The 72,089-nt window shown below is 28.0% G+C and overlaps 2 protein-coding genes across 2 annotated transcripts; both read right to left on the bottom strand.

Annotated features, from left to right (window-relative positions):
• Positions 1-22,007: 22,007 nt before the first annotated feature.
• On the bottom strand, positions 22,008-31,980 carry LOC136091560 (uncharacterized). Its single transcript, XM_065819244.1, has 2 exons — positions 31,806-31,980; positions 22,008-23,126 (listed from the first exon to the last, which is right to left on the bottom strand). The coding sequence occupies exons 1-2, from the start codon at positions 31,848-31,850 to the stop codon at positions 22,140-22,142; spliced, it is 1,032 nt and encodes a 343-aa protein (XP_065675316.1). The 5' UTR covers positions 31,851-31,980; the 3' UTR covers positions 22,008-22,139.
• Positions 31,981-36,913: 4,933 nt separating this feature from the next.
• On the bottom strand, positions 36,914-64,558 carry LOC136092222 (uncharacterized). The gene is made up of 2 exons (XM_065819983.1): positions 64,449-64,558; positions 36,914-38,067 (listed from the first exon to the last, which is right to left on the bottom strand). The coding sequence occupies exons 1-2, from the start codon at positions 64,449-64,451 to the stop codon at positions 37,042-37,044; spliced, it is 1,029 nt and encodes a 342-aa protein (XP_065676055.1). The 5' UTR covers positions 64,452-64,558; the 3' UTR covers positions 36,914-37,041.
• Between the last annotated feature and the right edge of the window lie 7,531 nt (positions 64,559-72,089).

Below are 72,089 nucleotides of genomic sequence, written 5' to 3'. Positions count from 1 at the left end.
TCTTTTCTTTTGAAAGTAAGTGCCTTTTTTTGGTCTGAATTGACAGTTTTGTTGCAGTTATGGGATATGCTGTAGATTTCTTTTTTCTTAATGATTGGGCACCTGCAAAAACTGAGGTGAAGCCGTCTGCATGTTTTGTTTTAAATGAAACAGTAAAAGGATGATTGGAATAGTATTTTAATTGCTTTACTTGAGTAAAGGGTACTTTGGTAAAGTTATAGCTTTTAGCTCCAGCTTGAATATTTAAAAAATCAACATCTTTCATTTGCAGGATATTGAAAGGTTTCTGTCGCCTAACAGACTTTAGTATTCTGATCAGACCCAGTGGACTGTATACCTCAGTTTTTTTTAATTTTTGGTCAATGCTGCTATGAACCGCATCAACCTCTTGAACACAGCCATGTCCGCTTGCAGAAAACTTTTGAGTGATAGATTCAACATCGGGATGAGCATTTAAAAAATGCTTTATTGCCGTGCTCATAATACTGTTTCTATTTTGCGGAACGCAAGAATCTGACCATAAAATGAGGTTCTTAAGTTGTGGATGGGTGGTAAGCACAGATTCTAAAATTCGTAGGATTGCAGATGCCAAATCATTTCCGGCTCTGCCAGATTGGCTTTCAGACCAGATACAACAATAAACATCTTAATCTAAAGAAAGATGTGCTGTCATGTTATAAACAGACAGCTTCCTAAGATAAAAGAAGTTGGATATCTCAGCCTTGGGAACTGTTAAAACATTTTGTAAATCAAAACAGAGAACAGGATATTCTGACTGTCTGTCTTTTTTGCGCTCTTCGCGTGCATCTTCTTTTTGTTCAATATGACTTAGATGCTGAGCCCGTTCACAATCACTTAAAATACCTTCAGCACTTTTGATTTTAAAAATTTCACACTTATCACACCTATCTTTTTTTCTTTGCTGGAAAGAAATATTGAACTCAGTTAAAAAAATTTCAGAGTATAAGTGCTTTTTAGCCGGTTGAAATCGTTTTTGCTGACAAAAATCTTGGTAAAGCTCATACAGTCGACTAATAGACAATTCAGACTCAAAGTATTTTCTATTTGTATTAGCACGGCAATAGTGCGAGTCTATAACCGGAATACTATATATGTGTTTCCTAACGCCATCTCTGACCGCGTCAGGAATTTTCTTTTTTGTATGTTTACCTTGTTTTCTTGGGGTAGGCGTGTTTGTATCTGTTTGGAAATGTTTATAAAAATATGAAATTCTTTGTTGGCTTATGTCAAGAGTGTTTAAAAAGAAAGGTTTGCAAACTCTGATGGGAATCCCTGCCAGGTGAAAAAAGTAGGCAAATGAGTATTGCCGCCTCGATGAAATTGCAAGTGTTCGTTTAGTTTTTTTCACAATACGTGTTGTATTTTCACTTTAAAAGTGTGCTTTGAGGTCATTATTGAGTCCCCAAAATTTGTTAAACAGTAACTCCCGTTGCTCTTGCGGAAAATAAATGTGGCATTTAAATTTACAGTTAGTACAGTCCTTCTCATTATTGATCTCTCTCTTTCTCCTTATCACTTTATTCCTGCTTTTATACTCCTGGCCAGCTTGACGCCTTTTTTTATTGACATTGCATTTCCAGCTATCTGGATTTCTGGTTCTTTTACGTCCAACTTTTTTTTTTGTCGAGAGTTGCTCTATTGGCACAACTATTTCTAAATCCGTATGTAGTAGCTTATTGTGGAAACTTGAATTGACACTGTAGAAATAAAAAGTATAAACTTTAGCTACATTTAAAAACAACATAATATTAAAAAAAAATCAAAAATTAATGACAATTGGAATTTCATAAGCATCGTAATTAGCAGGGTAATATAAGTTATTTTTTTACAGTTAGGAAATAAATAATATAAAGAATTTAGTCTTACTTAAAGGCTTTGCACAATATATATATAGTTATTTAAAGGCACAATATATATAGTTATACATATAGTTATATATATATAGTTATACATATAGATTTATAGTTAGTTAACTACAGTACTGTGTATGAGAGCTAGTCTTAAGTTATTTTAACCCTTTAATGCACGATATTTATATAATAGTTGATAATGCACGATATAATAGTTGACTATTTTATCGTTAAAAGAACATAAAATGGAATCCAATTATCGGAAAAATAAAATTTTCCTTTTTATTTTCAAATTTTAAAATTACCATAGTAATAGAAACTACTTACGAGTCGGTATTAAGTAATTCAAAGTCAACTGTTTCTTTTGTAACTAAACCAATAAACTTGACGACATTTTGAAAATATCAAAATAAAAAGTCACGTGACTTGCGCTACAACATTGATTTGCAGATTTGGGCATTAGAACATTATAATACTAAAATGTTTTAAAAAAGTGAAATAGAATAAGATAAAACTAACAAAATACATAAAATTGTAATTAGAACAAAGTCAAATTGAATAAATCTTGACGAAGCAGAGAAGGTAATAATTTATTGATAAGTGGAAATAATACATTATACTTTTTTAAACAATAAAAATTGTTTTTTGCAAAAAAAAAAAATTTGTAGATAGAACAAGATAATACTGAGGGGACGATATGTATATATATATATATATATATATATATATATATATATATATATATATATATATATATATATATATATATATATATATATATATATATATATATATATATATATATATATATATATATATACACATATATATATATATATATGATTTTCTTATTATAATACGATTACTTATCTTTTATGTAATATTGTATATGTTTTGTAAATTATACTTTTTTTATTATATTTTGTACAATATTTGTTATTTTAATACTCTATAAATTCATTTATAAATCATATTGCTTTATCTATAAGTTTATTCATAAGTCTAATTTTGTTTATGAGCTTGATCCTCAATTTTCAATGAACTTTCTTATTTTATTATATTCTAGTTATATTTTATCATGTCTTGGACATTATAATTGTATTATATTATACATATTTGTTCTTTTAATACTCTATAAATCTATTTAAAAATCATTTAGATTTGCAGTTCAGGACTTTTTTTATATTTTAACAAGTAAAAACTAAAATATTTTTTGAAGAAATATAATAGTTATAAAATATTTCCCAAAAATATTTTTTTTAAATTTGGGGATGGGGAAAATTTGCCCCAATTCCCGAAAAAGTTGATTTTTTCGTCAGGATGTACGCCAAACAATTCGCTCTCTTCATAAATCAATCAGTTTACCATTCCTTAATATCATGAAACTAAAATTTTTGAAGTGATCAAATTTTCAACCTAAACCTACTACATTTGACTAGTGCTTAGTGACGTATTGTTTTCTTTCATATCATTAAACGCAATTAGTAGGGGAAGGTTGCGTATCTTGAACATGTTAACAGTGTATTGTTTTTTTGCAGCCAAAATATCATAAGATTTATATTTATTTTTGCGAATTATCATAATTTAATCTTTCCTCTTAAAGAATATAAACGAATAGTTCATTAAAAAAAATCTTCATACCAAAAATTGCGTTATTTTCAACACACCCAATCAGCTCATCTTAAAAAACCAGTTTCCTAAGACGAGCTTTTTTTAATGGAATTCAAAAACACTCCGAATAACAAAAAAATAATCACAAAAAAAACATTAAATATAATTGTATCTTCAAGGGCTATAGAGTAAAACCGGGTCAAACCGCAAACTTATCAATAAAAATAAAATCATCTTATTATTTTTCATTTTTCATTTTTATTTATTTTTCTTAAATAGGTAAAAAAAAATCTAAATAGGATAACGAAAATATATGTTAAAAAAAAAAAAATTATCGAAAATATTGAATGTAAAGAAAAAAAATTGTGGGGTTTTAGGCGCCGTTCTGATAAAACCGTACACTTGAGAAAACATTGAAATTTTTAAATTTTAACTTTTTCTTTCTTATTTTTTTTAACACGACTTATATTTATGAAACTATATTAAAATTTTTACTTTTTTTGCAACAAAAAAATTTAGTTCAAACTACACATTTGTTTGGTAAACATGTTTCTTTCCACAACTGTTCCTGACTCATCAAATTTTCGCATTGCAACATTACTGTGTGTAACAGTACTCTACACTTTTTACACTTTGCAACTTTTATTCGTTTGGCTGCTGGTACTTATTCTTCATTATTGTTTTGCTGAGGTTGCTCAGCATTGTTATGCTCAGGTATTTGAGTACTTGGCAGAGAGAGTGTACGCTTTGCGTTAAGTTTGGCAACTTTTACGGCTTTCTTTGTTGCTTTTTCTTTATCTTTTTGTTTGAGGATATCGATCACATTTTTTTCGGTAATACATTTTCCGCCAAGTTTTGACATTTTGCACTGCTTTGATTTCTTAACATGCGATTAATTTCTGTTTTGAAAAAACTACTTCAACTAAATCAAGATACTGCTTTTGCAACGCTCAACACATGCTTGATACCTATCAAAACTTGAAGCTGGTGTAGTTGTGAAAAATGGTAATCGGTGTTTAGTTCGAGTAAGTGCTGTGGCGGCTGTTGTAGATGATGAAGCTGTGTCTGAGCAAGATGGTATAGGCGCTGCGTAGGCTGCTAAAGTTGATGAAGGTGGATTAAACGTTTGTGCGATTGCTAATGCTTTATGATTTATGTTGTTTTTATTAAGTGGAAATAAGCCAGTGTACTGGAAACCAGCTATTGCGTGCAAGCGTTTAAAACATTTACCACTCTTGTAAAGCAGTTTGAGCAACGGTCAAGAATTTTATTTATCTAAATTTTTACATTTTGAATCTTTGTAATACTTTGTAAAATTTCTTTCCATGCTTATTTGACATGACAATAGACACCTCTATCCAATGGTTATAGAATATGTGAAGAATGCTCTGGTAGGCAAATCAAGATTATATTGTGTTTTTTGCACAGCAATACCGCTTCTAAAGCTTCTAAAGTCTTGTCTCTTTTCGACACACTACGGTTGTTTTGCCTTGATCACCCGAAAAACCTGTTTCATCGCATTTCCAATTATGCGACACAGAAGTTATACCAGTCTGTTGATATTGCTTGGCGACGCATTCAAATAACGATTAATTACTTTTGGCGTACTAGAAGCGACTCTTTTAAATGCTAAGTTATCCGCTTTTCTTGTTGAAATTTCTTTTGACCATCTCTTTATGAAGGCATAAAACTAGTCTTTACTAGGCTTGCCATTTTTGAATAAGTGCAATTGATCTTCGCGTTCAAGGTAGCTACATAAAAATTCTAGGCTTTTATTTCGGGTTAAACCATAACCCCAGTCTCCGAGTAATTGGAACGCATGCACCATCAATCTTTCTGTTTCATTTGAGAGTACCGTTATTGTACCTGAGCCTTGGAAGCCTTTGTTGTTGTTTGAATGCAGCTTTTCTCAGTGATGTTTTATTTTCTTTCATATCTTTTAATTCGGCTAGTATATCGTCTTTCTTGTATGCTTTTGTTTTTTTAGTTGACATGTTAAAGTGAGTGAGTTAAATTGAATTGAGTGAGTAATGATTATATTGAGAAATAATATAATAATTGGTTTTTAATGAGTAAGAGATGATTATATTAACAAATAACATTATATTTCATTCATAATTAAACTGGAGTTCGCACTAAGTTATTTAGATTAAGATAGGCGCTTAGTCACTTGCGAAAAATTAAACTAAGTAATTAATCGAGTGTGCGGTCTTATCAGAAAAGAAAGTTTTTTTTACTATTTTGATTTTTTATTTAACTTTTTGTCCTAGTTGCATACAAATTATACTATCAGAATTAAAATTAAATTTCCAAGAAGATAGTGCTAAATTTATTTTTATATCAGTTTCAAAAGCGCTATTTTGTTCGCAACGAAAAAGAATATATAAAAAATTTTGACCCCCTGATAAAGTTGTATAATTGAATGGCATATAATTTTATCAATTCGAATAGAGGAGATAGTTCTGTGTTTGAATCTATATTTATTTTTTTCATAGCCATATTCGTTTCGTTTTTATTTGATAATTTCGATCAGTGTGCGGAATGATACGGTGTGGGATACGGTTATACGGTTTGACCCGGTTTTACTCTACCTAAGTAAAAAGTAATTATCTCAACCATAAAAAAAAATAATCATAAATCTTTCTTATCTCTAAAAATTAACGATACTAATTTTTCTAAAAACTTTCGCTCTTGAAATACCAAAATAAAACTCCGAGGAGAATAACTTTAAAAAAACACGCTTTTCTTAATAAAAAGTGCATCTCATCTTGAGCGCCTAAAAACGTATCATCTTAACCAACTTCACCAAGTAGTATTATAATTTAAATAGCATGACAACAGCATATGTATTACCTCATGTAACCCATGGAATTAGCAGTAGATAAGCATAAAATATTGAAGATGTAATAAATTTTTGATGATCTTGTTTCGTTCTGACATAATTACAAAATATTGAGTAATAAAATATTATAACGGGGAGGGTAAATTTTTTTAACAGTAAAACGATCACAGAATATTAAATATATAACCAAGAAATTAAAATAAATAACACCGTCGAACTTGCATGAATATCCTTAACCAAAAAAGTTTGCGAAACAATCATTAGTCTACCCGTAAAAGAGGTTATACCATCTTAGGAACTTGCTCATCTTACGCAACCTTCCTCAATATCATCTTCCTTGTACCTTTTTTAGTTGTCATTTTGAATTTTGAGAAATAATTATATTAAGAAAAACAAAATAATTCATTTTTAATGAATGAGTGATGATTGTATTGACAAGCAAAATAATAATTTATTTTTAATTAAACTGGACTTGTTAATTAAATAAAACGCTTTGCCACTTACGAAAAACTAAACTAAGTAATTAATCGAGTGTGCGGTTTTATCAGAAAATACACGATCGAAATGCAAATTATATTTCCTACAAAATAGTGCAAAAACTATTTTTATATGTGTTTTGGCTCTAGCGCTATTTTGTTCGCGACGATAATTTTTTTTGTTTTGTTTTGTTTTTGTTGAAAAGCGTTCTTTTGACTCACCGTTGTAACAGTGAGTCGAAGGGGAAAAAATTAATATAGGGGAGACCGAAGCTAGTTGTAACAGGGGTAAGTTGCAATAATACGTTTTATAGAATGGTTTTTATATATTATTCCTAAACTTTTTTTTACATTATATAACTATAATTATAACATGTCAGATATAAAAAACTTACAATAATAAATTAAAAATTTCAAAAGTTATAGGTAATTTTGTTTTTCGATATAAAATTCTAATTTTTGTTTTCGAAGTTTGTTGGGTTTCACTGTAAACTTAGAGATGTATGACCTTAATAAAATAATGGTAAGTTAAAAAAATCTTTCTCAAAAAAGATTTTAAAAAATTAGATTTATTTAATGTAAATAATTATATACATTGATTACTCTCATCAATATATATAATTATTTACACTAAAGAAATTTTTTGTGATCATGATGCCTACGGGGTAAGTTGCAACAAATTGCCTGAGGTAAGTTGAGTCATAAAATAAATGCGGGTTTTATTGATTTTACGCACTTTTCTAGCTATTTCTAAAGTAAGCAACGTTTTTTTAATGTTGATTTTTTTATCTCTTAATTTTTCTACATCAATAACAAAAAACATTTAAGAAATCTAATTGTTGAATTGAAATATAATTAGTTCTTTTGTTTCTTTAATACTTGTTTGTTTTTTTAATGAATGTTTATTGCAAGGAAATTCTTTTTTTGTTGCTATTGATAACTTTGATTTAAGTTTGATTTTTGCTTGTTTTTATGAAACTTTATTAAATATTTGTTTTATTTTTTAACATTTTTTTTTTTTTTAAATAAATTGTTATTGCGTTTTTCTATTCTAAAAACAGAACTCAAATATCCTAAAACCTTCTATTGCATTATTCTAAACAAATTTATTGTTTATTGACAAAGAGAATACTTTTATTTTCAGAAACACTTTGGACTTAAAATAATAAATAGGTTTAAATAATCCCAGTAAATACAGATTGGTTCAGAATTGGTCAATATTTAGTCAAAATCGGTCGAAAAATGGATAAAACGTTTAGCGACCTATTATTGACGAAAATCGACGCTTGATTTGAAATGTATATTTCAAACTTTTTTATATATACGATTACTAAACGTCGATCTAACGTAGAATAATGCAATAGAAGGTTTTAGAATATCGACTTAATTTAATGTAATCACTCGTAGATTTAAAATTTACGCTTTAAAGCTTTTAATATTTACGTTTAGTAAACGTCGATCAAAGGTCTACAATATTGACTAATATAAGTCGTTATTCTAAACGTTTGATCGACGTTTAATAAACGTTTATTATTTTATAATATAGTAATATAGCCATTGGTCAGAAGACTCACATAACAGCTTAAGTCACGCGGTTAAATAGGCATAATTAATACGAAATAAAAAACTTATTAAAAATTGTTTTTTATCGGCTAAATAATTAAATTAGACTTGAATGCATTTTCAAGATTCACTTCCTCACAACAACTGGAAGCAAAACGACTATAATAATAATAATAAACAAGTGTTAAAAGGTTAAAAAGCTCTTATCGCGATAGTCTACCTTCCTAAATGCCAACAAATCAATGGACTCTGCTGTTTTAGAAATTATTGATGGCGATATTGACACAGTTAAAGAATATGATTTGCTGATCTCTCGTTATGAAAGTCATGTTGCAAGAACTTTTTTCGTAAGTTTTATAAATACTTTAAACTCATTTTGTAAACGCTAGTATGATTGTGTAACAGTAGGTATTCATCTTTGCAATAATCAAGAAGTTTAATAACTAAATATTTATTTTTTTATTTTAAATATATTTTAGCTTAATTTAGTTACATTTGCTAAAGAAAATTGGTCGAACAGAGCTGGTGAAAACCACTGCATATGTTATGTCGCGACGTTACTAACTTTTAATGTCACAAATAAACATGGATGGTACAGGAAATTTTGGAAACTTCCATTCAGAAAATCCTCTTATACGTGAAGTTGTTCTGTGTAATTCCAATTTTGATTTATGGATGTACATTTAAAGTGCTAACTGTTTTACCCTGGTTTTTTGCGGTTACAAATCAGGTTACGAAATGAGACGATCAGGATACGAGTGTAGAAAATAATGTTGCACAAACAAGTGCATGATGAACAAACGGTAAACGGTATTCTAGGGAGATTTTTTATAATACATAAACCAGAGAAAACAGTGATCCAAAATATTTGTTTTTAAGTTTATTAATTTTATTAATAATCTTTGACTTAATCTTAATGTAAACTTTTATTTTCTGCTAATGAGATTAAATTTAAAAATATTTGATAGAATTTGTTACTATAAAATTTCCACTACAAAAAGCTTAATCATTTAATTTTTTTTTAATTATCGAAACATAATCAAGTATAGTGCACAAACAATTTTTTTAAATGCCCACTATATGAAAACGTTTTTTATAAGATTATAACTTTATATGCAGTTTTATAAAATAAAAGTATTGCATAAGTAGTATAGTATAAAAGTTTGACATCATTTATGGATGACCCCTTATATATATTGTTTATATAGGGATGGTTAAGCGCCAAACCTGCCTATACAACAAAGTTTTAAAAAAATTAGTTTTATATTAAAAAACAATTTATAAAATGTTTCTTTGCAAACAGCAATATACGATACTTAAAATTTTTAAGTGCACTGAACTGCAATTACTTTTAATTTTTTTGGTTTAGTGGCTTTTGTTAAGAGCTTTTAAATTTTGCGTCTAATTATCTCATTTCAACATATTCGTTGTATCATCCATACTGCAGCCGATTTTCAAAATGCCTTAAGGTAGTACTAAAACTATTATTAAAATGTTAAATAATGTATTAAAAAATTGCAAATTAGAGGTTTTATATATAAAAACTAAAATATACAAATATTGAAGTAATTTGTAACAAAAAATTACTTTTTTGCCTCGCTTACCCAAATCTAAAAACACATAAAAAGAAAAATACGCAGAATGCAATATCTCAATATAGGGTCATTTATTTGCTCCAAAACTTCACAATAACATAGGTCCCATATTGATGTAAGAGTTGTACTAGAATTATCTACTGTATGCATTAGTTTAAGAGTAAAGGCAATTTTACCATATTGAATCAGCTACGGGTGCCTGGTGGGGGACATATCAGGCATTATTTCATGAACTATTTTGTATTAGAACCTAATTCTAGTACAGCTCCTGCATATGAATATAATGAATATATCCTGAAAATTTCATTGTAATTGCACCATTAGAACTTGAGATATTTAATTTTCAAATGGCAGAAAACACGTTTAAAAACAATAAACTTTCCCGGTCAACTACCAACTACCAGTAGAATAAGCTGTTTGTTTTTCTGATTCATTTTCAATGTCTAAGTAACCTTTTCTTACATTTTTAAGGATTTTCCTTTGTTTTATTCCTTTTTTTGATGATTTTCTCCTCATATTTCTGATTCGTTCATTGTTTTTTTTTAATAAATCCTTCATTCATAAATTGTCCAACAGGAATTTTTAAACGTTCAAAAACTTTGCAAATACCAGTAGTACCTTCATTAAACTGTAGTATTGCATACGAAACTCCAATCTCCAAAACCTTTTTCTAACAAAAATATTTTTGGGACGTTTTTTCCATATTATAGAATTTAAAGCTTCATTGTTGTTTTGGGTTTGTCCGTGTAAATATTTGGAAAGTAACTCATCAAAAAAATATTAAAATAGCACCATCGCTTGAAAGATCATGAAAAATTGGGAGAAGAACAGCTTTGATTGACAATGTTATATTCAATGTGGGTTTGTATTTTGATTATTAAACCTATCTGTTTGCCACTAGCACCAGCTGTTTGAGGATTGAGGGCAGAGTTGATGGCGTTCGATGGGATTACTTATATTACTATTATGAAATAACACAGCCCAAACAGATTTCTTCATTGGGTATAATAGTTTATTCTACTGAATTGCCATTCCATAATAATTTTAAAGTTTATTTATAACTTTATCTGTCAATCTTCCTGCACCGTTTAATTTTTTTCCATCACTTAATATTTTCCCTTTCATGCTTTGAAGCAAACTGCGGTATCGTGTACCTAATCGCTTTTAAACGTGGCCAACACATTCTAATTTTTCAATTGTTATTTCTTCACCATATGGTTTAGAAGATTTGACTTCATTAAAAAATGATGTGTCACCATCACCAATATATGGAGTGTAATGCAAACCATAATTTTTTATTGATCACGAAAATATTAAAAAAGTACCAGCAGCCTCCATAAATCCTGAAGATGTTTTGTGATTTGCTTGGCAAATATGATTTGTTTGCCAGTTCAGGTACCCTGGTTTGTTTGTTTTTTTTCCCACATGGCACATCCTTTGCAATACTTGGATAAAACTGCTGTGTCTAAACACTTTCCATTTTCTCTTGAAATTAAAGTTACAACACCGTTCATTGACGAATACCCACGTTTTTGGCAATTTGTAATGCTATTGTTATCAAAAGTATTGGTAGCAAGTAAGCTCTTTGTTTTCAAAGCTGCATCGCTCATGCTTTCTGAAGTTGCATCGTTATAAAAAGTATGCAGTTTATTATTTAATAATTGATATCCAGGAAATGATAATGGTGTTAGCATGTTCATAATGTTTGCAAATGTACGGATTCCCTGATATCCTTGACTAATGTCACGAAAAGCTATAACCATTTGATAATTAATGCAGTTTTCAGCTTTTCCTAAAGTAAGTTTATTTGTTTTCTGCAAGCTTTCAAATTCATATTTCCAGTCACAATTTGTGCAAATTAAACATAGAAGATACGAAAATCCCTTTCTCTTTTTGAAATTATTTGATAAAGTTACTGTTTTCCTACATTTAGAACAAAAATAAATTTTAAAAGCTCATTCTAAAGAATTGAAAAATTTATTAAAATGTTATAATCATCGTTGTTACTGAATGAACTACTGCATTTTTTGTTTTTAAGTTTTCTTTCACTTGAACAAGGTTTTTCGAATTGCATGGTTTTATAATCAAGCTTGTTGTTTCTGTTGTGAATCTGTTACCTTTAAACTTCATCTTTTTCTTTGCTTTTAAAAACTTTGGCATCTTTAAAAACCAACTAATATACTTAAAAAATGTTTTTATAATTCTAAATAAAATAAATAAATAAGGAACAGCACCAAACAACCAATTTATGTATTTGTAGTTAGGTGTCTGTTTCACTTTAGAATTTGAAACTTGCAGTCGATTTAATGAAAACAATGTGGTTTTAGCTAATGGATTTAGGACATTTTATCAAAAAAACTTATTTGCAAGATTCAATGTGACCCCCTATTTAAAATCATGGATATATTACTAGATTTTAGGGCAAAACAAAATCTTGCTTGGCGTTGCTAAGGCGTTGCTAAGGCGTTGCTAAGGCGTTGCTAAGGCGTTGCTAAGCGTTTTACAAAAAGTTTCTTCTAATAATTTTTTTTTTATTTGCGTTTTTCTCGAAATACGTAATAAGCATATAAAGGCGTTTGGAAAAACCGTTTATATATTTTTAATATATTAACCGTTAATATAAAAACCGTTAACATAAAAAGCCATTAATTTTTTTTATTACGTGAAGCTTTCGTCGAGATAAGACACTTTCTTAAAAAAAAAGAAAAAAAAAAGGTAAAAGTTTAACAATCACGCAAGTGAAAGAACAATTAGAAGCTCATGAAAATACTTTATTAAAAATTTTTGCAGAGAAAATTGACAAACTTGAAGGGAAAATAGAGCAATTAAAAAACGAAATCATATTACTAAAAAATGAAATTGCTACAATAAACAACGGAATGAACTTTCAAAACGAATGTTACGAAAAAACCATAAAGGAAACGAACGAACTTAATGAAAAACTAAAAAATCAAATAAAAGAAAATAGTTAATAAAAATTCAAGCGAACTTTTTATAGACAAAATAGCTAAATTAGAAGATCGCAGCAGGGTAACAACTTGAGGTTTGAAGGTTTTGAAGAAAAAGAAAACGAATCATGGGAAGAAAGCGAGTCGAAAGTAAAATATTTTATAAAAATAAATTAAGTATAAAACATGACATTCAAATAGAAAGAGCCCACAGAACTGGAAAAAAAAATGAATCTGGACAAAAAAAAAGTGACGAACAATAGTAGTAAAGTTCCTAAACTATAAAGACAAAGAAAAAATATTACATCATTATAAACGACTAAAGCTTTGGAATGAACAGATATATCTCAACGATGACTACAGCGAAAGAACGATTGAAAAAGGAAAAATACTCTTCGCAAAAGCTAAAGAATTAAGATCCTCAGGTAAGTATGCAAAAATTGTCTATAACAAATTGAAAACGCACGATTAAAAATTACAAGAACAAAAAGAAATTCTTTAAACTGTGCGCATAAAAAATAATTACAAAAATGAATAACTTTCAATCGCTAACCTATAATTTTTACGAAAAATACATTATGTCAGATGAAAACGCAGACCCAAATGTAAATTTTTTTAGTGATACGTGCACGGACAGTTTATATCATTACCATTAAAGAATTTCTTTTCAAAAATGTAAATGATATAAACAGTGAAAGAATTAGAATCCTCCACATTAATATAAGGAGTTTAAGCAAAAATAATGAAAACTTTCGACATTTTCTAGAATAAACTGAAAACATTTTTAATATTATACGTGTTACGGAGACTTGGTGCTCTTTTATTGAACTTGAAAATAATTCTAATTTTCATCTTAAGAATTTTGAATTCTCATTAGAAAGACAAACAAATAAACGCGGTGGAGGAGTTCTGATATACGTCAAAGATAACATTCCGTATAAAGTTAGAAGCGATTTGAGTGTTTCTGACAAAGATTAAGAGATCGCAACAATTGAATTAATTATTAACAAAAGAAAAAACAAACTTATAAGCAGCTGCTATAGGCCACCTGATGGCGTGTTCGAAAATTTTAGCTCTTATTTGCAACTTAATATGGACTGTCTTATTTATAACAACGACAAAAAAGATAGGTTTCTATGATGAAATTTTTTTAGCAGGCGCAATTTCCTTAATCAATCATCCAACTAGAGTAACAAAAAATTCCTCTACTCTCATTGACTTTATTTTTACTACAGACATCTTTAATAACTCCATCCAAAAAGGTATCGTAAAAACTGATATATCGGACCACTTCCCTATTTTCATAACCCTTAACACAACATTATCAAATAAAATTAAACAAAATAGAACTTTAAAAAAATGAATTTACAAGGACAAAAAAATAAACGATTTTAAACTTCAACTATCATTACTTCATTGGGAGCACATCAACTTTAATGAAGATGTAAGTACTATTTATAATAAATTCTTCAAAACATTCTACTTAGTATATGACGCGAACTTTCCACTATGTGAAAAATTTATAAGTCATAAAACCTTCAATAGTCCTTAGATTACAAAAGGCGTAAAAAAATCTTCGAAAATAAAGCAGAAATTGTATATTAAACATTTAAAAACTAAATCTTCTGCAAATGAAAAAATATATAAAAATTATAAAAATTTATTTGAAAAAGTTTGTAAAAATCTAAAAAAAGTTATTTTACTAATCTGATCAATAAGTTTAAAAACAACTCAACGCGCACCTGGCAAATAATAAAGGAAATAACAGAAAAGTCAAAAAATCTCTTAAGTTTCTTACCATAAATTATAAAATTTGAAGATGTAAATATATGTGAACCGAGCAAAATTACAAACATATTTAATAAATTTTTTACTGAAATTGGAACCAATCTCTCTAAAAAAATTACTATGACCGAGAGTTCGTTTGAAGACTACTTGTGTCCTATAAATAAATCTGATTATAACAATGAGTATTCTTCTGAATTATCCCACGGCGAGCTCAATATAGCCTTTAAATCTCTAAAAAGAAATAAAGCTATTGGTGCTGATGAAGTAAGTGTTAACATAGTTATAGATTTTTACGAAAGTCTGAAAGATATTCTTTATAAAGTGTTTAATGCATCTATAAAACGAGGAGTTTTCCCGGATCAAATGAAAATTGCAAAAGTCATACCAATTTACAAACAAGGCGATAAAATAAATATTAATAACTATCGCCCAATTTCGGTTCTTTCAACGTTTTAAAAATTATGCGAAAGAATATTATATAAAAGAATATTTAAATATTTTGACCAAAATAATATACTATATTCCAAACAGTTTGGCTTTAAAAAAAATATTTCAACTGAGCACGCAGTTATTCAATTTGTTAGGGAAATCTCAGAATCTGTCGAAAAAAAGCATGATACACTAGGAGTCTTTATTGATGTTTCGAAGGCTTTCGATACCGCTGACCATAAAATATTGCTTAAAAAGCTCGAATACTATGGAATCAATAACAATATGCTAAAATGGTTTCATAGTTACTTATCAAATAGAAAGCAATTTGTTACTTATAATGATGACCTTCAAAGTATATTAAAATAACTTGTGGTGTTCCACAAGACTCTATTCTAGGTCCTCTTATGTTTTTAATTTGTATTAATGATTTAAGCAAAGCAGCTAATCTTCGGAGTATTATATTTGCTGATCATACGAATTTGTTCTTATCAAACAGTAATATTAATGAACTGTTTTCTGATATGAACAAAGAACTTAAATGCGTATTTGAGTGGTTTAAATGTAACAAATTGACCTTAAACCTTAATAAAATAAAATACATTCTATTTCACCCTATATATAAAAAACGTTTTTTACCAACAACCATGCCAAAAATTCTTATTGATGAACTTGAAAAAAAAAGGAAACTTTTACTAGTTTTCTTGGCATTTATCTTGATGAGAATGTTACATGGAAACCACATATTGACTACATTTGTACAAAAGTTTCTAAAAATATAGGAGTCCTCTATAAGTCAAGAAATTATTTAAACAAAACCATTTTAATCCAACTCTATGACTCATTTATACATAGTTATATTAATTATACAAATATTGCTTGGGGAAGTACAAGCAAAAGTAAGTTGCGTACTCTTTATCATCGTCAGAAACACGCAATACGCTTAGTTTGTTTTAAAAATCCACTTACGCATTCAAAGTTTTTATTTAAAAATATAGAAAACTTAATATTTATGAAGTGAATGTATATAAAATATTATGTTTTATGTTTCAATGTAAAATCAATCCGTCATTACACATTTTTAAAGATTTTATTACCTTAAATCCAAAAAAGAAGTCCAAATAAATCCAAATACACTACGAAATGATAACTTACTCTTTTAAGCCTTTTGTCGAACAAAATTCAATCAGTTCTGTATAGCTTATCGTGCTTATGTATAGCTTATCGTGCTTATGTATAGCTTATCGTGCTTATGTATAGCTTATGTATGCTTATCGTGCATCTGATCTCTGGAACAAAATCGTTTTACCTAATTTTGATTTATCAATTAACTTCCCACTCTTTAAAAAGAAATTTAAAAAATTCATTCTTTTTAATGACAATATCTTGAAATACTTTTAAAAATAAGAAATTTATATAAACACGCTCTTTTGTTTTTTGTCATTTTTATTTGTTTATATTTATTAACGCCTTAAGTTATATTTTATTTATAGAATATAACTTAAGGCGTTAGGTATCTGATAGAAGATCTAATGATCTTGTCGCCAGAACCATAACGTTTTATGGTTCTGGCGACAAGATCATTAGATCTTCTATCAGATACCAAGTTTTTATTTAAATTAGTCTATATCACAGATTTTATTGTATTACGAAAGCATATATCTCAGATTTTGTTGTATTACGAGAACATATGTCGTGGATTTTATTGTATTACGAAAGTATATATCTCGGTTTTTATTGTACCACGAGAGCATTATTACGGATTTTATTATATTACGAAAGCATATATCTCGGATTTTATTGTATTACGAAAGAATATTTTGGGTTTTATTGTACTGCGAGAGCAAATATCACGGACTTTATTGTATTACGAAAGCATATATCTCGGATTTTATCGCACTACGAGAGCATATATCACGGATTTTATTTTATTACGACTAATTAAATGTAAAACTGAATATATATATATATATATATATATATATATATATATATATATATATATATATACTATATTTATAGCAAAATATACTTTAAATTGTCAAAAGAAAGTTTCAAATTTTTTTCAAGCTACGAGCTTATTTTTTGCCTCTACAACAGCACCTTCTGCAGTAGCAGGACTGTCTTATTAAATTTTTTCTTTATTAAGTTTCAGACAACTTTTTTTCAGACCATCCGCAGCTTATTAGCACAAATTACCTGAGCACATTAATATTATAAGTATCTCAATCATAACTTATACGCAAAAGATGTTTTCTCTCGGTGTTTTGATGTTTTATGAAATTTTAGCTTTTGTAAAATCTTTTCGTTTGTTAAAGTGTATAATATCGTTACATATGTTTGTATATAATCTCTAACAAACTTCAAAAGTATTTTGCATTTTCAAATAACCGAATAAAAAAAAAAAGCCGACAGTGGTCTCAAACCATGGCTTTCCAGTTCAGAAGCTCGGCGCGCCATCCACTCGGCCACGCTGCACAGTGTTTCGCTTCATACAAGCTAGGTGGACAAATGTCATATCAAGAAATCGACTAATTGATAATATTTTCACAATAACAGTCCTACATTAGTAATAACTTGCGGTGTTAATTATGAAAAACATTCCAGAGCAATGAGTCATAAGCAATTAAAAAGGCGTTAAAATGTAATTTCACTTTTGAAAAAAACTAATTAAAAATTTACAATGTTTGCATTAACATTTAACAAGAATTAAAGAAAGCAATCATTTTAATGCAGCAATGGATTTTACTTTTGAGGGTAAGTACTATTTAATTACATTAAACATTTTATTTAAAAGTTAAGCAATATGTGTTAAAATATGGTTTAAAAAACTGGGTTAAAATTGTAAAATACTTTTTGGTTTTTAATTTTTAAATTTATACAACTTTTTGTATCCACATGTATCCAAGCTAATTTATTAACAGTGCAAATTTTCACGACATAAATCCACAGTTTTTTGTTATTAAATTTCATTTAGATCATGTGCGCTCTTTTTCAAAAATGGAGTTATTTGAAGCATGGCGAAGACATAATCAAGAAGAAAGAAATTCTCGTTTATTGGATTTTATTTCGCAAAAATATTGTATTACTGATGTATTGATGTGACTAGAGATTCTGAGAGGTCTTTGTGGTTAAAAATTTCATGTATGGCTTCAAAATTCGCAATAAAATGGTCTGCAGCTCATATGATGATGGACCGTTTTTTAAACAAAAATAAAATTTGGTTAGAGGGGGCAAATGTAGAATATAAAGTAAGTATATACCAGCAATGTACTTTTTCATCATCTGGAGAAATTCAAGGACGACCAAAAAAGAACTTTGAAGACTCGTCCTTTTAAACCAAAAAACGAAGGGTTGAAAACTTAGTAAAATCGCAAAGTGCAACTGAGTTGACCACAGCTGCTGAAGTAGCATGCCGTGTGTTGGGGCACAGAAACCAAGCTACTTTAATCAGAAAAAGTCTTGAATCATCAGAAAAAATTAAATCAAAAGACTTTATTTGTGGTGGCAAGCAGTTAAATCATGACGAGGCATTAACTTATTACATTGACTCTAAATGTACAAGTCATTCTTATAAACAGACGAGAAAGTGGTATTTAAAGGCAGGGCATATATTATTTCCATCTTATTATAGTCTATGCAAGTCGAAAAAGTTATGCTATCCATTAGATGAACATATTTCTGTTACAGAAACACGTGCCAAAATTAGCCTACAAGCTATACTTGATAAAACTACTGAACGCCTAATTGAAGCCCAATGCGAAGTTCTTAAAAGTATTACTTTTACTACGCCATTCACACTAATTAGCAAATGGGGATGTGATGAGAGCTCCGGTCATAGCACATACAAACAGAGATTTAAAAACTCTGATGCTACTGATGAGTTTCTGTTTGTATTTTCATTTGTTCCATTGAGACTGAGTGACGATCAAAATATTATTTGGCAAAATCCACGACCTTCATCCACGCTTTATTGCCGACCAATTAAATTTATTTTCTCAAAAGAAACAAATCTTTTAACTACAACAGAAAGTAACCAAGTTTTAAAAGAAGTTTCTCAACTTGTTACAACATCTATAAGACTCAACGAATCTCAAATTACTGTTAAACACGACCTAATACTATCAATGATAGATGGAAAAGTTTGCAATGCCTTGACTGACATAAGCTCCCAACAAAAATGTTACATATGTGGTGCGACACATATTAAAATGTTGAACGGTGAGCTAAAAGACTTAGTTGTTAAAAAAGAACATTATGGTTTTGGTCTGTCTACTTTGCATGCGTGGATTCGTTCTTTTAAGTGCATGGTACACATTAGCTATCGTTTAAATATAAAAAAGTGGCAAGTTAGAAGCGATGAAGATAAATCTAGTGTCCAAAAACGTTCAGAAGATATCAAATAAAAATTTAAAAAGCATATGGGCCTTATTGTAGATAAACCAAAACCTGGCTATGGGAATACAAATGATGGAAACACAGCTTGCAGGTTTTTTATGAAGCCGGAGTTGAGTGGCGAGATTATGGGTTTAGACATCAATCTCATTAAAAATTTCAGTATTTTATTAAGAACACTTTCCTCTGGCTATGATATTAACTATTATGAATTTGAAAAGCTTTATTCTGAAACCAAAACTCTTTATATTAATCTGAATCCGTGGTACCATATGTCTGTTCCTGTGCACAAAATACTTGTAAATAGCACGGAAGTTATAAAAACATGCCTTCTTCCAATAGGACAACTGTCAGAAGAGTCTCAAGAAGCCCGCAATAAAGATTTTCGTCGATTCCGCGAACACCATACAAGAAAAATTTACGTATTTGCACAAATATAGATTTGCTCAATATGCTTTTGGTAACATCAGATCCTGTCATCAACTCACACAGAGAATTTTCAAGTAAGAAAGCTGGTAAACTACCGTTGGAAGTTTTAAATTTAATTATCCCACCTATAATACCACAACAAATTGTTGAAAATAGAATTATGTGTGACGATGAAGATTATTTAGAGTCCGATTCATCGGGTAGTAAAAATAACAATGATTCATCCAATAATAATTAATTATTAATAAAATATTTTTTTTATTTTACGTAGTGAAGTGAGTATATTTTTATATTTTGTATATTTGTAGTGAGTATATTTTTATTTTAGGCAAAATTTTATTACATTATTAATGTGTTGAAATTTAGTATTTATTTTTATTACTTAATTATCTTTTTCAAAACAAAAACATTTAAAAACTTAAAACTAATTAAAATATCGCCTTTTTTTTACAATAAAATTAAAAAAAAAAATACTTTTTATAGTAAAATTGACTTTAAGCTTAAACGCGCGGGGTGTTTGCCCCCTTGCTTCCCCCAGGCTACCCTACTGCATAACTAATCAATGAAACACCAAAATATTGTTAACTACATTCTTAGGAGTGAAATTACAAAACAAAATATTTTTGTCCACCTAGCTTGAATGAAGCGATACACTGTGCGCTGCCACGTTGATGAGGCAAAATTTTTAAAACTATATAAAATTTTTTTTAACGGAAATAAATGCTTTAGATCAAAATTAAGGAGAGCTTGACGCAATGCAATTTTCAAGTGAAAATCAAACTGTAAAACTTGATAAATGTTTCAGTATGTTTTAACATTACTTAATTGAAGTTTACGTACATTAGATATTTTCGTACACTTTCACGTTTTCTTATACAACAACGTGTACTGCGACGCTTTCCCGCCACCATCTCGGTTGCAATGGCTGCCAAGGGTTCCGTGTCAAACGCGCTCGAAGAGGCACTAACACTTTTAAGTTCGGCAATAATATATAAAAAATTCTAATCGATTTACTAATTAAGCGCTGTCTTCAGAATCGGGAGGTGTAAGATTTGATCAATGCATCAATGCTTAAAAAACTTATTGATTGTTAATTAAAAAAAAAAAAATCGTAATGTAAAAAAAAATATGTTAAAAACACAGACCAGATAATCGGTTTAAAATTAATTTATCTCAAATCGGTAGAAAATAAAAATCTATAAAATAGGTCGAAACATAAATCGGTCGAAAACGAAAACGTCATAAATCGGTTGAACATAAAAAAGACTACAATCGATTGAAAATAATTCAGGCCTCAGTAGGTTATCTGAAAATTAGTTCCACTTTTTAGTAGATGTTCTTTTTGTAAAACAACTTAGTAGGTCGAGATTTTTGTAGGTTTAATTATCTGACACGGTTCATGCATTCTTGACCTGGTTTCGTTATCTTGCTTCTACTGATATAATTGACACATTTCCACTAATACACATAAAAGAGCTCAAAAAGTGCACACGAAAAAAAAGTCTTACAATCTGTAATCATCAGCAATTTCATGAAAAAAAAATTTGTAACGGTATCTAAGCGACGACATAAACAAAAAGCGAATTGTTTGAAAAAAATAAATAAAAATAAAATATTTTAAATGTACTTTTTTAAAAGTCCTATATTTTAGGCACTTTAAAATTATTTTTTCATTAGCAAAAGATAGCTGCAAACCTAAAATTGAAAAATCCCTGAAAAAAAATTGAAACTTTTAACAAACTCTAACACTGTAACAATAAAGTAGTACTTTTAACTCGCGCAAGCGAGTTATTTTTTAAACAAAAGAATTGAGCTAGATTATGGGTTCTACATGGTTGAAGGATAACCCAACCTAAAATAACACGTGGATAAGATGGACCAGAGACTCTTATATACATTACCACCTTAAATTGTTTCATAACGCCTTTTTCATTTTCGTTAAATGTCTAGTTTTAAAGCAATTCTGCCCCACTGTGAGTCGCATAATTTCGATCAGTGTAATAATACGGCGTGCGGAATGATATGGTGGGCAAAATATTACAGTGTGAGGTTTGTCCAATTTAACTCTAACATATTGTAAAAAAAAAAAAGAAAAAAAATCAATCTATTTTAATTTACAAATAATTTTTTTTGTAATTAACCCAATAAAACACTTATTGGGTAAATTAAACAAGACTGTGCAAAAAGTTTCTTTACATAGCAGATGTTGATCTGTTATCAGATGAAACTTCTTGGATTGGTCTTGCCATTTGATTAAAGTTTGAAAGTAATAAACTGATTCTTGAACCAATTATTTTTGAAATTTTTCTGTTTCTTAAAGCATAAACCAATGCATTAATCCAGGAACTAGCTTCTCTAACGACTACGGTCCACAAAAGTACCTGAATAACTGCTGGAATTTGAAAAATATCATTTTTTGAGTAAACAAACGACAGATAGTACTGCGTTATCAAGCACGGAGCGTAAAAAATTACATGTGTAAGTGATATTATTACTACGGTTTTTGTGATGTAGTTTTTAATTTTAATATTTTTTTGAACTCGGATAGAATTTGTTTTCCATTTTCTTTTAGTTTGAATAAGCATTAAAAGGTTAATAATAACAATCATAGAAAGTAAAGCCAGCGTAAAACAACCAGTCCCAATAAAAATTATAAAATGCAAATGCATGCTTAACGTAATATACACAACACTATACAAGACAGCCATAGTAAATGTAAAACTCATAACAAATAAAAGGTATCTGAATAAATAGGAGTCTTTAATTATAACTCCACAAATCTTGTTGTTGTAAAATACAGTTAGATAACGCTCACAAGAAATTAATATAAAAATTGTGCCAGATAAACCTAACAACCAAACTCGAAAAAATGTTATAATCGATATCTCGAAACAACCTAAACTATCAATCAGCTTTAGTAATATAATTTGAGATGGGGAAACTATCAGAGCATTCAATATATCGGAAATGGATAATATAAAAACAAGCTTTTCGTTACGAGTGAACTTTTTATTTTTATTTGTAATATGTAAACCCAAAATCAAGAAACCATTCGTGACTAATGTAAATAGGGCGTTAATAATATAGCACGAAATTAAAAAGCTGCTGTTAATATATTCCACGGAATCTTTATAGTGATATCGACATATTGCATTTTTGTTATTCAACATGCTTCTTTTCTATAAAAATAAAAAGTTGCTTTTAAAGATAAACATATAATATATTTTGAAATAATTATTAAATATTTTTTTTATTTTTTTTTATTTCAAATATATATATAAATAAAATAATAAAATTACAACTTTTACTTTACACAAAGAATACATATAAAACAGACAGGGGCTCAAGGAAGATACGGATGACTGGTGTCACCACAATCTTTTCATTGAAAAATACTACGTGAAGAATAGAAACTCATATCTGCATACATACTCATATATACATATACACATAAACACACACATTTACAAACATACTTACATATATGTCAGAAATTAAGGAAATGCAACTTTATTTGTTGTTTAAAAGAGAAAGTGCTTTTCAAATTTTTTATATTGTTATTTTTTAATTGATTCCATAATGACAGGCCTTGGCTTATAATTGAGAATTTTGACCCTTGCGATTTTACTCTGCTCAAGTGATAGTTATGGTTGGTATTTGACCGAAGATTGTATTTTTGTGAAAACGCTGATGTAAAAATATCAGAAAATACTTTTGGCAGCAAGTTATTCTTATATTTATGCTTAAATATTAATATTTGAAGCGAATTAAGTTTTGATATATTTAATACATTTTATATTTCATTACAGGGGAAGGGTTTTCTAATTTCTTTAAATAGTTAATTGCTATACATGCGTGGTTTTATAGGCTCTGTAATCTTATTAATTTAGTTTTGTGTGTGTTAGCCCGAATCATATTAGCGTAAGAGAGATGACAATGAACAAGATTGAAGTAAAGCATTTTGCGTGGTTTATAATCAAGAAAGGCTCTTATATAATACACTTATAGCAGAATGGGGCTTATATAATACAAAATCTCTTATATAATACACTTATGGCAGAATATATTTTTGCTTCAATGAGGCTAATATGTTTTTTCCACGATAGGCTCTCATCAAAAATTACTCCCAAAAACCTTGTATGATTTACTAGATTTATTTGATTTTTATTGATTGACAGTTTTGGCAACTTTAACGGAAGATTAGTTGATTGAATTAAATATTAAAAATATAAAGTCTAGTTAAATTGAATCGTACAGCAATTTTTATTTATCAACAGTTTTACAATAAACTGAATGCTATTGCAATAGCCATTGTTGCAGTTAATTGCAATACTTGTAATATTTGGAAGACTATTTAAACTAAATATACTCAATTACTTTAACAAGTAATTTTTTTTTTATTTTTTATCTTAAAATTGTTTGTTTTTTTTTAATTTAATTTTTTATTCAATACTTTTTCTCGAAGCCATTTTTCTTTTGTACATTTTTAGATTTGAAGTTATTATATATTTATTTTTTTATTTTTTGTTTAGGGGAGATGGAGGCACCTTGATCCTTTTCAGGGTTTATGGTTGATTACTTGAAAACCATTGCAGACAACACTACTATTTTCAATATTTTAAAAAGAATATTTATTTCTTTATTCAAATCAACAAGCTAATTTATGACTATAATTTAAACTTATGACGTCACGCAGATATAATTATAAATAGATGATGTAGCGCAAAAAAATCAAGCTGCCCCACAGATCAAGGTGCCCCCATCTCCCGTACTTATTAGAAAAATATTTCAAAAAAAGTTAAGCGGCATTAGAGAACCATTATGTTATATAAAATAACTGTTTGTAATGCAAAAATACGGTTCAAATTTCGGGACATTTTCATACGGACGATAAAACATGTTTTATTTAAAATGAATTTGTATTATCAATGGCTTCGAGAAAAAGGTGCATAAAACGACAACAAAACAGTACTGTGAGGTTGTTTTGTCAATATAAAAAGCTTGCATTAATATAAAAAAACACTGATATTGCGTTTTATTGATATTTTATTGATGTTTTATTGATATTTGACAGTTTATAACATTAAAAACATAAAACGCGTTTAAAATAAATTGTGTTTTACAGTCAGTGTGAACGGGGTATTAGCAATAAGACAACTATGTCTTTTGATGTTAAGGCTGTTATAATTTCATACTATTAGATACTATAGTTCTTAATTTTTTTCCGGCGATTTAAATCTTTATTTATAGATTTTGTTATTGCAACAATCATTAATCGGCGAAATACAAAAAAAAAAAGTCAATTTGTAAGCACTCCCTGTATTCATTTTTGCATTTACTTGGAGTAGTCTCTATTGCAGGTACTTTTAGTTCTAGTTCGGGTAGTTCCTAGCAACTTTTCATGTAGAGATAACTATAAATGGTATTTTTTGATGATAATTAAAACTTCAAATCACAACAAAATTGACTTTAGTTTGTCTGTGTAGTTTCATATTTAAAACGTCTCATATGTTATAGCTGAAATCTAATCTAATTGCTTGAATATATATATATTTTTTTAACTATAAATGAATTGCTATTTATTTTACTTTTATACAAAATTTATATATATATATATATATATATATATATATATATATATATATATATATATATATATATATATAATATCTAAATAAATTAAAAAGCACGCATTAACAAGAGCCGTAATGTATACATATACTTTGCAACTTATTTTATTGAAAAATATAAAAATAAAATATATAATAATTTGTGGCTGGTTAAGAAAAAGTTTTAAAACAATATTCATGTAAAAAGTAATATTTAAGTAAAGAACGAAAAATTAAAAATAAAAGAGTACTTTATTTACAAAAACCATAATATAAATGTATAACAACTCATTGATAGGTAATATATAACAATTCATTGATAGGTAATATATATATATATATATATATATATATATATATATATATATATATATATATATATATATATATTACCTATAATATAATTTTTCGTTCTTTACTTAAATATAACTTTATTACAAACTGTTATATATTTTACTTTTATATTTTTTAATAAATAAGGTTTCAATAAAGTTGTATAGTATAGGTATATATTATCACTTTTGTAAGAATGTCTTATTACTCTTAACATAAGTATTGTTCTTGTTCGCTTGATTATTACTCCTAACATGAATATTGTTCTTGAATTGTTTCTTAAATTTATTGTTATTTATTTTATATTTATAGTTTTCAATAAATAATTTGTAAAGAATAAATATATTATGCGGTTATTGTATAACCGCATGAATATAGTATACGGTTATTGTAAATGGGGATTGGTTATAAGTCAAAATAATGTCTTCTACTTGCCCCCCTCCCCCCAGTGTTTTTGTTTATATACTTTTGAATTGTAAATGTTAAAAAAAATTATAATAAAGGTCTCTCTACTTTATAGAAGAGAAAATAAGGAAAACTCAGTTTCATATAAGAGGCCGAATTTTCGTAATTTTCTCTTTTTTTTGTAAGCAAGACTGATTTTGTGCATTTTGAAAATAGATGATTTGCTTATTTCAAATTCTTTTGTATATAAGAATTTGGAATTTTTCAAACTTCCCGCTTTTTTAAAATTGAAAGCCTTTTAAACAAAAAAGACTTTTTTGAAAGTTTTCAAATACTATACTTTTCATATAAGCAGTCTTTATACATACATACATACATACATACATACATACATACATACATACATACATACATACATACATACATACATACATACATACATACATACATACATACATACATACATACATACATACATACATACATACATACATACATACATACATACATACATACATACATACATACATACATACATACATGCTTTTTATATGAAACTTTTTTAATAAAAATAATTGTAAAAAATAGTTAATATATATATATATATATATATATATATATATATATATATATATATATATATATATATATATATAAGAAATAAATAAAAAGATAAAAAAGAATAGATGCACGTGTTTGTATGCATATATGCATGAATGCTACTTTTTTAGGTAAACCATCTTTTGGCAGTGGTTTGGGGTTTTTGTCGGCGGTAGCGTAAACGCATAACAATTGGTAACTTGGTTTTACACACAATGGCACCATCGTTTGGCTCTTTAGTTTCTTCTGAATATCCTTTTGGACAACCTGGAAAGTGTATTTGAAAATACGTCAGTCCAAAAATATTTTTATAATTTTCGACAAATAAAATTATAGCGATTCTATTCGACAAATAGGATTCAGTAGTATTTGTTTAGAAAATTATGGACATTATTGTTTGCATGAGTTAGCGGTTCGGAAGTCTGATTGATGCTTGATTAGATGCAAGTAAACACCATTATTAAAAGATAATTTAAAAAAAGCTCCTAATTTTTTTAACAGCGGTTCTCTGTGAAAGACCTCTGTAAAAGGCCAAATAAGACCCGATGGTGTTCTTTGAGTATCCGCATTCCTTATGTTTTAACGACATCTTCACTTTTAATTTTTTCTTTCATATATTTCTCTGTATCTTAAATATTGTAATAAAGAACAAAAAAGAAGAAATAATAGTACCAATAATACAACGATGATTTTTTTTTTTTTTTTGAAATAATTGCTTTATTATTATTGCATTGTAAAACGGTTCTTGGTGACAGGATCTTAAAATTTTCTTCGAATTTCTATTTTCTTATATATTATTTACAACAGCATTTCAACATAAAATATGGTTATAAAAACAAAAACAAAAAACAAAATGCAAAAAAGCAGCCGTTAATGTATTTAACTGTCCGAATTTGTTTTAAAAACAATTTAAGGACTTTAAATAAACAGGAGGTTCATTTAAAAAGTATTCCAGTTTTTAACTTTTCTGTCGTTAATGAAGTTATTTTATGACGAACACTTAAATTTTTATTTTCAATTTTCTAATAACTTGTCCAAAAATTTATACTTATTAAACATCTAGAGACCTAGATGTTGTTTTTAATTAATTTTAGTGTTTTAAAAGTTTAATAACTTAGAAGTTTAATAACTTAATAATAAAAAAATAAATATAAATAATTTAAATTTTACATCAATGGAATATAAGTAATAAATTTAAAGAAACATAAATTTATTTCATTTAATAAATAGCAATTGGTATTGTTGCTTTGTTTTAACGGATGTTTATTTGACACATGTGTGCATCCCAGTGGGCACAAGACGTATTTAAGATATCTATAAAACGTTTCAATGCGGTTCGTAAAATCTTTCTAATGTTTCATAAACAACTAACATTTTAAAACTTATAAATGGAGAGTTAAAATTAACAAATGACAAAACTGACGTATTGTAGAAAGAAGCAAATAATTCAAAAGAAAAGTACAATTTGATAGAAATAGGAAATAGAAAATTAAAAGCCGGTTTTAAAATAATACTTAAACAAACAAAAATTTCAGAAAATGTTAATAAAGATATCAAAGAAAGTTTAACGGTCACGCAAGATGTTGAAAAAAAAAAAGTAAACTAGAAAAAAAAGTATTGGTGACGTAGAAAACATTAAAGTTAAGGCTGCGTGAGGACAGATTTTTTTTAATTAGGTGCTCTAAGAACTACTAACGGTCTTATCACAGAGCACCGCGGAATGACATTGAACAATAAAATTTACGCTTCCTTACTTACTAATGTTGCATAAAAACTGGAACCGGCTTCAAACCACTATCTTTCAGTTTTGAGGCCAGAACTCTAACCACTAGACAATAGCTGCCATAATAGACTTAAAAGAAAAAATCTTCGGATTGATGGAATGACCAAAAATGAACTTGAAAATTGGGAAAGTTACTGAAAATGTTTATTTGAAAACAAACTTTCTCAAGTAATATGAATATAAAAAGAGCTCACAGAACGAGAAAAAAAAGTTGAAAAAATTTCTCTATTATATTGAAAAAGCGAAAACTTTGCAGGCTGCAAATAAACTTAAAATTTACATCTATGAGGATTATTCAAAACAAATAAGAAATACGAAACCGATTACCGGACAAAATGAAATTACGCAAAAAGTATGGTACAAAAGCCTAACCCTAATCCTGAAATAAAACGTAAATCGTAGAACAAAGAACGTAGAACAAAGATTGTAGAACGAAGATCGTAAAACAAAAACGTAGAGTAAAGATTGTAAAATAAGAAAGATAGGACTGAAACGGAACGAAGATCTACGTTCTACGTTCTACAACCTTTCTATTTATGGTTATATAAGCTTAATATTTTTTTTGCTTTTTGTCTAGATAGAGATATCAACTGTTTTAGACGAACCGTTTTAAATTTAGTAGATTTAGTCTCTATTCTACCTATAATAGTGTTGCAATAAAAACATTATTAAAGATTTTATTAAACATGTATGTACTTCAAGTGCACTGATAATATTCAATACCAACCATAGTGCACAAAGGAAACACAATCGAACTATTATAAATATAGTATGACCATGTAAAGCATAAATATGGCACATTGACATGTAATAAACACAATTTAACAATAAAAGTTGTCAGATTTAATTGTAAAAGTACATAAATAAGCACTACAGCAGAACTTTAAAAAAATTTAAGTTCAGTATGTTTTTAATACAAAAAAATGTTTGTAAAGGTACTACTGTCTATGGTACTAACGAAATTGGTATTGTTACCATTCCCTAAAGTCTATATTAAATTCTAAAACATCTCTACGTTCAAGCGTTAGTTGATTTGTACATCCTATTATTTGAGAGTAGTTGAACATTGATTAATTGTCAACATGAGGAAAAACGAGATAAAACCCCGTATTTTACAGGATGCAGAAATGTTCTAAAACATTCCAAAATATTTACTGCAAAAGGTAATGTCACAGCAAAATTAAAATGTTATCAACTATATGTATATATTATCAACTATATAATCAAAATGTTATCAACTATATAACTTAGTCATACTTAATAGAAAAAAAGTTTCACTGGTTTATCAGCTATCCATGTCACTTTGTGGACATCCAAATGTATTAGCTCAAACATGAACCTTGATGAGTTTTATTTATAAAGACTCACTTCCCTTAATACTCCCGTTAAAAAGACTCACTCCTCTTTCCTCCCACAGAAGAAAATCCCCTTTGTTCCCGCCGGAAAACCAAAAGTAAATTAAGTTTATTCGAAATTGTGTGTGTGTGTGTGTATATATATATATATATATATATATATATATATATATATATATATGATATATAATATATAATATATTCTTGTTGGTATACAATGAAATTAAGAAAATTAACTAAATTTAAAAATAATTTTCAATTTAAAAAACATTTATAATAATAGCCAATATTTGGCAGACAATATTTATTTATTATATATATATATATATATATATATATATATATATATATATATATATATATATATATATATAATAAATAAACAAATAAACTTTTTATACTTTATTAGATGGTATGAAGAACAACAATATTGTCTGCCAAATATTGGCTATCATTATAAATGTTTTTTAAATTGACTGAAAATTATTTTTAAACTTAATTAGTTTATGATGTCATTTTATACCAACAAGAGTATTTAATGCACGCAACTTATGATAGCCACACTCAAATTTTAGAATGACTTAGATGTGGGCCGTATGGTATTTTTAATACTTAAGTGGATTAAGTATATTAGCCACACGTGGCCCACATTTATACTATCACATTAATCTAGTGTGTCTATCATTTAATGACACACGGAACAATATCAACATTTCTCGTTTGTATCTGTGGATTTTCTTTGTCAGTGATGTTAGTTTATGATTTAAAAAACAAACACCTGATCAAGGTTTAACTTCTAATATTAAAAGTACAGGGTAAGCAACTTTATTGTCACTATAATTAGTAACCGAAATTCAAGATGTTAGTTTTTGACTTTGAAAAATCAATTATAAAGCTATATAAATTAACTAGTACACTTTATATCTTTTATATATATTTTTTATAAAATGTATATAAATTTCCCACTCAGTTCACATTTCTAACTTTTTATGCTATTTTATCTGTGGTTTACTAATGTTAGTTGTATTCATAGCTAAATTTTATGCATATTTAAAGCAATATATTTTGGTAAGTTTTTACTAATCCGTTTTTCTAAGAGAGCGGGAAAGGAGAGGAAATAATAAAAAAAAAATCACGTGAACATTTGTAGTATAAGTTTTAATTTGCCCAAAAGAAAACTACCCCTACTCACATGATTATTTTTTCTTTCCCTATCCCATTCCGTAATAAACGCAGATGAATGGAAACTGACTTTTAAAGGAAATTTGAGCAAATATTAATGTTTAGGCTTGCTGGGTAAATAATTTAACTGATATACAAAATTAAATAAACAAACAAATAAAAAATCAAAAAATACTACTTGATCTCACAGCATCAAATGCACTAAATTTTATTGGATACCCTTACTTTGTAAGACTGCAAATTTTTTCAATCGCTGATTACACATACATTTATCATAAAACATACATTCAAGCGTACTGAGTCGTAATATCATTTAAATATATAATGATTTAGAGACAAAACAATTAAAACAACCGAACAAATATATGAAAAATAAAACAACAACAAATAATCAATAAATATGTATAAAAAATAACGCAAATTAAGCTATATATACAGATAAAAAATTAATAATTTGTAATTCTTAATATAATAAAGTCTAATTTCCGTTTTAACCTGATGAAGTTAAAACGGAAAATGAAAATAATGTGTAACTCGTTGCAAATTAAAAACTAAAATTATATTTCTAATTTAATAGTAACTGTATCTTACAACTTGCAATAGGCTGTCATCCTTGACAAATTGACTGTTATGCATCGCATTTTAAAAAAAACATTGAACATGTGCTAAGATTTGCTAAATTAGTCAATAATTTAGCTTTTAATGTTTGTATAGAAAAATGCTTAAATCAAAGTAAACTAAAATATATAAACTAAAAATATAATCTTCATAAGCAAATCAGTTATGAAAAACAACAAATTTCCATGTTTATATTTAGTTTATATTGTTGAATGAGTTTAAATATAGAAATGACGCATTGCAATGCAGGGGTGGCGCTACAGGTGGAACTACAAGGTTGTAACACTCTAAATATTTTTTTACTTAACTTTATTCAACAAAGCTTATATTATGAGATTAAAAAACAAGATATGTAAACTTATCCTATTGCTTAGTCCCACTTTAATGAAATCAAATTTTTTATGATAACATCATTTATCATAGTTAACATTTAGTTTTTATATAATTTATATCCATTCTATATGCATATTTTTTTAATTTTTTTTTCACTTGGTTACATACTGCACTTAGTTTATTTGCATTATATAATTCTTAGTTTGCTGTCGTACTAATATAATTTAACTATAAATAAGTTATGTAAATATATTTACATATTTATAATATATTATAAACATTTCATGTATATATGTTTATATACACATTTTTTTATGTGTATATGTAGTTTTAAATACATTTCAAAAATGGATTAAAGCTTTTTATTTTTAATATATTTTTTATTAAATTTTGATTTTAAATAAGAAAAATATATATTTTACTTTTTGAAATTCGAAACTTTTACGATCTTAAGTAATTTTGATTAATTTCATGAACTTTTGTTTAAAAAAACACATTTCAATGGGGTCTTAATAATAATGTTTCAATTTAAAAACATGCAAAATTTATTCAGTTGTATTTTATCACACTTTTGATATTTCAAATTAAAAATATTTGACGTGATCTTTTTAACAACCTCAGACCCGGTCCCAGCTATTTTTATCTCTATTTGTGTTAAATATTATTCTATTGCTATTATTTTTTTTTTTTCCATTTCTATATTTCATATTCGGTATAAAATTCGTTTTACAGGTAAATATTACTTTTTTTATAAACGTATGATTACTAATATTTTTTAATAGTATAAAGAAGGCGGAGACCCTTAAAAAACCAATTGGTCTTGTCATTTCTAAAAAGAACGTTAAGTAAAAATAAATAAGTTAAAAACATATAAAGGTTTGATAAAATAAACAGTGGTCAAATATATAAAATGGTAAAACAAATTTTTTATTATAAAATAAAGACAGCAATTAAAAGAAAATATTCTAAAATATAGAAAAATGTCATCAATTGTAAAAATGGTTTCTTTTAGTCTTCTTTCTAAGGAAAAACTCCATTCATAAGTAAAATCAAAATTTTTTAAAGTTTTGTTCATAAAAAATTGGTTGTTTGTCGGTAGCAAAAGTTAAATTTTCGATTAACTTAAACGTTTTTTGAAGTTCTATTATTGTTTTGGCAAGTTTGAAATAATATTATATTATTAGTTTTACCTCGAGATATTTTTTTTCTTTTTGAAATCGCGATGTTCGGTTAATACATATTTATGTTATGAAATCCTAAAAACGGCATCAAAACAATTATTCACTTTGAAAATTCTCAAATTGTACCGAAATATTTTTATATCATCGAAATTTTTTATATCATCAAAATAAAACCGAAAATTTTTTTTATTTTTCACGGTCTATAAATTGTGTCGAAATATTTTTATGTTTTCGAAATTGCAAAAACTGTATCGAAACGATTTTTTACTTTCCAAATTCTGAAAATTGCTTTAAAAGATTTTATTACGTAAAAGATTTTATTACGTAAGTTCTACTAAACTGCGTCTGAATTTTTTTTATTAATGTTATTCAAAAAACAGTGCTGGATTTATTATACGGCTTTTTAGACTAATACCCGGGGCCCCGAATAATAGGGACCCACATATAATAGGAAAAACAGTTTAGGAATGGAGATATTTTACCTGTTTGAACAAAAAATAGATAACTATATTTTAAATAGTCATTTGTTGTTGGTTCATTTCCGCTGTTGATAATAAAGTGTCAATAATTTCACTCTATTAATAATAACAAGTTCTGTTATTGATAATAAAGTGATAAAAGATTTGACTCCACTAATATATCTATGTTGAGATTAACCAAATAATGTCACATATCTGGCTCCACATTTTTTCTTGTGGTACTAGTTATATAATATGATTTTGGATTTTTTTTTTTTTTTTTTTAATCTTTAGTTATTAAGGCGATCCAATAAGACCTTGTTGGCATTTGTATTAGCATAATAAGCATTTGCCCCAAAAGTTAAAACCTCCTTCTTTGCCAATGTTTGTCTTTACCTTCTTTATCAATGCTTATTTAGATGTTCAGTGATAACTTTCTGTGCTGCAAAGTGAGCATCTTTGATTCAGCAAGAAATTATCACAGAGACAGTCCTATTAGCGGCCACTAAATTGATATTTGTAAGAAAAAGTTTAAGTAATTGATCAAAATTGTTAAAGACATTCAATAATTAGTAATAAAAGTTCACTAAATGCTTATATCAATGTATACTTTTACGAAGCGCAAAAACATTTAAAAATATGTTTTTCCGGCTTGGTTGCGAGTTACTAACCTTATTTTTAAAATTAGAAAGATTCGTCAAATTTAATTATTAATTTGAACAAATAAAATAGTATCAACGTATAAAAATTTTTTAATGCATGAGTAGACTTATGTGTAGTATGGAGGATAAGACAATAAACATTAAAAAAAAAAGGTAGAAATGTCTATCTTACATTTTAAGGTAGAAAATTTATTGTAAATCATTGTTTTTGATTTAATTTTTCAATTTAGTCCTCTGACTACATTGAAACTAGTTAAATATTTTTACTAAATATTTTTACTTTTTAAATTGAATAAATAGTTTCACATAATACATAAAGATCGCAAAACTTAACACACCTCAACTATTAAAGAATTCCTAACTTATAGAGCTGCAAATTAATAATAAATAATGGTAATAATAAGTTTTAAAATCTAGTAAGTCGGAAAAAAGTTTAAAAATAAGCAGTCGAAAAGGAAAATATATATATATATATATATATATCGAAATTTTAACACAAATGGTTAATTATTTATGAAAACCTGAATATGATATAGTTGTTTTACTATTGATAAATAAGAAGGTTGAAGATTAAAGATGAATACAAATAAACAAATGCAGATTCTGTTGAAAAAAAGCAAATAAATTATTAAAAATTATTTAATGCTGAAAAGAAAACTGTTATCAATTCAAAAATGTTTTAAGTTTGTAAAAGTTGGATAAACAATAAGTTATGTTTATTTTGTAACTATAATTTCATAAGCCCAACTTTGATTGGCTTCTCATGGGTTAATGCCAGCATTAGAGTTACATAATGGCGTCATTTTAACATATAAGTGTTTGCTAATTAGATTAACGTTGATGCATAGCATGTTTTGTTAGGTAGGCGTTACGTTCGCTGTAGGTTTAAAATCCTCAACTTTTACTGAGAACTTTTTTTACAGAGAACACACACGGTTCCCAAAAACCGGAAAGTAAGGGTTAGTGTTGTAATTTTGCCGCTGTTTAAACTTCTCCACTAACTATGCAAATGCACTTGTAAAAAACGAATCACAATAAGATTTTTGGGTGTGAAAACTAGGATAAAACAACATAACTTGGAATACTTTTTGTTGTTCCGGATGAATAATATATTCTATCTATTTATTTTTAAACCAACCACAGACTGCAAATGGGTTATTAGGAGGCTTAAGTTATTAGGATAACTGACTTGTTATAAAAAGTGTCATCGAATTCCGTTCACCTTTAGATGTACCGAAATTTATTTGAATCTATTCAGGAACAAACCATCAAACGCTTCAGCAGTACAAACACCGTTTTAGAAAGTATAATAGTAAGAATTATAAAAATAATATCTCATTAATTTCTGAAAGTCATATCTCAAAATTCTCAACGTTTTGAGCTCATTGAAAATTTTGCAAATTAAATTTGTTAAGCAAAAATCGAAAATACCATAAAAACGATTTTTACGCGCGATCATTGTCACAGACATTTATTATCTGTTGAACTAAAGTTATAATACAAGTATGCGCAAATTTGTCGGAAACCATTTTCGGATACATTTTAACGCTGTTTAATTTCAACTCTGAAAATTAGACCACCTGAAAAGCTCCTACATCAATAATATTTAAGAATTACTAATCTGATGTAAACACCAGTAAAATTTAATAATAAAAATAAAAACAGTGATAATAGCAATCGTAAGAACAACTATTATATTTTTACTAGCCGTTATAAAAATAAATATTAAGAGGAGTAATACAAAAAGTATATAACCAAGGCCGGCGCATTTGATCTTTCTAGACAAGTCAGTTGACAAATGTAGATCAGTCAATCGGCAAAAAACGACGACATTTTTTTTGGTCGGCAAAAATTGTAATGGCACCCCCTCCCACGTGACACATACTCACGCCGGCCCTGTATATAACTATAATAATATAGTTAATATTAATAATAATTGTAATAACAATAGCATTAATAATAAATAATGATAGTATAATGAATACTAAATTCTTGTAAGTCGGAAAAAAGCTTAAAAATAAACAGTAGAAAAGGTTTTTTAAAAACGATTGAAAAGTAATTTAAAAAAATCTTCTTGAATACAAATAAACAAAAAGGATAAAAGAAAATTCAATGTAATTAATGAGAGTTGCTGATTTTCAGATTTGAGATTTTTTGGCGTGTATTTTTTGCTCACATGTATGTCATTTGCTTTATAGTTTTAAGTTAATAATTTCACGCAACGTACGTATTAAAAACTTGATATAGCTGTAATTCTAGCTTTTTTTTCTATATTTAGAAAGATCTAAGTTAAGTAAAAAAACACGAAATAATTCCTCTTAGATTTTAGCAGCATTACAAAGAGTTTAAATTGCTGTTTGAACAAAACTGTCGTATTCATACTTTTAAATCTATCTTAGCAAATTAGAGTATCCGTTACGTCATTTCGAATTTACAATCGAAGTACCAGACTTCTACAATGCAAACATATCTTTTAAAAATTTTAGCATCATTTTTTATTAGGATTTTAATGCAAAGCTATTGACTTCATTTTCGTCGCATTTCGTTACATATTATTTATTGTATCTTGTTATATTCACTGTATCTTGTTGCAGCGAAATATTTGAAATTGAAGTGAATTTGTAGAAACTGATCTGGTAACAAGTTGATTATCTTCAACTGAAATTATTTTATCTTTGTTCGTTCCAAACAAACTACTTATTTTTGACGCATACATTGTATTAATTTTCCTATTTCTTAAAGTATAAACTATTGCATTTATCCATAAACTTGTATCCCGAATAACAAGGGTCCACAAAAATCCTCGAAAAGCAGATGGGATAAGAGTTAAAATACCTTTTGAAAAACTGAATGACAAATAGTATTGTGCTACGAGACAGGGGGCATAAAACATAACATGTGTAAGAGATATCAACGTAACAGTTTTTGTGATATGGTTTTCAATTTCAGTGTTTGCTTGAACTCTGAGAGACTTAAATTTTAATTTTTTTTTAATTTTAATTAGCATCAAAATATTTGCAATAATTATCAAAAGAAGTAAAACCAACGTGGTGCATCCAGTGCAAAAATAAAGAACAAACTGTAGATACATACTTGATATAGCACACACCACACCGCATACAAGGGCAGTACTAAATGTTATAAACATAATAAACACAAAGCATCCAATATAATAAGAGTCTTTGATGTTTACTCCACAGATTATATTGTTATAAAACACAGTGAAATAGCGTTCGCAGGACACCATTAAAAATGTACAACCTGATAAACCTAAAAACCAAGCACGAAAAAATGACGTCACAGCTATTTGCAAACAACCAATGTTATTGATATTTTTCAATAGTGCACTTTGAGATGATAAAACTAAAATTGTTTTTAATATATCAATAAATGAAAGTAATATAGCAAGTCTTTCATTTCGAGTATACCTTTTGTTGCAAGACGTTTTATAAAGCCCAAATATCAGGGTGGCGTTAGCAACAAGTGTAAAAGTAGCATTAACAGCATAACTCATAATTAAAAAAATGCTGTTTGAATACTCGGCTGAGTCTCTGTATTGATACCGACAAATTGTATTGTTGTAGACGGCCATATTTATTTTCTAAAAATAAAATTGATGTGAATCAATTTGTGTAATTATAGTATAACTTTTAAAATGTCAAAATGATTTAGAGATGGTTATACAAAATGGTTTGGATGAGAGAAAATTTAAACATTCAATCAAAAATTTAAACATTCAATCAAAATTATTTAAGACTAATATTAAAAAAAGTCTTCAAAATAAAATAATAAAACTAGAATTTTTAAATTTAAAAATTTTTATACAAATTTTTTACAAAATAAATAATTAGTGTCCAATCTTACCAAACCCTATTATATAAAATACTCACTTATTTATGTTAATCCCTTTATATCAAACTTACTTTCAAGTCGAATTACAAACGCTTAAATTTGAATAAATATATGTAAAACATTAAATTTTTTATAGAACTTAAATACTTTTGAGATCAAGAAAGATGTTTTTTAAGTAACATTACACTGAAAAATGTTTTAATTGATTAAATTAAGTTCATATTAGAAAGTGATACTGAATACAGAAAACAAAAGAAAGTTTACATAAAAGAGTTAAAAATGTAAGAAGTTGCGCTATTGAAATAATTGAGCCTTAAAACTGATAACACGATTTCAAAATCAAACTTATCATCTTTATATTTTATCATCACCCACAAGATCTCTTTTAAGCTTAACACATGATACGGAGTTAACAACAGGATAAGAACAAAATGTTTATTATCTTGCAGTTTACTTAGGTGATAAAGGTCTTTGACCTAGTAAAATTATTGATAATATGCGGGTCAAACTTGTACGTCAAGATGCCCTTTTAGTTAAACATTGTGATTCTTGATTTGGTACAGCAATTCATAAATGTGTATAAATTAAATGGCTAAACAAAACATTCCCAGCTAGCACATTACGTTGGGTCAACGTCGAAATAACGGCTCAAGCAGCGGACCAACAACTATCAAAATATTCATAATATTTACACAGTCATAGTTCGACATTGGTAACAACTTGCAGTGTTAATTATAAATAACATTCTAGAGCAATAAGTAATAATCAATAAAAAAGACGTTAAAATGTAGTTTCATTTTTGAGAAAAATTAGTTACAAAAATACAGTGTTTGTAATTCCATTTAACGAAATTTTAAAAAAGGAATCATTTTATTGCAGTGATCCAGGGCCGGTTTAACCACTAGGCGAGCTAGGCGGCCGCCTAGGGCAAGTTTTCTAGGGTGGCACAAAAACTACCAACTTAAAAAAAAAAAAATATCAAAAACATTGCCAAAATCTTTTTTAAGTCTCTTTTGAATTAAATTTAAAAGATTTGAAAAAGTAAAACAAAATAGTCAAATAAAACAAAAGAATAAACTTTGATACTTTTGTTTTATTTGACGCAATTTTCATTTTATACTTTTTATGCAGAATGAAATTTTGTAGTAATTTATACACTGCAAAGTTTTCCTTACTCATTTATTGAAAATTTTTGCTCGTTTAAGTTTATTGTGAAAATTGTTTTTACTGGCGTGTTAATTCAGAAATAGTAAGAATTTTAATTAAATGTTCTATGATAGCAATTACGAAGTAGTATAGTAACAAATTAACTGATTTATGTTGTGTTTTTATACTAATAGAGTGTTATTATTTATATTTATGGAGCTTTAAAAGTTTTAAAATGTAACTTTAAAACTTTTATAAAGAAGTTAAAATAAATTTTTAATTTAAAGATATTAAAGAAATAGGAGGTGATCATTTTTATAATTTTTATCAGTTTCCTTCGTTATTTCAATCCACGATGGAAGAGTGAAAAAAATTGTCCGATGCGCAATATAGTAAACAACGGGCTGCGAAGGAAGGGTTTGTAACAAAACAGGTTGGTTCGCTGTTAAAGTATCTATGTTTGCCACAGAGAAATGAAAATGGCGCAGATGAGTTAAACAATCAAGTTGAAGCAGCCAGGGAAGCAGATGAGATGACAGTATCAGAAGAGTTTGAATTACATTATGTAATGTAATGCGCTTCAGATTCTTTGTGTGTTACGTGTAACACACAAAGAATCTGAAGCGCATAAGTTCGATAAATTCTCTGGTCTATATGCTAACTATAGCAATCCAGCTACTTAAATCCTATTTGATGATGAAATGCGACAACTTTGATCAAACACAAACCAAAACAAGTCGATCAGTTTGGCTTTCCTAAGGACAGTATGGAAAGAAAATTTTCAAAAAACCATTCCAACCGCCAGTTTGTCAATGAAGATGAAGTTCGCAGACATTGGCTGCAGTATTCTGTAAGTAATGACTCTGTGTATTGCTTCCGCTGCAAACTGTTTACCAGTAGCACAACAGCTGCGTCATCTCTTTCTTCCAATGGTTTTACATGATTGGAAAAACATTTCCGCAATTCTGTCAGGGAATGAGAAAAGCAGTGAACATCTAGCGAATTTTCAGTTATGGAAAGAGTTCGAGCTGCAACTGCAAAACAATAAAAATGTTGAAGCCGAACATTTGCGTCTTTTTAAAAAAGAAGAACAGGATTGGCAGCAAATCTTGAAGCGGCGGATAGCTTTAGTTAGAGTTCTTGGTATGCAAAATCTTGCTTTTCGTGGAACACATGAGAAACTGAACACTGCTGATAACGGAAACTTTCTGAAATTTGTGGAATGTTTATCTTTATTTGACCCACTTACGTGTTTAGCTTTATTTGACCCATTTGTACCCACGTGTGACTGAAACTATCATTAAGCAGTTTATTGCAAACGCTATTTCTAGTTTTAAGTTGGCAGAAAAATTCAAAATAAACTTTTACTTTGCTATTCTTGACATGGCAATACAATTGTTGGAAGAAAGATTTACTCTTATGCAAACAATAAATTCGTTGTTTGGTTTTCTCTATGATGTTCACAGTTTACAGAGTGTAACTAGCAAAGATGTTATAGAACATTCCTTGAATCTTGAGAAAGCTTTGCAATATAGAGACTCCAAAGATATCCATGCAATTGATCTATGTAATGAACTGAAATCAATTTCAAGACGAGTTGCAAGGTGTACATTGCCACTATCTTTACTAAATTTTATATTAAAAAATAATCTAACAGATTGTGTCCTTAACAGTTATAGCTTTATAAACCCTCTTGACACATCCAGTTTCCGTGGCTAGTGGTGAGCGAAGCTTCTCTAAACTCAAACTGATAAAAACATTTTTGAGAACCTCTATGCAGCAAAAAAGACTTGCTGGATTAGCTATTCTGTCAAGTGAACATGATATTGCGAAAAACATTGAACTGACAGAACTTGTTTCTACATTTGCAAAAACAAAAACGCAAAAAGTCAAGTTTTGAAATTATTTATTAATATATTATAAAGTCACACGAATATACGTTTATTTATGATTATGCATATATTCATCTGAATGTAAATACAAATGTGAAAGTAAGTACTATTTAATTACGTTAAATATTTTATTTAAAAGAGAAGCAAATTAAATTATGGTTTGAAAAACTGCGTTAAAATAGTAAAATCATTTTTTGTAATTTTTCAACTTTTTGTATCCACACGTATCCAAGCTAATTTTTTAACAGTATATAGCTAAACTCCTAAGGTGTACAACGATGTAAAATTTTTCACTATTTTCACTACAAATTTTTCACAAACTTTTTATCAAGCCACATATTTTGCAATTTTTTTTTTTTTTTCAGATCATGTGCGCTCTTTTTTAAAAATGGGGTTATTTGAAGAATGACGGAAACATAATAAAGAAGAAAGAAATTCTCGTTTATTGAATTTTATTTTACAAAGATTTGGTGTTGTAACTAATGTAATAGAGATTCAGAGATTTGCAGTTAAAAATTTTATGTATGGCACCAAATTCGCGACAAAATGATCTGCAGCACATATAATGATGTACCGTTCATTAAACAAAAATAAAAATCGGTTAAAGGGAGCAAACATAGTATTTAAAATAAGTATATATCAGCGATGACCCTTTTCATTATCTGAAGGATTTCAACGACGGCCCAAAAAAAGAATTTGAAGACTCGTCCTTTATAACCAAAAAAAGGTAAAAGTCGCAAAGTGCAACTGAGTCGACCACAACTGCTCAAGTAGAATGCCGTATGTCGGGGCAAAAAAACTAAGCTACTTTAGAAAAAGTCTAGAATCATCAGAAAAAATCAAATCAAAACAATTTATTTGTGGTAGTAGGCAGTTGAGTCGTGACGAGGCATTACTTTATTACACTTATTCTAAATGTACAAGTCACTCTTATAAAAAGACACAAAAGTGGTCTTTAAAGGCAGGGCAAATGGTATTTCTATCTTATTATAGTAGATGCAAGTCGAAAAGGTTATGTTATCTATTAGATGAGCATATTTTTGTTACGGAAACACGTTCCGAAATTAATCTACAAGCCATACTTGATAAAACTGCTGAACCCTTTATGAAAGCCCAGTGTGAAGTTCTAAAAAATCTTACTTTTACTACGTCATTCACATTAATTAGCAAATGGGGATGTGATGGAAGCTCCGGTCACAGCAATAATAAAACAGAGATTTACCAACTCTAATCCTACTGGTGAGAATTTGTATTTCCTTTGTGACTTCACAAGTTTCCAACAAAAAAATTGAATATGTGATGCGACTCCCAAAATAATGAATGGTAAACTAAAAGACTTAGTTGTTAAAAACGAACATTATGGTTTTGGTCCGACTACTTTGCATGCGTGGATTTTTTGAGTGCATGTTAAAATTAGCTATCATTGAGATGTAAAAAGTGCCAAGCAAGAAGCGATGAAAATAAATCGAGTGCCTCAAAACGTCCAGAACATATTAAAAAAAAAATATGGGTCTTATTGTAGACAAACCAAAACCTGGCTTTGGGAATACAAATGATGGGAGCATAGCTTGTAGATTTTCTATAAAGCCAGAGTTAAGGAGTGAAATTACAAGTTTAGACGTCAGTCTCTTCAAAAACTTTAATACTTTATTAAGTACACTCTCCTCTGGCTCTCCACAGGCTTTGATATTAATTATTATGAATTTAAAAAACTTTTTTTTGAAACCAAAACTCTTTATAATGATATATACCCGTGATACTATATACCTCTTACTTTGCACAAAATACATGTACAGAACATGGAAGCTTTAAAGACATGATTTCTTCCAATCGGATAACTATCGGAATAGTCTCGAGAAGCCTGCAATAAAGATTTTCTTCGATTCCGCGAGCTTTATACAAAAAAAACTCACGTATTTTACAAATTTAGATTTTCTTGATATGCTTTTGGTAATATCAGATCCTTTCATCAACTCATACAAAGAGTTGTCAATTAAGAAAACCAATAAAGTACCGTTAGAAGTTTTCAATTTAATTGTCCCACCTGTAATACCATCACACCTGGTTGGAAATGCATTTCCGTGTGGCGATGAAGGTTAATTAGGGTCCGATTAATCGAATAGTGAAAGTAACAATAATGACAATTGTTAAGAAAATATTTTTTTTATTTCACGTTATTAGCTAAACTATAGTTAGTATTATTTATTTTTGGCATAGTTTATGCGTTGTAATAGAGTTGAAATGCGTTAAAATTTATTTTTATTACCTAATTAACTTTTTTCCAACTATAAAAAATACTTACATATAAAAACTAAAAAACAATTAAAAATGCGTAACTAATCAATGAAACACTAAAATCTTATTAATTACATTCTTAGGTATCAATTTGCAGAAAAATAATTTTTGTCCACCTAAGCTCGTATTAAGCGATACGCTATGCGACGTTAACTCATTATTTTTTTATGTAAGCATTAAAATTTAAATTATTGGTTTACTTAGTATTTCAATTGTTTAATGTTTTTTAAATTGTAATTCATATATATATATATATATATATATATATATATATATATATATATATATATATATATATATATATATATATATATATATATATATATATATATATATATATATATATATATATATATATATATATATATATATATATATATATATATATATATATAGTTTGTGTGAATGTGTCTATAATATTAAAATATTTCTTTTTTAGTGTTTCTTACGTCATATAATACATCTTCTGGACATTCGCAATGGTAACATCCGATTTTTTGATGAAGTGTTTATTCAGATATATTCGATAAATTTGGTTTAGCCATAAACGACGTTTTAGTACCATTATTACTACATTCTAATTCTTCAATATCAGCGGAAGTAGCACCACCGACAATATCCTTAACAAATAGCTTAGAAAATAATTTTTTATCCGTAGTTTCAAGGATTGATTTCAAAAGCAATAATACTATCGAATCTATGTTTGATTCGCGTTTATAATTTGAAAGTTTATTCAGATATTTTAGTAAGCCAACTAAATTTTTATTGCGTCTTTTTATATTCATCCTCCGAAATATTATAAATATTGTTATTATAAATATTATAAATATTGTTATTATAAATATTATAAACATTGTTATTACAAATATTATAAATATTGTGTTTAAAATCCATAAATGCTTTTAGTTTACATGTTTTGCAATAAATCCAAAAATTGCGAGAAGACTATTCGACCTTGCTTTTACATTCAGCATTAACTTGAATTCTTTATTATATTCAATTTTTACATATTTTTGTAAAACTTCATTTTTGAGTGGTGATTTACGAAACATTCTTACAATTCTTCAAACCTTTTGAATTGTTTTTACAATACTAATGATGTCTAATCATTCATCAGTGAGCTCGGTGTCTTTTTAATTAAATTTATCTTTGTTTTGGTTTGATTGTGAATCCACTGAACTTGAAAAATGAATTTCTTCAGTCTCGCCATTTTCACTATTATTTTTATCAGAATTCTGGCTCGGATGCATTACACTCACCTGATGAATTTAAAATCATTGATTATTTGTAGCGAACATCACATACTGCTAAATGTAGCCCATGTGCTCCATCGCGCTTAATCTTCAAAATTTTTTCATTACTGATGCACCGCCAGTTATACTGGAAAGTATATGCTTCTTTGTACATACATTAAATTGGGATAATTTATTTTCAACCATATCAACAATTTTTTCAGCTGGTAGCAACCAAAATATGAGAATCATACCCAAGCTCCAAAGCTTAGTTAATGAATGCATATTTAAACCTAAATTGTGACAATTTTAAATATGTGTAGTCGTCCATACAAATAGAGAATCTTGAGCGACCTTAAATTTGCATAGTTGTTTCCTTATTCACTCCTTGCTTGGCTACTTTTTTTTACGTTATTGACTTTTCACTAAATTCATTGCATGTGAAGGATTCTTATCATGCCTTTACTACACAAAGTTTTTCTTATAAAATCAGATTTTGTAATAGCATTGATAGAAATGCCATCTACAGCCGCCAGTTTTGAAATAATTTCTCTTACAGATCCCTTTTTTTTTAAATAACGTAATTCTACGTGAAACACTTCTAACTTCAAAATCTGTCTTCTTTTTTTTTTGTTAGTCACTTCAATTTCTATATCTTAGTGAAGATTTTTTAAATGACGAAGAAGTCTACTAGTTGAAAATCCTTTTCACATTATTGTTGTTTTACATATATTACAAGTGGCAGATTGCGTTTTTATCTTTCGTAAAATTTTGCCATGCCTTAAATCCACTTGGCATGATGAGGTAAATTGGTTATATTATTTATAAAAATTAAGATAGATTAAAACATAGTAAAATATAAAATTATATTACCCGCAATTTAATCGCGAAATAGTTTGATGGTAGTATATATTCATAAAGTTTTTTAACTTAATTGTTATTACTAAACATATATTTTAAAATTCGCATACTTGGTTTTTCACTTCCTTGTTTTTGTTTATACTAATTACTTTTTTTGCACCAATCTAAAAAAAATCACTATTAAAAGTGATTTTTTTTAGATTGGTGCAAAAAAAGTAATTACAATGAACAGAGGGGAGTCCCTGAGCTGTTAAATATAAAATAATCACGGACAATATATTTAACATCTCAGGGACTCCCTTTTGTTCATTGCAATTCTTGTAATTGTAATTTTTTTTAATAAATTTTTTTATTAGAATTCGCTTCCTTCTTCTTCCTTTCCTGATTCATATAATTTGCAATCTTGCAAATTATCCAAGTTGTCTGTCAATCGTTATCTTGCTGATAAACTTTATCTTTTCTCTTCTAGTAACTTCCAACTCAAATAGTGGTTGCTTACAGCCTTGTTGAAAACGAAGGTATTAAAAATAAAAATAAATTGATCCTCAATATTTTGCAGTTTTGGTTTGTGTCACAGATAGATCAAATGTTATTATTCAATTTGTTTTATAAATTGATTTGATTTATTTATTTAAATCTTATATTTGTAACTTGCAACATATAAAGTTTAAATTAATAAATTAAATCAATTTATTAATAAAATTTAAAAATAATATTTGACCTATCTGGAACTCAAACCAAAGCTGCAAAAAGTATCGGTAATTTAAATGCCATCTATACTCTGTTTTCCTAATTTTTACCGAAATTTTTTACAAGAGGGAAATGGAAGTTAATAGTTATCAAATTTTGAGCGATAATGTTTTCAATATCTTTAAAAGTATTTTAAAAAATATTTAAAAAAATAACCAGGATTCCGAAAAATTTCATTAAAATCCCGGAATAACGGGATGATTTTTCACCAACAGGATCTTGGGAAATGGGATCCAGGAATCCCATTTTCCTGGGATCCCATTGGTGGAAAGAGGTTGTTTGAGAAGCCCTAGGGTCAAAGTATTAAAACTTCTTAACCAAAACTAATAATATACATACATGTATGTTTTCATGTTGCTTTTTTCAAAATAGAATGTGCATCATTTATTTATGTCTATTTTACTCTTGAATTGAAAAAGTTATTCACTTTTAAATGGTTCAATTTTGTGTAAATACCAGTAAATTTAGTAAAAAAAAAAGTGAAAAAGTAAAACTTTTAATATAAAATGGTAGCTTGTTGCTATGGTAACTATTAAGAAAGATAAAAATCCCAACAAAAACAGGCCTTACGGCTTTCAATATTGTGAGCAGGGAATGAAAGAGCACGATTGAAATTCTTATGTAGAGTAGAAGAGCGCTTTAAGTGGAACAAAATTTTTTTAAACAAATATCTTTTTTTTCTTTTTTTAATTTTATTATACGTATATTAACATTTACAATAAAATAAATCTTGCCAATAAACAAAAGAGCCGGAGCAAGCAGAAGCTTGCTCCGGCTCTTTTATTTATTGGCAAGATTTTATTTATTGGCTTTTATTTATTGGCATAAACTATCTTATCACCGAGCTCTATTTACAACGAAAAAGTGTTACTTTAATTGCAAGAATAAGCAGTAGTTAAGTAAGTAATAAGAATTTTAAACACGTTTTGAACACGCTTATTTACATGTGCTGAAATATTATGCAATATATGAGGCGCCTCACAGGAAAAGGTACCAAGTCTTTTTCTAGTTACAGAGATATTTGACATAATAGTTAGTCAGGTCAAAAAATTCAAAAACGAGATTATTGTTTTTTTTTATAGTTTTATCATATTACAATACATATTAGGTATTATTTTGTGAAAAAAATCTTTTTGTAGTTGCAAAAAAGGATTTTTTTTTTAATGTGGAAAAGGTACCAACTCTTCATCAGAACTGTTTTGATAATGTTCTCTCCTCTAGAAGTAAAGAACTCCTTGTTAATTATTTTTTTATGCTGTGTTATTAACGTTTTAGCGTGCCAGTATATAATACTTTTTATTTTTGATCAATAATCGTTGAAAATCTTAAGAAGTTATTAAAAGTATGATTTATTTGTATGCTATTTATTAACCCTTTAAACCGAGAATGGTGGCCAAATATTTTATTAAATTTTTTTATGTTTTTAATCGTAGTACCAACAATTATTGATTGATAAAACAATTATTAGAATAAATAAAGAAATAATTTTAAATGTGCTTTTCTAAGTTGAATTTCTTTTAACAAGTTCTACTTTAGAAACAAATTGATTTCAAATGCTGACGTATTAAGCCCGCTTAATTCATAAATGTAACTAGTTATCATGAATCGTGAATCCAGTACTTCTAAAAATGCTGATATAGCAAAGCTTTTGAATAGTTGTGGAACTGATGGTTTAGATTCATCAGGAGTCAACGATGTCCTGCACGATTTCTTTGAATATAGAGATCGTGAAAATAATTTTGATGATGATTTTTTAATGTCTGATTTATCTGATAACCAAGCATCAAGCGACGATGAAGCGGCGATAGATGAGAATCAACCTTTAACCTCGACTTTGCACGATGAACCAATAAGTGAGAATGCACTTTTGGCTTCAACTTCACTTTGGCAACAATGCCAATTTGGATTAACTGACGATCCAAAATGACATTGTTGTTCTTGTTAACACCATTAAGACAATAATTCCTCTCCGTTCACTTTACTCACAGTTATTTGAAAATGAAGATGAGGAAAAAATACAAAAATTTATAAAATCTCGTTGTGGATGTAATCAAGGAGTAAAAAATAAAAACTGTATGGCGCGCTTCTCACATTCAGAAATACGTGAATACAGACTACAATGTTTTGAGATTGATGGGATGTTTGAACATGAAAACAAACTGAATGATAATATTGTTGCCCAGTTAAATGCTCTGCTTCACACGAGTGAAAGGTTAATGTGCTGTAATCGTTATGAAGATCAAAATGAACTTCGATCAAAAACACTGATGAATTATCGGTTTCACGGATACAAGATATGTTTGAAAACATTCCTGTTTTTGCATGGGATTGGTTGTAAACGTCTCCATCTACTACGCAGGCGAGTCATTAAGTTTGGAATTGCTCTTCGTAGACATGGCAATACTGGAAGACAACCCAAAAATACTTGTACAAAAGTAGATGCCACAGCAGTTGTTCAATTTATAATGAATTATGCTGAAAACAATGCACTAGTTCTACCCGGAAAAACTCGATGAATAAGAGATCATCGGATGATGCTTCTTCCGTCATGGGAGACAAAGAAAAGCATACATGAAAAATATAAATCCGCATGTGAATTGTTTGGAATGCATTTGCTGAAAATTTTAGATTTCTTAAAGATTTGGAGAATGACTATGCCTTTTATTGTTATCCAACGTCAGTGTATGTCAGAATAACACTATAAAAATGTCTGAAATGATTAATCTGGAAGTAGAAGTCAAACTAGAGTGTATAACTGAGATGTAAAAACATCTAAAGTTAAGTTGAGAAAGAGCGTTTCGTTTATTATGATTGTATCAAACTGGCAAAAAAAAAAAAAAATTTCACACATTTCTTTTGACTATGCCGAGCAAATCTTTCTTCCAAACTTACCAGATCAACCTGAACCTATCTATTTTTTAACTCCGTTTAAAGTTGGGATTTTTGGTATTGCAAATGAATCGGCCTGTGTTCAGCACAATTATGTCATGAACATGATAACCGGAAAACATGTTAACCGGAAAGGGTACTAACTGTATTTTGAGTATGATTCATCACTACCTTGCTGAACATAAATGTTCTATCAAAGATACCATGTATTGCCATGCTGACAACGGCGTAGGGCAAAATAAAAACAACATTGTAATGCAGTATTTCTCTTGGAGAGTAGCTCCTGGGTTAAACCAAAAAATAACTATTATGTTTTTGCCTTTCGGTCACACGAATTTCTCTCCAGATGCAGGATTTGGGATTCTGAAATCCAAGTTTCGGCGAAGTGAAGTAGCTTTGGTCAAAGAGTCTGCTGCATGCATAGAAGCTAGTACTCCAATTTCAAAATTGAATAAACCAGTCATCGTCAGTGACGAGAATGGTTCAATTTTTGTTCCAACATATGATTGGCAAGAACAGCTTTCACCTAATTTTAAAACGATTCCAAATATCAAACAATGGCACTCTTTCACATTTCAATTTGATAAACCTGGAGTGATTACTTGTAAGATTGATTCGGACAGTGCGGAGGTGAATTCCAAATATTGCAACACCAACTCATCTCAAAAATTACCACGCCATAAATAATACAACCTTAACTTCTCTCACTAGAAAGACAATGGTATCTTTACGATAACATCCGAATTTTTGTTCCAGAACGCGGGAAAGATTTAATTTGTCGAAAGCCACAAGTTGACAGGACAACGTTTTAACTTACCATCATTACGAGAATTAAAATACGGATTTATTTGACTTAATATTTAGGCTTTGAACAATGAAAACATCACTAATTATCTTAAATTATTTTTTATTTCCAGGTCAGAGGAGCAAATGTTCGCAAAACAGTTCAAGAAACGGTTGGCAATCTAGATTTTTAGGTGGGTTTGCCTCCTGTTAAAAGATAGCCGTGGATATGTTCTTACTGCAAACAAGTTGGACATATAAATAAAATGCTAAAAATAGTTCCAGTTTGCCCCTTACGAAAAGCAGATACAAAATTTTGTATTTAATTAAGAGTTGGTACCTTTTTGATTTTTCAGTTATGCTTTTATTTTTTTATTTTTAAAGAGTTACTGAAATTTATTTGATGTAAAAATTTGTACCCGTAATCTAAACTGTATCATGCATTTAAAAACAGAAAATAACCACTAACTTCTTCTTCAAACTGAATTTATAACATTCTTAAATTATGCGAACTTTCAACTTTAATTTTCTCAAAAACGCTATTCCGGTCGTTGTCCCGCACAAACAGCTTTAATTTGATCAAAAATAAAGATATTAAATTAAATATTTTTTCTTTTTGATCATTTTTCTTTCTATTATACAGTAGTGCTAATAACTCCATTTCTAAGACTTGATCCCTTATCCTATAAGGTGACTCATATTAATGAATAACAACAACTTAAAAGAATAGTAGCTTTTCAACAAAAAGTTAAATTAAAACTGCAACAAAAGAGAAGTAGTATCAATAACTATTTTTTAGATAACTTATTGTTATTAGAAATTTATTATTTATGTATTATGTATTAAAATAATATTATTCATGTATTTATTATAAAAAAGATATTTAAAATCAAAGTCTTTTTGTAATAAGAGACTCGTAGATCCTGAACTGTTCCAAAGAGATATTTTGAACATTATTCTTTTTTGTAATAAGTTTTGAAAATATTTTCTATATAAACTGTGCACCGTATTGGATTTGGTAAGAGTTAGTTTTAAATTAGTTCTTGGAACAAAAAAGTTATTAATTGAAAATTGAGTAGGATTTTGTAAAATTTGGGCGAAATTTCATTATAGTGACTTTAATGCAATAGGAGAAAGTCCATGTTTTGTTTTAAACATGAATTGTAGAACTTGGTGTATTTTAAGTTTATAAACACTTAAGGCACAAAGTTTCCGTAAAGAAGGATCACAATGTATACAATATTGCAGAAGGAGATAAAACTATAAATGAATGAAAAATATTTTTTTTTTCAAGGATGCAGTGTTGAGAAATGGTTTAGTTTTATATAAATTCGGATGATATAATTTTTATATGTAGTTTCAATGACAAATATTCATCTACTATTGCACCTAGAAAATTAACGATTGGTTTCCTTATAATAAATGTTTCATTGATTAGGAGATTAAGTATTTTTAGTGGAACATTGTGGTCACCTTTACTAGGTTTGTTGAATAAAATAAATTTAGATTTTTCTACATTCAATTTAGAAATGTAAATATCTTCTAAGTTTTCTGAGGTCAAAGTCCAATTTTTAATAATATGCACAGCTGTTTTTAACAACCTTTTAGCATTGTGATTTGACAGTAGAAACTGTAATACATCGTTGTGATTTGACCCTGTACATTTTCATTCATTGTTGGATTCGTTACGATAAATAGGTTTTATTAGATTAAAAAAAGGTTGCATTAGATGTTAAGTTGTATATATTTAGGTTTGATATGTTACCAAAATCACAAAATTCTTTTTATCAAAATATTTAAGTTTTTTGAGGCTTGTTATGTCTAATAATAAAGTGTGATCATAAACACGAACTGAAAAAAGATTTGTAATTTTAGGGCGTCAAATTCGGTACTGATGGAAATAGAAGCTTTCTGAAGTAAATTAAATATGTATTTTTTTTTATAAAGTCAATATATATATATATATATATATATATATATATATATATATATATATATATATATATATATATATATATATATATATATATATATATATATATATATATATGAAGCCAATAGGAACAAAAATTATATGGGGGGGGGGGGAGGGCAGTGGTGGATTAAGGGACCCCGAAATAGTTTTAAGGCTCTTTTTTCAATTTTTATATTTATTTAGTCCTTTTTTCATTCAATATTTTAAAATTATTTATCCGAAAAATTATTGGGGGGGGGGGGGGGAAAGAAGGGTTGCCGAATTCCCCTGCTGCCCATCCGGCATCCGGTTGCTACGGGCCTATATATATATATATATATATATATATATATATATATATATATATATATATATATATATATATATATATATATATATATATATATATATATATATATATATATATATATATATATATATATATATATATATATTATCAAAAAATATTTTTTTACCGTATGTATTTTTCGATACTGTTATTTTCAATAGACCATTATTTTTAACTTGGGTAAATTCATTTAGGGTAGGATGGCATTTTATTTCAACAATTTATTCATTTAGTTTTATTTCATGATCTGTTCTTCTAACTATTAGTGCTTAAGGATTAAGTTTCTCTATTAATGGTGCCGCATAAGCAAGGCCGGATGAAAGGTCTTGGGAGCCGGTTTCAAAAATTATTTGAGGACCTAATTGTCTAAGTCTAAAGGATAAATGCCACACAAGGATTTGGCAGCAGCAACAATGACAGGAACGGTCATGGTTGCAAAGCTAGTTTGAAAACCAAACTTTTGCTCTCTGACTCGTAAGCAGAAAGCCTCAAGCACATTTTTGACTTGCCTTTGATAATTAAAAAGTGTTTAACTCCAAATTCGTTTTAATCATCTAAACCACTTCACTCTCTCTATTCTTATCAACTCAAAAACAACTTACCAAAAAAAAACTAAAAACCCTAAAGGCAACAACAACAAAAATTGGTTTTTTTATTTTTCTGTTGTTTTGATTGACATGCTCTTAATCCGCTTAATCATTTTAAATATTTAAAAGCTCCACATTTAATCATTTTTACGCTCTTGCAGTAGTGATATAAAAGCTCCACATTTAATCATTTTTATGCTCTTGCAGTAGTGATATAAAAGCTCCACATTTAATCATTTTTATGCTCTTGCAGTAGTGATATAGAAGCTCCAACAAACCCAAAATTTTAGTGGCATTTATGTTTAAAATATTTAGGGCTCCTGCTGAGATCGTACTTTCTAGAGGCCTGGCGCTGTTTTGCACGTGCGATTGGATTAATCTGGCATTGTGCATGAGAGTTTCTTGTTGCATGGCAAATAGTTCTCGCGGCTTGTTTTTGTATGACGTCTAATTTCTTTGTGGGCGTTAGGTAGTGAAATGTAAAGTGAACCAACAAACTCCATACAACTGAACACCATTCCATTATAAACTATTTTTAACAAAATTCTGGGTGGACTTGCCGCTGCTCTAACCAATATTCCCAAAAAGGAGTGACACTTTTTTACTACAAATTCAATCTGTATGTTGAAGATCAGATGCTGGTCCCTAATAATTTTACATTGTTTTCAACCTTTCTAGTTATTTCATTTAATAGAATTTGGTAGTCATCAGGTATTTGCTTCCTGGTAAGTTTGAAAACAGTTAATTGGGTTTTATTTGTGTTAATAGTCAGTTTCATTTTTTCATAGTACTTTTTTAATATCCTGGGACAATTTCTTCAGTTTTTCTGCAAATGCTTAAAGTGATTGATTGGCTTCAGATGCAGTTATATTGTCAGCAAACTGATATATTTCTGAATGTAAAGAAGTTGGGAGTTAATAATTTTGGTCTAATTCCTCCTCCTTGTAGGACACTCTTTGTAATATCCCTCCACAAACTATATTTTTTACCTTTTTTTAACTCTTTGCAATCTATTTTCCAGATAGTTAGCGAACCATTTTCCTGCTGTGAGTATTATTCCCATTTTAGACATTTTTGAAGTTTGTTTAAAAGTTCTTGATATGGTGCATTATCAAATGCTCGGAAATAGGTCTATTAACAGAGTACCTGGGTATTTACCATTATCAATTACTTTGTACCATGAGTTTGTGGTAGTGAGTATACAGTTTCAACTCCCGAGAATTTTCTGAAACGAAATTGCTATTTTGGAATTAGTTGATACTTATCATTAAAATTTGAGTTGTATGGCAATTAATTTTTTTGGAAACTCTCAACATATTGGCAATGTAAAAAATTAATCAATAGTTAGCTGCATCATTTGTTTTTTCTTTTTAATTTCCATATTGTCTCATAATCCATATGAGCTATTTTCCAAGTTGATGGGAAAACTTGATTTTCTAGCAACTAGTTGAAAATTATAATGAGATTATATCAAATCAATTTTGAAATTATTTTTGATCAATGATGCTTTAATATCATCGTAAACAAAGGCTGAATTTGTTTTGAATGCATTTCGCAATTTTTCTGTTTGATATATTTTTTATTTTCTTGTATTGGAACGACTTAGGAGTATCACATCCAGTTAGCCATTCTAGTATTTTTCTTCAGGTCTATGTACTACTGAAGCGAAATAGTCTTTTAACTCGTTCAATGTTATTATTTTTTTATTTATTTGATTTGCTCCTTTGTTTGTAAGCGTACCTTTTTTATAAATATCCAAATATCTGTTGGATTTATACTCATAAATGCTTCTTCCTATGTCTTTGTCTTTTTTTGTTTGTTTGTTTGACTTCTAATATTTTTTTAAGGTTATTTATTCCTGTTGTTAAATTGCTTGTTTTGAATAAGTTTTCTAGCCCTAAGTTTTCTCTTTTCAACGAGTTCTCTTATTTCATTGTATATACATGGTGATCTTTTCTTTTTGTAGTTCTTCATACCAACTGTACTTAATTTGCGCTTAAAATGGCTGTTTCGTGTTGCAAACAAAATATTTGAGTATTTAGAGTTGTTCATTTTACAGCAATTATATCCAAACATATTGAGGTTATTTTAGTTACTCTGGTTGATAGTATGTTGTTCAAACATGTCGAGGTTATTTTAGTTACTCTGGTTGATAGCATGTTGTCCAAACATGTCGAGGTTATTTTAGTTACTCTGGTTGATAGTATGTTGTCCAAACATGTCGAGGTTATTTTAGTTACTCTGGTTGATAGCATGTTGTCACTTTTATTGCAGCTAGTTTGATTGAGTTCATTCGCTGTCACAATTCAGCGTTCCTTTAAAAAAATTTTTTGTTTGGCATCAAAAAAAAGGTCGAATTATTTTAGTTTTTAAAAGTTGATTCAAAAAAATATTTTTGAATTCAATTCCAGACAAATTTGATTTTGTTTTTGCAACTGATACATAATGTATGCATTGAATATAAAAAAGTTAAAATGAATAGTAACTTTACCCGTGAAGTGAAGAAAATGAATAGTAACTTTACCCGTGAAGTGAAGAAAAGCGGGTAGAATAAAAACAGAGGATGGAATGAAATCGTTATGACAGTGTAATCATTGTATAATGGTTTCATTCTTTTTTTTTCTATTTATTTATTGAATAAACAATTTGAAAATATTTTTCAATCGTGTTGTAGAAAATTTTTTTCTGAATAGGATAATATAAAATTTTAATACAATATAAATAATTATTTTCTTTAAATGGTCAAATTTTCGGTTGCGTAAAAATTTTTTTACTTTTGAAAAATGGGTATAAAACACTCGGAAGGGAAATTTGCTGACATTGAACTTAAAACGGAACTTAGAATAACCTTTTACGCCTATTAAGAATCTTTGTGCTAAATTAAATATCCTATTATTGGTAAATCATTTATGAGTTAAAACACGGTAAACTATGGGGTTCAATGAATTACGCCGATTGTTCGCCTTGAAAATTGGGCTTTTATTAAATAATTATGTCTTCACCGATCAATTAATCTTTACAAATTCTTCGTTCAACTTTTAAATTGATTATTATCAAATTTATTTGAATAAATTTGATAATAATCAATTTATACTGCTTTGCTGGTTAATAACTTTAAAGATGTTACTAATTTGGTTAAAATTTTGGTTTTGCTGTAGTTCTTGCTGGTATTTGTGAACTGTTCTTCTTAATCTCCAGACCCGGGTGTTCTGCCTCAGACTCGGATCCGGAAGTTGACGTTGTCGCTGTTGTCGTTGCGGTTATTGACTTCAATGATATTTTTCTTCTTTTGGAGATGGAGATGGATTGGATGGATGGAGAGTTTTTGAACTAGCACCCTTCCCAATTGTTTATCCGACCTGTAATTTCACTTTAATCTGAAGATGATACAATCTATTTTCCTCACTGCAAAGCTTTTCACCATCTTTTTTTGTGATGCTAAAAACTTATATGAAACAATAAATTTTTACATATCGTACTTCAGCATTTGATCTAGTTTTTCGTGTATGACTTGATATGATAAGTGTGGAAAATTTCTTTTGCCATAAACTTGTTACTTCTTTCTCAATTTTCTTTATGCGTTCTGGTCTCCCTTTGATGGATTCTCAAAAAACAGATAGCGACTAACAATTTGGGTTTTGAGTGGTATTCTGCTGTTATCTTACAGTGATTGTACTTCTAGTGGTGCAGTTTTTTTTTCCATGTGAATATTAAATATACTTTTTTGAATACTTTATGATTGAATACTTGAATATATTTCTGATCGGTAATAATAATAAGTGCTATTTTACTTCTGTATTATTTGACTGCTATTTGGCGAATAAAGATTCATATATAATTATTAGCGTTGTTCGGTTATTATAAATATTAGCGTTGCTCAATTATCTATTATTTCCATAAACATCTAGAAGACTTCAGAAAGTTCTGGAAAATTTTAGAGATTTCTAAAAATATCCAGAACAGTTCAGAAAATTCTAGAAAGTTCCTTAGGATTTAAGAAAATACTAAACTTCAGGAAGTCATAATGGTACAGACTGCAAATACAACGTATATACCATTTTAACAATTTTGTGTTTTGAGTGAGCTTTTTTAAAATTAATTAGAACTATGCCCATTTTCATTACTTTTGAGCAAAAGTTCATCGATTTATGATACAGGAAACGAATTATGGTTATATATGTGTGTTTATATATATATATATATATATATATATATATATATATATATATATATATATATATATATATATATATATATATATATATATTGTTCTTTAGGAATTTAATGTTCTAATTTTTATGAAACCAAATTTTATCAAAAAAACAAGAAAACTGATTTAAAGCTGTTTATATATGTGTGTGTGTCTGTGTGTCTATATATATATATATATATATATATATATATATATATATATATATATATATATATATATATATATATATATATATATATATATATATGTATATATATATATAAGATTTAATAACTAATCTTAGTCGATTGTTAAATGACTCAATTAAAGAATTAATTGATAAAAAAGATACGAATACTAACTACAAAAAGTCGAAATAAATAACTCGTGAGATTAAGAGATTAAAAAACTTTATGAAAAGCGTAAATATTGGTTTAATAAATGTAAAGAAACAGGTTTTTCTGATGTGGAGAGTCAAAATTTGTACAAAACTGCAAAGAAAATCTTTAAAAATAAACGACAAACAAACTCAAAAACTAACAAAGCAAGAGAATTACTCAAACTATGTAAATTATGAAATAATGGCAAAAGGCTACTTTAGAAATCTTTGAAGAAAAAGGACAAAACTGATAATGAATAAAAATATAATGAAACTGATAAGAAACAAATATACTTTATGAACATATAAAAAATTTGTTGTTGTTGTTGTTGTTGTTGTTGTTGTTGTTGTTGTTTACAGGGTAGTTAGGAATAGATAAATTAGCGAATAATATTTTAGTTGTAAATATTTATTAAATTATTTTATAAAATATAAAAAAACATCCAAAATTTTATTTAAAGCAAAAATTAAAAACCTATTTAATTTTCGCTTTAAATAACAATTTTTTTATTTACTTTGGTTTTTAAATAGTCTGTGCGACTACTTTTTACATAAATTAATTTGAAGATTTGGTTTTGATACTTTATATAAGATTTTCCAAACAAATTTTGAAAATATCATCTCATCCTTGCTGAATAGAAGCCTAAAGTTCATGTACCATATTATATTGTCGAAAATATCCATATGCAGTTTGTGCCAATTTTCCGAACGAATCACTAGGGATCAAATCGCGTGAAGCTGGCCAATTTAAAACGTGTATTTTTTACCACTGTTTTAAAATTAAAATGAAATAGTAAAAAATAACAGTAAATTATACAATAAAACTGTAAATATATATATATATATATATATATATATATATATATATATATATATATATATATATATATATATATATATATATACATAAAGAATGACCGCAATAACAAATATCAGTTAGAAGAACGTAGTAACAAAAATATTAGTTAAAAGGACGTAGTAACAAGAATATCAGTTAGAAGGACGTAGTAACACAATTTAAAAAAGTAAAACAAACTAAAATTTTTTTTTTTCAAAATCTGTTAAAAATCAAAGAAAATAAATCTGTTAAAATAATTCTTATAAATCAAAATTTATTTTAAATTAATAGTAACTTAAAATGTCATCCATAGCGAGAATGAAACTTTTTAATTTATCTTTAAAAACAGAAAAATGATCAGAAAAATCAAGATTGCACAAAAGCTATTTTATTAAAAAGGTAAGGTGTGCGATAAGTAAATCAAAATTGATTAAACTTTGTTCTACAAAATGGTTTATTTAACAAACCATTGTTTATTAGTGAGTACTTATTTTTAATCTAAAAAGTTCGTTAAAAACTGGTAGAGATAAATTGTTTTTTCACCTATAAAACATTAAAGACGTTAATTTTTTATACATCAAGCATTTTCATTTCATCAAAGAAAGGTTTTAAATGGGAAAAGCGATCCACATTATTAATTACGCGTATCGCATGTTTCTGACGGCTATATAGACGTTTTATTTACTTTTTTCCGTACTATTCCAGGAAATGTTTGCATAATTTACATAGCTGTGTATAATAAGAGTAATAGAGCTGTTTAAGACATTTTTTTATGAAATCCCGGGCCTAATATAAAGAGTAATATTTTTAGAAGCTTTGGTGCTTAAAGGGTCATTATATTAAAGGGTGCTTGAGACTTTGGTGCTTATGGTTTTTCCTAGTTATGTTCTCGTCATAATAAGCATCAATAAATCTTATAACAGAACCTTTTTTTTTTGTTACATTTTTATCAATAAAAATGAAAAAGAATTCGTTCAGTTTTATCAGTATTTTATGTTAATTTATTAGATTTAAAGCATTTAGAAATGTGTTCAAGTTCACTATTAGTTGTTAAAAAGTTGTGTAATTGTTGTAAAAAGTTGTATCATTGTGGCATTAAAATAGATCGGTCTCATCTGCAAACATTATACTCATCAGGTTAAAGGCTTTGTTTAGAATGTTTACATATATTAGAAGTTGCAGCGGCCCAAGAACTAAACCCTATGGATTTTGAACTATGGATTTTAGGATCCATTTTGATAGCCATTACTTTACACTACTTATCTACGCTTTATTAAATAGCTTTTAAACCACGTTATAACTTTACTGTTTAAACCGTAATTTTGAGAAAAGGTATCAAAAAAAGAAAAACATTTTTTGAAAGAATTTTTATTGTATTTTATATTTATTATAAAAGAATTAATAATTTTTTTACAAAATAATGTTAAAAAATTAAAAAAGTGACTAGTAAAAAATATAAATGGGAAAAAAATTGTATTAAATGCTTTAGGTCTATGAAACTGCCCCTCTTCTGATGCTACAACTCATAGCATTTTTTTGGTCAAATCTTGTCTTGATACTAATTACCAGGCCTATTAAAATTAAACTTTTTTTTAAAAAAAAAAAAAATTTTCACGTCTCATGTCACGTGGTCCTTGGCAAAGTTGAATTTTGCACTTTTACGTTTACTTGTCAATGGCGGTTTTGTGATTATGTATCCTCATTTTAAACCCCTCCGCGTAGCATTGTAACAATCAAATGAAAAAATTTATTAAAAATACACAAAACTTCCAGAAAAAATCTTTCTCTAATTTTAATCAATCTTATTAAGTGGTTAAAACAAACTAATACTATAAGAAAGTAAAATTTTCTACAATGACTTTAAAATTTACAAATTTTAAAGTTATTGTAGCAACTTTTTAATTTAATTTTTTAATTTTAAAGCTGTAATGGTTAGAGCTCTGTCTATGTGTTTGTGTGTGTATATATGTATATATATATATACATATATATATATATATATATATATATATATATATATATATATATATATATATATATATATATATATATATATATATATATATATATATATATATATATATATATATATATATATATATATATATATATATATATATATATATATACACATATATAGAGAAAGCTAGAGCAGCCGTGGCGCAGTGGTTAGAGTTCTGGCTCAGAACCCTGGGTTCGACGCCGGGTCTAGCTTAAAAAGCGACAGTGGTTAGGAAGGAGGCGTGAACCTCTAGTTAAATGCACTCCCACGGTACTCCGCGATAAGACCGTAAGGACTTCTAGGAGCATCTAAATAACCTTATATATATATATATATATATATATATATATATATATATATATATATATATATATATATATATATATGCATATATGAAATAGAGAGAGAGAATATATAAATATGCAAATTTAAAAAATACTTAGATATTATAATATAATATCTAAATATTTTATAAATCTACATATTTATATATTTTCTCTCTCTTTCATATATGCATATTTATATAAATTGAGTTATTTGCCGCTAGCATATATTATATGCTAGCTGCAAATAACTTAGTTCATCAAAATACGACCTTTAAAATAGGGAGCATTTTTTCTAAGCTTTTTTTATTTTTTCTATTTTTTCTATTTTGTCTAATTTTTCTAATTTTAACTATGCTCCATCATTAAATTTCTATCATTACTTTATTTTGACTGTTATTAATATTTGTCGTTATTGCTATTATTACTAAACTTATTATTTTTGGTATTATAATTTTTTTTCACTACTAAATTATTTTAATATGTTTTTGGGATTGGTTATTGTAAACTTTTATGAATTATATTAGGTTATGAGTATTTTAAAACTAAAACTTTTTGATTTGATTTTTTATTGTTAAAGCAGTCGTGGCGCCGTGGCCAAAGTTCTGTCTTTAAACCCAGAGGTCCGAGATTCGACGCCATTGGTACGAATTCGCGACATTGGTACGGAAGGAGGTGTGAACCTCTGGTAAAATGATCTCCCGCGGTGCTCTGTGATAAGACCGTAAGGATTTTTGGGAGCACTTAAATAACTACAAACTTAAAAAAAAAAATTTACTTTTTTTAAATACTTTAGTACTTAACTATTTTTTAAATTTCATTTACTTTCATAATAAAGAAATATTTAACATAAAGCGAAATAAAAAAACCTGGGGCTGGCGGACAACAAACTTATTTAACTTGAAATATCTAAGTGTAATATAATAGAGTAAAACCAGGTCAAACCGTACACCATATCATTTTGCACACTAATCGAAATTATCAAATAAAAACTAAACGGATATGGCTAAGAAAAAAATAAAAATAGATTCAAATACAGAACTATCTCCTCTATTCGAATTGATAAAATTATATGTCGATTCAATTATATAACTTTAACCGGGAGTCAAAATTTTTTATATATTCTTTATCGTTGCGAACAAAACGCTTGAAACTGATATAAAAATAAATTTAGCACTATCTTCTTGGAAACATAATTTTAATTCAGATAGTATAATTTTTACGCATCTAGGACAAAAAGTTAAATAAAAAAACAAAATAGTAAAAAAAACTTTTTTTTTCCTGATAAGACCGCACACTCGATTAATTACTTAGTTTAATTTTTCGCAAGTGACTTAGCGCGTATCTTTATCTAAATAATTATGAATGAAATATAATGTTATTTGTTAATATAATCATCTCTTACTCATTAAAAACCAATTATTATATTATTTCTCAATATAATCATTACTCACTCAATTCAATTTAACTCACTCACTTTAACATGTCAACTAAAAAAACAAAAGCATACAAGAAAGACGATATACTAGCCGAATTAAAAGATATGAAAGAAAATAAAACATCACTGAGAAAAGCTGCATTCAAATATGGCGTTCCAGTCTCAACGCTCAAAGATCGCAAAAATAACAACGACAAAGGCTTCCATGACTCAGGGTCAACGACGGTACTCTCAAATGAAACAGAAAAATTGATGGTGCATGTGTTCCAATTACTTGGAGACTTGGGTTATGGTTTAATTGGAAATAAAATTCTAGAATTTGTATGTGGCTACCTTAAACGCGAAGATCAATTGCACTTATTCAAAAATGGCAAGCCTAGTAAAGACTGGTTTTATACCTTTATGAAGAGATGGTCAAAAGAAATTTCAACAAGAAAAGCGGATAACTCAGCATTTAAAAGAGTCGCTTCTTGTACGCCAAAAAAAATTGATCGTTATTTTGACTGCATCGCCAAGCAATATCAACAGACTGGTATAACTTCAGTGACGCATATTTGGAAATGTGATGAAACAGGTTTTTCGGGTGATCAAGGTAAAGCAACCGTAGTGTATCGAAAAGGTACAAGAGGTGCATTTAAACATACTGACAACAACAAAAAAATTCATTATACTGTAAACAAATGCTGCAACGCTGATGGGCATTTTGCACCACCATTTGTGATATACAAAGCTAAAAGAAACTTTCGTCCTGACTGGGCAAGAGGTGGTTCAGTTGGCACCAAATATTCAATTTCAAAATCAGATAAAGGATGGAGCACGATACGTTTATTGAATGGCTGAAAGAAGTATTTATACCCAAAACTGAGCAAATTGGTGGTATTAATACTTTAGTATTAGATGGGCATACAACTCACATAGCTTTGGAAGCGGTATTGCTGTGCAAAAAACACAATATAATCTTGAGTTGTCTACAAGTGCATTCTTCACATATTCAACAACCATTGGATAGAGGTGTCTATTGTCATGTCAAATAAGCATGGAAAGAAATTTTACAAAGTATTACAAAGACTCAAAATGTAATAATTTAGATAAATAACATTTTCTACCATTGCTCAAACTGCTTTATAAGAGTGGTAAATGTTTTACACGCTTGCACGCAATCGCTGGTTTCCAGTACACTGGCTTATTTCCACTTAATAAAAACAACATAAATCATAAAGCATTAGCAATCACAAAAACGTTTAATCCACCTTCATCAACTTTAGCAGCCTCCGCAGCACCTATACCATCTTGCTCAGACACAATTTCATTATCTTCAACAGCCGCCACAGCACTTACTCGAACTACACACCGATTACCATTTTTCACAACTACACCAGCTTCAAGTTTTGATAGGTATCAAGCATGTGTTGAGCGTTGCAAAAGCAGTATCTTGATTTTGTTGAAGCAGTTTTTTCAAGCCAGAAATCAATCGCATATTAAGAAATCAAAGCAGTGCAAAATGTCAAAACTTGGCGGAAAATGTATTACCGAAAAAATGTGATCAATTTCCTCAAACAAAAAGATAAAGAAAAAGCAACAAAGGAAGCCGTGAAAGTTGCTAAACATAACTCAAAGCGTAGACTCTCTATGCCAAGTACTCAAATGCCTGAGCATAACAATGCTGAGCAACCTCAGCAAAACAATAATGAAGAAAAAAGTACGAGCAGCCAAACAATTAAAAGTTGCAAAATGTTGCAATTCGAGAATTCGGATTGGTTGCGCAAAGAAACATGTTGACCAAGAAATGTGTAGTTGGAACTAAGTTTTTTTGTTGCAAAAAATGTAAAAACCTCAATATAGTTTTTTGAATGTAAGTCTCATTAAAAATAATAACAATAAAAAAAGTTAAAATTTCAAAAATTCCATGTTTTATCCGAATGTCGCCTAAAACCGCACACTTTTTTTTTCTTTACGTTTAATATTTTCGATAATTTTATTATTATTTTTTAACATATATATATATTATCTTATTTAGTTTTTTATTACCTATCTAATACAAAGAAATGGAAAAAAAAAAAAATGAAAAAGTAAAAAAAGTTCTTTAATTTTCATTGATAAGTGTGCGGTTTGACCAGGTTTTACTCTACAAATCAATGTTATTTTGCGCGTCACTAAATTCACATTTTATTGTTGTAACACCCTGTTGATATTTTTTTGAAAACACAAAGATGTTCTTACCATTTAGATATCATACCAAATTAATCAGAATTATTTAAGTTCGCGAAAGTTTTGAATTTCAAAAAATAAAAATGATGTTCGTTTTCATATTTAAAATCAGATTTTAAAAAGGGCATCAATTATATTTAAAAAAGAACTATTTATAAGATATAATATAATAGATATAAGAATATTTATAAAAAGTATTTAAAAGTTCATATATACGTTGTTTTTAATACTTTTTAAAATCAATTTTCTATAATTTATTAATACATTTATATATTTTATTTGTAGTTAAACTCTATGAGAAAGATAGCAAACTAAAAATTCTATAATGCAAATAAATTAAATGCAGTACGTAACCTGGAAGAAAAAAAAAATATTATAAATACGCATATAGACGTAAAATAAAACTAATAAAAAATAAATGTTTGCTATGATAAGTGATGTTATCATATAAAACTTGGTTTTATAAAGGCGGGGCTAAGCAACAAGATAAGTTTATCTTGTTTTTTAATCTTATAATAGAATGTGTTGTTTGTTTTCAGATTGATTTTTAGAACGATAACTTTTTTTGCGTGTGTGTGCTTTTGACGAAAGTCAAAAAAATTATAATATTTTATATTATATTTTAAATATATTTAAAAAGTGTATATTTATCTGAAATATATATATATATATATATATATATATATATATATATATATATATATATATATATATATATATATATATATATATATATATATATATATATATATATATATATATATATATATATACGTTATATACAAAGCCGGCGCACAGTGAGTCAAAATCCATAAAAAACGGCAAAAAACCCCCCATAAAAAACTATTGCTAGAAAATAATTAATTAAATTATAATGCAACTAAATACTACTAAAAGATAATAATTAATTTTTTTCTGAATAATTTTTAAGGTTTCACCAATTTATACGCTTTTTTCCGAGACTTATTTATTTTATTTTATTTATCGGAAAACTCGTTCAAAAAAGTCTCGCTTTAGTATCACTCTTTTAAGATCGATATGGGTAAAAACAGTTCAAAGTTTTAAAGTCATATGTTTAAGTAACTATTAGCAACATTTTTGACAATTTTATTTAAGACTTTCGTTAATGAGATTTCAAAAATGTGTCATATATTGATTTTTTTAATATAGTTTAATTATGAGTTTAGTTTATAAACTAAATGATTCCACTAGATTCCATGGTAGTTATAATATTTTTCCATTAATAGGTATATATGAAAGCAGAAAAAATAAAAATCATTGGCCCCAAGTTGTCCCAATTAAAATAAGACCTTTTTAATACTTCGTTTTTTTTGTATTTTTTTTGTCCGCTTTTAATTAAAACTTGTGTATAAACTAGCGAACAACAGTTCATTGCTTACATTCATCACACAAATAATACATTTAGTTCCTATTAGTCAAAAAACTCATGCTCAAGCAGATGGTGCTAATTATCAAATCAAAATATGCAACATTTGATGGCATAGAGCATGTTTTAAAATTTAAACTTGCTTATAAAATAACTAACAATAGTTCTGCTAATAGTTCACTGCTTACATTCAACATGAAAAGAATATATCTAGTTCCTATAAATTAAAAGTTAGGAATTAATCATGATGATTTACTTGAAGCTCTTCTACGTAAGTTTTTACGACTAGAGAGCCTATACTATGAAAGTATTGACAAACCTGAAATGATAAATCTAAAGAAAACTCTAATAATATTTAAATGTAAATTCCGATCAAAGTTCAAAAGCCACTAGAGATCCTAACAAAAAAACTTTGTTGTTCTTATGAAAAGTGCTACAAACTCTGAAAAAGTTAAAATCACGGAGATAAATTTTCAGATAAAAATGAAGACCGAAGATACCTTGAGCTTAAAAATTTAGTGTGACCTTTCTGATGAACAGTATCAAATAATTAAAAATTCATCAATAATACATAATGCAGGTATTTATCATTCACTTCATGAAATTAAGAATGAGAGACACAAGTGTTATCCTGAGGGTTTAATTGTGACAGAAACATCTGCTTCAACTCCTCTACAGGGTATGTTTATCATACTCTGACAAGGATATTAACTTTTACGGAATGTCAAGACTCTCTGAGAATGTTCGCTGAAATTGGGTGGTGGTATAAAGGACTACTTCACTTTAAAGGTGGTTTTGATGGTGCCTCCAGTCAAAGTGTCTATAAACAAAAATATACTAATACAAATATTGGTGAGGTCCAAGTTAACGAGAAAAGTTATTTCCAGACAGCTATTGTTTCACTTACATTAACCGTCATGAACAAAAATGTATGGTTTAATAAGACACTCTCTAGTTCACATTACCTTTTTACATTAGTAGACCCTTACATCTCCAATATCAATAAGAAACGGAAGAATTGATAAGAAATGAGTATGAACTTTTAAAAGCAAAAATAAATAGACTAGTCAAGTTTGAAGTAAATTTAGAATTTGAGGAAAGCTAACCGGATGCGACCATCACATTTAAGTTCAAACTAGATTTAACCATGTTTTATGGTAAAGTGGTTAATACCCTCACTAACACTCTATCCTCCCAATCATGCAATGTTTGCGGAGCTAAGCTCAATGAACTTAATAACCCAGCATTGATCAGATCTAAACCAATCAATGAAAAAGCTTTATCTTTGGGTCTTTCTACTCTGCATTGCTGGCTCAGATCGAATACATTTTACATTTAGGATATAAGTAAGACATTAAATACTTTGCCAAATCCCCTGCTAAAAAGCATCAGTAAAAAGTAGAAAAAAGAACATTCAACTGAGCTTTAGAGAGGAGCTAAGTCTTATAGTTGATAAGCATAAACAGGGTTTTGAAAATGCTGAAACTTTTGCTGATAAAACAGGATTGGTTGTAGATGTAATTATTAGATTGAGGACAACCCTCATATCAGTATGCTCCTGTTATGAGTTGAACTCTGAAAGTTTTGGCCAGTATTGCTACGAAACTACAGCTCTTATACTCAAAAATTATATGTAATTCCCCCAACTGTTCATAAACTCTTGGAACATGGTGTGCAGATATCTGAGGCATTAGAACTGCCAATTGGTTACTACTCTGAAGAGTCACAAGAGGCTCTAAATAAGGAAATTCGCAAAGCTAGATTAAACCATACAGCCAAGATGTCTAGAAAGAATGTTACGAAAAACCTGTACAAATACCTGTTGATTAGAATTTTTCCTGTAAAATTAAACATTTGTTTCAAATAATACAAGGTTGAAAATGGAAAAACACTTACCCTGAAGTTTTATCTTTATTAATGCTGTAATAATGAAATAAAGCTTTTTTATTAATATTAGGTTTTCTTTTTTTGTTTTCTATATTTATATTGTATTTAATATATTCTAATATTTAAAAATTTTTTGAATCCAATTTTTCTTTTTAATTAGTAAATGTTTTGGTTTGAAAAATTTAATTTTTTTAAATTAAGTCAGTCTGTGTGCGTAAAAGACTCTAACACGTATACGCGTGCGTAGTAAGACCCTTAGGCACAAGAAAAAATTACATTAAAAAATATGTGGTATTCTTTTATATGGTATTTTAGATGAAAGAATCCAATTTTTTTATTTGAATCATATTTTGCGCACTTAAATGACACTTATACGCGTAAGCGCGCGTCGTTCGTGTCATTTTTGCCGTTTTTTGACCTTTCTGACACACTGTGCGGCGCAATTGGGTGTGTGTGTGTGTGTGTGTGATAACCCCCTCATCAATGATTTTTTTGTTCACATTGTCTGCAAATTTGACCATTTTTGACTAGTCAGTCGGCAAATGTAGACCCTTTAGACAAGTTAGTCGGTAAACTTAGACAGTCAGTCGGCATATGTCGATAAGGCGGGATGGTTATTATCATATATATTATATGGTTATTATTATATATATTATATGGTTGTTATTATATATATTATATGGTTATTATTATATATATTATATGGTTATTATTAAGTATATATATTTATATATATTATGGTTTTTATTATATGTATTATATTATTATTATTATATGGTTATTATTATATTTGATAAACTTTTTTTTATTTCTTTTTGATATATATTTTGTCATCTTCATAATAAACTATTTGCAATATTTTTTTGAGTTAAGTTGAGACGGGAGCAGGTAGAAGGCAAAAGTCTTATCATCCAGCCCCGTTGTATCATTTACATATTAAACAAAAAATAAGCTATCATATAAAAAAATATTACAATCTCAGTAAAATAATATTAAATACTTTTAAATAAAAAGTGTTACATTTTTTTTTTTAAACAAGTTTTAAATCAACAGGTTGGAGGTATTAACTGCATAGTTCTAAGTTTTCTGAGTGAATCGTCTTTCAAAACTTGTGTCACGGAAAGAATGACAGAAGTAGTAGAAAAATGCGGGTTCTGGCTCATTTTTTTTTCAATCATATCATTAACCATAATCTCATATCATATTTAGCTATAAACATATCCATATTCTCATAAGTCATTTAAACTAGTATGAAGTAGTTTCTAGCTCATAAAAATTCTTCGAATTTACATGGATCCAAAGGACCTTAAAAAAAGTGTCTGAACCAAAATATAAAGATAATGGTAACAACCATAATATATTAATATATTATGGTTACAAACTATAAACTCTGAGCTAAAAAATATGTAAATTCGAAGAATTTTTCAAGCTATAATTTCATAACTGAAATCTAGCTAAGCTATAGCTCATTGATTTCACTACGCATAATAGTAAATTACTCCTTTTAATTTAGACTTATCAATTCTTTATTATCAACCCATGAGTTGAACGAATCAGGATAACCGTACCACTTTACTAATGATTTGTTTTTGAGTTTACGAATAACTTTTTTAATCCTAAATATTTTGATCTGTTTTTTGCATTTCTTGTTCATAAAAAGTACCTTGCATTTCTTCACCATTATAGTCAGTTAATTTATAAGTTGGTGGATCTGTGAACTGAACTTGTGACACTGTAAAAACTTCTTCAGTCCATCTCGGTGTGTATCCTTTTTCAAACGTTCCTTTTTTTTTAGTTATCCTAGCTCTATCACCATTTGAAAAATTTGGCCTTACAGACTTTGATCGTACATTTCTATTTAGATTGAACCAAACAATATTTTCATTCTTTTTATCGCTAGCTTCAATTGGTGTCATTTTAATGGAAGAATGCTTTGTGTTGTTGTATTTATTTACCATTTCATCTAAGACATCAATATATTTTCTAGTAGAATTAGCAGAAAAGTACTTAAACATTTTATCTTTCATTGTTCTATTCCATCGTTCTACTACACAACTTTTTTCTTCATTTTCAGTTGAGTATAACTCAACACCTAGCACTTTAACATGCTTATTATAAAATTCTAAGCCTTTATCTACCCATATTTTTTGACACTTTCTTTCGTCGAAGATTTTATTTAAAGCATTAGCAACATCAACTCCAGTTTTACTCTTCAATGGAACAATCCATCCATACTTTGAAAAAACATCTATCACCGTTAATAAGTATTTTATACCGTCATTGAGTTTGGAGAAAGATTGCATGTCAACTAAATCAGCAGCCCATATTTCATCGATTCCATTTACAATCACTTTTCTTTTTCTGAAATGTTTTACAACTGGTTTATGAAGTTCGTTTGCAAGTTCATCAGTCCATTTCAATTCTTTACCCTTTTCTTTTTCTTTGATCGTTTGTAGTTTTTTTGAGTAGTTTTAACACCCAATTCATATGAGTCTGAAAGACCTAATTCATATGGGTCTGAAAGACCTAGCCCAAACTTTGCTTAAGATGATATAATAGGTTTTATAATACCTCGTTCAATTCCTTCACGTATTGTTGGATTTTTTATAGAATCCATTTCTTCGATCATAATTTTACCAGCTTTATTTCTATTTGCAGTATCATTGAAGTATTTATAAGCAAGATCGTGATGGTAAGCTGCATTATCAACTCTATCTATAGGTTTACTCCATTCTTTATATGCATCAGTAGAAGTTAATCGTTTATCTAAATTAGTGCCTGGACCAGAAAAGTTCATTCCAGGTAAATGCATTTCACCAGGGAACTTTGCCCATGGTAATTTTATTTTTTAAGTTATTGAATTAATTGAACTCACTAAATCTCCTCCTTTTTTTGATGATACAAATTGAGTTTTTGTTGTTCTACAAATAGCGCAAGTTCCACGTTGCACATTTCTATTGTTTTACTCACAACATTTTGCAAGTTTAGTGTATTTGTTTTGTTTCTACATTTGACACAGTACATTTTTATATATATAGAAATTTTTATATATAAAAAAAATCTTATATATAAAAATGGATATTATAGATTATTCATAGAAAGTAAATAAAAATAAGCGAAGTAATAACAAGTTGTTACCAAAAAGTATAAGAGTAATTATTGTTGGAAAGTTGGGTTGTGGAAAAACTACTTTATTATTAAATCTACTTTGAAGACCTGGTTGGTTAGATTATAATAATTTACAAGTTTTTGGAAAGTCTCTTTTTCAACCAGAATACAAAATATTAAAAAGCTCTTTTGAAAAAAAATTGCCAAAAGAAATTATTAATGAACTATTTAAGCTACAAGACCAAATAGAAAAATTTAATGCAAATCCAGATTTTGTAATTGCAGAAGTTTCAAAAAATTTGAAAGATAAAGCAGATATGGAGTGTAAGTTTTTTGAAACAGATGAAGATGTACCAAATCCTGAGGATCTTGATATTAACAAGAATAATTTGATGATATTTGATGATTTGCATTTAACAAAACAAAATAAGTGTGAAAAATATTATATAAGAGGAAGACATAGTAATGTAGATTGCTTCTATCTTGCACAAAGTTATTTTATGTTACCTAGACAAACTATTCGAGAAAATGCCAATTTTTTTGCTTATTTCCTCAAGATGCAAAGAATTTAAGTCATATTTATAGAGATCATGTTTCTAGTGATATGAACGAAGATGAGTTTAAAAAATTTTGTAAGCATGCTTGGTCAGAACCTCATGGATTTGTTGTCATAGATTTATCTTCTAAAATAGATAATGGAAAATATAGAAGTGGATTAGATAATTTTTATTTTCCATCTAAAGTTTAAAATAATTTTTTTGGATATAAAAAATGTATATAATATTGAATGATAAAAGTAGTCATATAAAAGAGAAGTTTGCTCCTATTATACAACTAAGTGAAGATAAAGATTATGAAATTGCATTAGTTGGTCTTGATACATTCTACAGTTTTCCAAATGTTGATTCTTCAAATAACAATTTTAGATATAGTTCAGATAATGGAGCGACTTGGATAGATATAAACATTCTAGAAGGTAGTTATGAGATTGATGATATAAATAAGTATATTGTGGAAAAAATTACTGAAAATAGTAAAATTATTATTGGAGTTGAAACTAGTATTATATTTTCAGCAGAAAATAACACATTAAAAACAACTTTAAATATTGAAGCTGGTTATAAAGTTGATTTTAGACCTATAAATTCAATTAGATCTATTCTTGGTTTTAACAGTCAAGTATATTTAACAGGATCTTATGAATCAGATAATATAGTAAACATTTTAAGTATTAATAGCATAAGTGTAACAAATGATATAATAGCATCATT

The sequence above is a fragment of the Hydra vulgaris genome, chromosome 15 (genome assembly GCF_038396675.1).
Source record: "Hydra vulgaris chromosome 15, alternate assembly HydraT2T_AEP".
Taxonomy (NCBI): domain Eukaryota; kingdom Metazoa; phylum Cnidaria; class Hydrozoa; order Anthoathecata; family Hydridae; genus Hydra; species Hydra vulgaris.
This window is presented reverse-complemented; position numbering and strand designations above follow the sequence as displayed.

Coding starts and splice junctions, on each gene's coding strand:
- LOC136091560 (XM_065819244.1), bottom strand. CDS start 31,850: ATGCATAACAGTCAATTTGTCAAGGATGACAGCCTATTGCAAGTT. Junction 23,127..31,805: donor ATGACAGCCTATTGCAAGTT/GTAAGATACAGT, acceptor TTATTTTTATAG/AAAAGAAGCATGTTGAATAA.